Source organism: Hemicordylus capensis, chromosome 6 (assembly GCF_027244095.1).
Source record: "Hemicordylus capensis ecotype Gifberg chromosome 6, rHemCap1.1.pri, whole genome shotgun sequence".
In the NCBI taxonomy this organism is placed as follows: Eukaryota; Metazoa; Chordata; class Lepidosauria; order Squamata; family Cordylidae; genus Hemicordylus; species Hemicordylus capensis.
Window position 1 is genome coordinate 9,711,858 of NC_069662.1, and position 68,443 is coordinate 9,780,300.

General features: G+C 47.6%; 5 protein-coding genes and 8 non-coding genes across 15 annotated transcripts; 8 read left to right on the plus strand and 5 right to left on the minus strand.

The window, feature by feature from the left end:
- Positions 1 to 3,294: 3,294 nt before the first annotated feature.
- On the plus strand, positions 3,295 to 22,242 carry CLDN15 (claudin 15). Its single transcript, XM_053260291.1, has 5 exons — positions 3,295 to 3,782; positions 8,607 to 8,771; positions 12,220 to 12,301; positions 14,322 to 14,435; positions 18,640 to 22,242. The coding sequence occupies exons 1-5, from the start codon at positions 3,566 to 3,568 to the stop codon at positions 18,761 to 18,763; spliced, it is 702 nt and encodes a 233-aa protein (XP_053116266.1). The 5' UTR covers positions 3,295 to 3,565; the 3' UTR covers positions 18,764 to 22,242.
- A 1,491-nt stretch (positions 22,243 to 23,733) lies between these two features.
- LOC128329321 (dnaJ homolog subfamily C member 3-like) lies at positions 23,734 to 43,889 on the minus strand. The gene is made up of 12 exons (XM_053260286.1): positions 43,647 to 43,889; positions 42,136 to 42,246; positions 41,123 to 41,247; positions 38,853 to 38,927; positions 37,575 to 37,718; positions 34,545 to 34,726; positions 33,795 to 33,914; positions 33,359 to 33,464; positions 32,745 to 32,865; positions 30,368 to 30,500; positions 28,782 to 28,930; positions 23,734 to 25,280 (listed from the first exon to the last, which is right to left on the minus strand). The coding sequence occupies exons 1-12, from the start codon at positions 43,792 to 43,794 to the stop codon at positions 25,138 to 25,140; spliced, it is 1,557 nt and encodes a 518-aa protein (XP_053116261.1). The 5' UTR covers positions 43,795 to 43,889; the 3' UTR covers positions 23,734 to 25,137.
- ADAT3 (adenosine deaminase tRNA specific 3) lies at positions 43,852 to 45,983 on the plus strand. Of its 3 annotated transcripts, none has more exons than XM_053260288.1 (2): positions 43,852 to 44,110; positions 44,848 to 45,983. In XM_053260288.1, the coding sequence occupies exon 2, from the start codon at positions 44,870 to 44,872 to the stop codon at positions 45,920 to 45,922; it is 1,053 nt and encodes a 350-aa protein (XP_053116263.1). In that variant the 5' UTR covers positions 43,852 to 44,110; positions 44,848 to 44,869; the 3' UTR covers positions 45,923 to 45,983. The 3 variants fall into 3 exon arrangements, with proteins under 3 accessions (XP_053116263.1, XP_053116265.1, XP_053116264.1); XM_053260290.1 differs by having other exon boundaries at positions 44,854 to 45,983; XM_053260289.1 differs by lacking the exon at positions 43,852 to 44,110 and adding an exon at positions 44,122 to 44,770.
- A 3,808-nt stretch (positions 45,984 to 49,791) lies between these two features.
- On the plus strand, positions 49,792 to 49,863 carry TRNAM-CAU (transfer RNA methionine (anticodon CAU)). The gene has a single exon. It is a non-coding gene; the product is annotated as a tRNA-Met (tRNA).
- A 1,009-nt stretch (positions 49,864 to 50,872) lies between these two features.
- TRNAK-UUU (transfer RNA lysine (anticodon UUU)) lies at positions 50,873 to 50,945 on the minus strand. Its single transcript has one exon. It is a non-coding gene; the product is annotated as a tRNA-Lys (tRNA).
- A 248-nt stretch (positions 50,946 to 51,193) lies between these two features.
- Positions 51,194 to 51,276, plus strand: TRNAL-CAG (transfer RNA leucine (anticodon CAG)). The gene has a single exon. It is a non-coding gene; the product is annotated as a tRNA-Leu (tRNA).
- Positions 51,277 to 51,682: 406 nt separating this feature from the next.
- TRNAK-UUU (transfer RNA lysine (anticodon UUU)) lies at positions 51,683 to 51,755 on the minus strand. Its single transcript has one exon. It is a non-coding gene; the product is annotated as a tRNA-Lys (tRNA).
- Positions 51,756 to 52,079: 324 nt separating this feature from the next.
- Positions 52,080 to 52,153, plus strand: TRNAI-AAU (transfer RNA isoleucine (anticodon AAU)). The gene has a single exon. It is a non-coding gene; the product is annotated as a tRNA-Ile (tRNA).
- A 347-nt stretch (positions 52,154 to 52,500) lies between these two features.
- Positions 52,501 to 52,573, plus strand: TRNAM-CAU (transfer RNA methionine (anticodon CAU)). The gene has a single exon. It is a non-coding gene; the product is annotated as a tRNA-Met (tRNA).
- A 1,716-nt stretch (positions 52,574 to 54,289) lies between these two features.
- LOC128331909 (histone H2B 1/2/3/4/6-like) lies at positions 54,290 to 54,900 on the minus strand. Its single transcript, XM_053265939.1, has one exon. It carries the CDS (start codon positions 54,781 to 54,783, stop codon positions 54,403 to 54,405), a length of 381 nt encoding a protein of 126 aa, XP_053121914.1. The 5' UTR covers positions 54,784 to 54,900; the 3' UTR covers positions 54,290 to 54,402.
- Positions 54,901 to 55,134: 234 nt separating this feature from the next.
- LOC128331908 (histone H2A type 1-E) lies at positions 55,135 to 55,679 on the plus strand. Its single transcript, XM_053265938.1, has one exon. The coding sequence runs from the start codon at positions 55,216 to 55,218 to the stop codon at positions 55,603 to 55,605; it is 390 nt and encodes a 129-aa protein (XP_053121913.1). The 5' UTR covers positions 55,135 to 55,215; the 3' UTR covers positions 55,606 to 55,679.
- Positions 55,680 to 56,720: 1,041 nt separating this feature from the next.
- TRNAM-CAU (transfer RNA methionine (anticodon CAU)) lies at positions 56,721 to 56,793 on the plus strand. The gene has a single exon. It is a non-coding gene; the product is annotated as a tRNA-Met (tRNA).
- Positions 56,794 to 57,371: 578 nt separating this feature from the next.
- Positions 57,372 to 57,443, minus strand: TRNAM-CAU (transfer RNA methionine (anticodon CAU)). Its single transcript has one exon. It is a non-coding gene; the product is annotated as a tRNA-Met (tRNA).
- Between the last annotated feature and the right edge of the window lie 11,000 nt (positions 57,444 to 68,443).

Consider the following 68,443-nt stretch of genomic DNA (forward strand, 5'->3'; position numbering starts at 1 on the left):
AAAACTTCCTGTTCCACCACTTGTACCTGAGAGAGAGGGTTTCCAAACAGCCAAGGTAGGACACGATCCAGCCAGATGTAAGATCTAGGCTAGATCTTAAGAAGAATTTCTTAACTACCAACTGTTCAACAGTGGTCAACAGTGGAACTGTCTGCTTCATGAAGTGGTGGGTTCTCTTTTGCTAGAAGTTTTCAAATGGAGGCTGGACAGGCATCTGCCAGAAATACTGCAGCGCAGCAGTTTTCTGCACGGAGGCTGGCCCAGAAGATCTCCAGAGATACTTCCAACTCCAACATGCTATGATTCTAAGTCATAAGAACAGCCCTGCTGGATCGGGCCGAAGGCCCATCTAGTCCAGTGTCCTGTTTCACACAGTGGCCCACCAGATGGCACAGGGAGCCTACAGGCAAGAGGTCTGTGCATGCCCTCTCTCCTGCTGTTGCTGCCCTGCAACTGGTACTGAGATACCAGTTGGGTATCTCAATATTGAGATGCCCTGCAACTGGTATCATCGTGCCTCTGAGGCTGGAGGTGGCCTATAGCCACCAGACTAGTAGCCATTGATAGACCTGTCCACCATGAATCTTTCTAAGCCCCTTTTAAAGCCATCCAAGCTGGTGGCCATCACCCCATCCCATGGCAAGGAATTCCATAGATTAATTGTGTGCTGTGTAAAAAAGTACTTCCTCTTGTCGGTCCTAAATTTCCTGACCTTGAAGACACAAGAAGACACTTGAAGGCACAAGAAGCCCTCCTGGATCTGACCAAAAGTCCATCAAAGACCAACAGTGTTCAAACTTCTTTTCTTATGACCCAGCAGGAGACAATGGCTTATCCCTGTTGACTCAAAATAAACTTTCATTTGGATGAGAAAACCTCCAGAACACGGCAGGGTGACACATGCTATCTAATTTACTTAACATTTAACTGATGCAACAAAGACCTACCTTATAAAATGTTTTTAAAACTATCCCAGAGATGTTCAGGCTGAGTGGGCCATAAAAAGTTTTAATTAGTAATGGAGCCAGTGCCTCGTATCTGATGACCTAGTCCTGGGTCATGACCCCTACACTGAAAGCCACTGATCTTGACCAGCATCCTGCTTCTGCCAGGTGGCTCTGAGAAGCAGACAAGCAAAGTTTCCCAGGACCTGGTACTGAGAGGTACACACTGCCTCTGAACATGGAGGTTCCATTTAGCCATCATGACTAGTAGCCATTGCTAGACTTGTGCCATGAATTTGCCTAATCTCCTGTTAGTAGAGACATCGACTAACATAAGTTAGTAGTTGTCTACATTTTTAAGTAAGTAGTTGTCGCCACACCTTGTGGAAGTAAATGCCAGTACTTTCCCCTTTCGATCCAAAATTGCCTTTCACTCAGTTTCCCTTGATAACCTCACGTCCAGTGTCCACTTTCTCCCAACCATTCATAATGGCACAAACCTCTACTGAACCCTACTGCTACCCCACCCCCCCACCTGCCTGTGCTGGCAGGGTTGGAGTGTTGGTACAGGCTCCAAAATTACCTGGGTGCACCTCTGGGGGGGGCACCCTAGTTCAAATCCCCACTGAGACATGAAGCTCACTGGCTGACTCTGGGTTGTGGGGATAAACATAACCATGCATACCACTCTGGGCTCCTGGGAGGAAGAGTGGGAGAGAGAAATAAGTAAATAAAGATAAAATTCTCTTTTTGCTAAATCAAAAGGTCCCACACTCAAGTCATTAGCCTTTACTCACAGGGAAGGTGCCCATTGTTGTTTAGACCAGGGGTATCCAGCCTCAGGGCCCCAGATGTTGTTGGACTACAACTCCCATTATCCCCCTGCCATGGTGACATTTGGCCATGGTGGCAGGGAATGATGGGAGTTGTAGTCCAACAGCCCCTGGGGACCCAAGGTTGGGAAGCCTGCATTAAGCTGCCCTTTTCTGCACCTTTCCTAACTCCTCCTCCTCATAAGAACATAAGAACAGCCCTGCTGGATCAGGCCCAAGGCCCATCTAGTCCAGCATCCTGTTTCGCACAGTGGCCCACCAGATGCCGCTGGAAGCCATAGGCAGGAGTCCTTATCTTCTAGACTCCTCATCTTCTAGACTCCTCATCTTCTAGATCAGGTGCCCAAAACTGTACATTGATTTCAAGGGAAGATTGATTCATTTTAAACCTGCTTATGAGATCATCCGGCATTCTGAGTGTGTCCCACCCATCATCTTCACAATGCCTGGACCAATATGAACCAAATTTGCGACAGCTGTATGGATACATAGAGACGGCTCAAGGGCTTCGATTGTCATGATATCATCCACCCCGGTTCAAGACGGCGGACACGTGAACGTCTGAGGTGCAAATGGGCTAACTTGTGAACCGCCCAACCGATTTGAACCAAATTAGGTGCAGGTGTAAGGACACACAGGGATGGCTCAACAGAGTAGTTTGTGATGATGTCACCCATCCCAGTTCAAGATGGTGGATGTGTGAACATTTACGGATGAAGTGGGCCAACTTCATGATAATTGATAATTATAAATTAAGATTATAGTGAAAGGAAAGTAAGCAGATTAGGTCTTAGGACGGCAGAACAACTGGTTTAGCCTACTTTCCTTAAGGAACGAAAGTAAGCTTATGAGATCATCTGGCATTCTGTGTGTGTGTCCAAATGTCTCTCTCTCTCTGTGTGTGTCCCTATCAACTTGGCAATGCCTGGACCAATATGAACCAAATTGGATACAGTTGTAAGGACATGCAGGGCACCTCAATGGTGTAGTTTGTGATGATGTCAGCCAACCCGATTCAAAATGGCAGACACGTGAACTTTTGAGTTGCAAGTGGCCTAACTTGTGAACCACCTAAACATGGGCGTAGCTAGGGGAGAGGGGGCCTGTGTCCGCCCCTCTCCTCGGCGGCCCCATTGGCGTGAGGGAGAGCATGAAGAAAATAGGGAGGGTGGAGCTGGGGGCCCCTCAGGAGCTGGGGTTCTTTGAACCCACCGCTGCCAGTCTAGGTAGACAATACCGAGCTTACGGAGCAAGGGTCTGACTCGGTTTAAGGCAGCTTCCTCTATTCCTCTGTACCACCACGTGAAACGGCTGCGCAGCCTTAACCGTGCGGGGCAACACCACGCGGCCCTCCAACTCCAAGGCTGCCTAGGGGACTCCCTGCTGCCCGTTCGCGCCACTCCCGGGATCGCGGCGGCCTGCGCCCGCACGTGCGGTCACTCCATGCCAGCCGGCGGGGGAAAGTGGCAACTTTCGCTCTCCTCCCTCCCCCTCCCCGCTGCCCTGGGGCCCCTCCCCCTCGGGGGGTGGTGGTGGACGGACTTCGGTCCAGGGCCTGACGTCACCAAGGGGGCTGCCCCTGCCTTTACCTACCTGCCGGCCCGCCTGCCCAGCGATGTCCACACTCCTCACTGCCGGCGAAATCCCCAAGGGTGGCGCTTGTGGCAGCGGGCGTCGGGGCTGCTGTCGTCTGTCTGGTCGGCTCCCTCCTGCGCCTGCCGAGCCAGCCTCGCGTGCCGTGCCGCCACCCTCCTCCTCCTCCTCCTCCCGGCCATCACCATCACCATCATGTCTCTTCTCCTGGAGACGGTGGGCTTCTTCCTGGCCACCATCGGCTGGGGGATGCTGGCGGTGACGCTCTTCAACAGCTACTGGAGGGTCTCCACCGTCTCGGGCAACGTCATCACCACCTCCACCATCTTCGAGAACCTCTGGCAGAGCTGCGCCACCGACTCCACCGGCGTCTACAACTGCTGGGAGTTCCAGTCCTTGTTGGAGCTGCCAGGTAAGGCCGGCGGAGGAGCAGGAGGGGGCGCCGGTGGCGAGGCTGCCCTCGACGGCGATCGGGACCCCTTTCGCCCCACAGAGGCACCTGGGCGGCACTGGCCTCCTGAGAGGTCTCGGGAGAGCCGGTCTTGTGGGAGCAAGCCGGGAGTGTCCCCTTTGCTAAGCAGGGCCTGCCCTGGTTTGCATTTGAACGGGAGACTGCGTGTGAGAGAGCACTGAAAGAGATTGCCCTTGGGGTTTGAGGCTCGCGGAAGAGCGGCTGGTAGTCCCAAATTCCCTCCCTGGCAGCATCTCCAGATAGGGCTGAGAGAGAGACTCCTGCCTGCAGCCTTGGCGAAGCCGCTGCCAGTCTGTGTCAACAGTCCTGAGCTAGATGGGCCAAGGGTCTGTCTGACTCAGTATAGGGCAGCTACCGATGTATCCGGAGAGCTTTAGGTTGTGAGCCCCTTGGGGACAGGGATCCCTATCTATCTATCTATCTATCTATCTATCTATCTATCTATCTATCTATCTATCTAAACTGCTTTGGGAACTTTTGTTGAAAAGCAGAATATAAATAGTAGTAGTAGTAGAAATGACACCATGGTACCGATAGAAGCTGAATCAATCGTTTGCTTGCCTCACAAACCTATCCTTTCCAAGTGGGCATGCCATGCCGTTCATTTCAGGATGTCCAGTGCAAAATGTTTCTTGCCAGTTTCTTGCCAGAATCACTGTATTAGAGTAGTAAGGTGTAGAGGTGCTCTTCTTACCCCTGGACTTCGGGGCCAAAGTCCAGGGTCTCCACACCCCCTGCACCCACCCCCCACCCCCCCAATTCCTCTTTAGTCTGTCCTGGGTGGTGTGGTTTGTGGTTTGTGCCCTTGAGAGCTTACATGTTAAAAAAAATGATGCTTAGCTTGCCGCGGTGGGGCCTCCAAAGGCCGTTAGGTCCAGGCTCCAAAATTACCTAGATGCATCTCTGGTAAGGTGAAATATTTCTCTTTCAGAAATATTAATTTGTGGGGCAATCCCTAGAAAATACACATTGTCTCCCTCTGCTTTTTGCCCCAGTGTCTTCACTGGAGGTGTCAGTTGTCTCTATGACTGATAACTGTGCATTCTACTGCCAGGATTTCCCGTCATCTGCCTTTGTGGCTGGGGATGATGGGAGTTGTAGTCCAACAACCCAGGGTTGGTGACCCCTGCCCTATGGATCTGCATCTCCCCCCCACCCCACCTACCCTGCCATGTACAAACTCCAGGATTCAAACTGAGTCATGGCGTAGCTGCAAAACATGATAAGGGGGGCTGGACTCATCTCTTGGACATTCAAAGTGGTGTTTTTGCAGTGGTGGTGGTGGTGGTGGTGGTGGGAGTTATTCTAGACTTGTCTTGGGAACTAGATGCCCAGGTGGTGGTGGGAAGGAGTTGCCTTTTGCCAGTTCTTGTCTGGTTTTCCAGCTGTACCCTTTCCTGGACAAATTAAACTTGGGTGCCCATGCTCCAGTCACTTCCAGCTTGGACTGCTGTAGCACACTTTACTTGGGGCTGCTCTTGAAGACAGTCCAGAGAATTCAGTTGGTGCAGGATGCAGCTGCCAAGGTTTTGCCTGGGGCCAGCTGATCGGACTGTAATATAAAATATGCATCAGCTGAATTGCTTGCCAGTTAGTATCCAGGCTTAGTCAAGGTGCAGATTTTGACTTTTGAAGCTTTAAACACAGCCTGGGACCAAGTAACTCAAGAATTTCCTCCTCCCATACAAAGTTGCTCAAGAACTTTGCTCTACTTCTGAGCCCCTTCCTTTTCTTCAGCCTCTGCCCCTGTTGGATGTACACAAGAGACTGGGCCTTTTCAGATGTGGCACCTAGAATGTGAAATAGTCTCTCAAGAGAGGTGTACCTGTCACCACTGCTTTTAAGCATGCCTAAGGCAGTTGGTTTCCAGTGGGCATTTTTATGCCATATCCTCTCTCCTTGTATTTTTCATATGCTGCTGTCTTATCACCTGTGAATGTTTGACCAGGTTTAATCTGATAAGTATTTTAGTGTTAATGTTATTTGGCCATGAACCGCCTTGAATATATCTGGATATAGAAAGATGGGCAATAGATGAATAGATGAATGAATGGTGTCTCTCAGAGCGTGTGCAGAGTAATTTATTTACCACTGAATAGCCACAGCCAGCTGCTCTCTATATCTGGTAGGACAGAGAACATGGCTTCTGTGCAGACTTGAGACTTTCTGTTACATTTTTCTGTTAAGGGCTGGCACTTTTCCTTCCTCTCTTGTACCTTTTAATAGCAGTGTGGCAGGCAGAAATCCAACTGATAAAGCTTTCTTCAGCATGCTGTTACAGTGCCACAAACAGCGTGTGCCTGTAGAATTTTGGCACATGTTAAAGGCAACGGAGGAGATCAACCAGGAAATTCCCTTTCCCTTTCCAGACTGAGCCCTGTTTAAATGCTGCTGAGGGGAGATGCAGGGTTGGCATTAGGATTTCAGGCGGCCTTCTGCAAATTGCCCTCCATGAGCCCCCTCCTGCCTGGGTAGGCCCCAAGAGAATTGCCCCGAGAAATTGCCCTGCCATGTGCCAGCACTATACAAAGGCTCTTGGCACAGACATGGCCTCAGTTATGCTGACCCCTGATGCTGTCTGTCTGCAAACACCGCTGGGGCCTAGCCAGAAGGTCCGAGGTTCAATCCCTGGCATCTCCAGCTGTTCTAGGGGATAGGGCTGTAGCCCAGTCGTAAAGCTTCTGCCTGGCATGTAGAAGTCTCAGGTTCAGTCCCTAGGATCTCTAGGCAGGGCTGAGAAAGATTCCTGCCTGAAACCCTGGGTTGCTGCTGCCAGTCAGTGTACACAATACAGAGCTAGATGGACCAAGCGTCTGACTCAGTTTAAGGCAGCTTTTATTTTTTATTTTTTACATTTTATATCCCGCTCTTCGGTGCACTACATACTTAAGTTTCTCCTCACACCAACCCACTTTAGGTTAGGCTGAGAGAGAAGTGATTGGCCCAGAGTCACCCAGCAAGTATCGTGGCTGAATGGGGATTTGAACTCGGGTCTCCACAGTCCTAGTCCAGCACTCTAACCACTACACCACGCTGGCATCTTTTGTGGTCTGTAAACCGAGCTGCTTGGGGCTTGGAATCTGCCTTGGAATCTGTTTTGGATGCCAAGACTCAGTCCCCGATGGCTTCGGATTAACCTAAAACGCTCTGGAGCATGTGCAAAGTGCAGTTCTCTTCTCTCAGAGCAGTCCATTGCCCACCACATTCTGGCCTATCTTTGATTGAGGGAGAGCTTCCAACCCAGGGGGTGTTTCTTCCAGGCTTATATTTTAGACATACGGACAGTCAGACAGACAGACCATGGAATGCTGATTGTGAACATTTCTCAAAATGGCTTGCAGGGGGCAGTGACAGGCACACACACCCCACCCCGCCTTGCGGACTGAAAACCGGTTAAGACAATTTGCAAACATGCTTCTGGCCGAAGCTCTGGTCCCAAATGCCAAGGGGCTTATTGTGCTAGTCAGCATCCTGGTTGGCTGTTTGCAGAAGGTTTCTGCTGGCTGCAAAGGTTCAAAACAGGAGTGTACCTACGGGCACGTGAGCAGGGGCAGGGGGGCATCTTGACATGCCTCTCCGGGCTGAGAGAGAGATGGGCGACTGGAAGGGAAACAGAGTTGCCAGCTGTTCCACTGGCCCCAGTGGCCGTGCCTTTAACACAGGGCTGCACCACTTCTGCCCTCCAGCTAGTTCTTGGAATACAACTCCCATCACCCCTGACTATTGGCCCCAGTGGCTGGGGATGATGGGTTTTGTAGTCCAGCAGCAGCTGGCCGGGCCAAGGTTGTGTAGCCCTGCTTTAACAGTGGCTTGAGAGTTATTAGTAGTTAGTAGTAGTAGTAGTAGTAGTAGTAGTAGTAGTATCCACTACAGCATTCAAGCGCACGTGGTTTCCCCTCTTCCGTAATACCAGAACTCTGGGTCGTTCAGTAAAATTGATGGGCAGGTGGAAGAAAAGAGTTTCCCCATGTCGTGTGGAATTTATCATGCTGCCATCGGATGTGGTGATGGCCAGCGACTTAGATGGCTTTAAAGGGAGGTTAGACACATTCACAGAGGCAGAGAAGAGCGACGGCTGATTGTCAGTCCTGCAGGCCACGTAGAGCCTCCGTGTTCAGGAGCAGCATACCTTTGAATGCTGGTTGATGAGGGCCACAACAGCAGAGAGCCTGGGCCTTCATGCTCCACTCAGGGACATCTGATTGAACACTGTGGATTGGATAGACCTTTGCTCGGATCCTGCAAGGCTGTCCTTCCCTTCTTGTGAACAGAGGGGCATCCTGGGAACGCCTCTCTTTGCATCACAAGGACCACTTCTTCCACCATGTATTGCTGAAGACTTTATATATCGCTGAAGCCCTGATATATTCATTACCCTGCACTAGCTTGCTTCTCTCTTATTTTAAAAGCAAATAGATATTTTTAAAAGGGGCAGGGGGAAGCCCATAATTGTCCTGCCATTAAGGGCAGGATCTAACCAATACGGATTATACTGACCAGCATCAGCACTCCAGGATTTCAGGCAGGGATCCCTCCCACTCTTACTTGGAGAAGCCGAAGAATTGAACTAGGGGTGTGCTTGAATCGTGGTTCGAATCGTGGTTCGAATCGTGGTTCGAATCGTGGTTCGTGCACACCCCTAAATTGAACCAGGGATCTTTTGCAGGCAAAGCAGGTCCTCTGCCAGGGCCAAACCCTGGTAAACAGGGGCCGTTGAAGCCTTTGTCATTTGAGCTCACAGAACGCTCTCTTCTCTTCTCCTAGGCTACCTACAGGCTTCCCGGGCCCTCATGATCAGTGCTTTGGTGCTGGGCTTCTTGGGGATCCTGTGTGGCATGCTGGGACTCCAGTGCACCAAAGTGGCTGAAGAGAACCCCAATGTGAAGGCAAAGATGGCTGTCGTTGCGGGTTGCCTGTTCGTCTTGGCGGGTAAGTGAGCAAAAATCCTGGGACACCAAGGGCGGTGGGTGGGGTGGGGGGATGCAGAAGACTGTTCATCCATTGGCAACTTACCGCCCATGATGTAGTCGCAAACTCAGAAGTGCAGATGCTGTCTCCGACAGCCCCTGTTGCCACACCTGCCCCGACAGTCGTGCCCCGTGGCCACACCCATCTCAATGGCCACACCCCTAACTCAGGGAAATGCAGTAATTTGCGGTGGAGGGGGGTGTTCAGTTACAAGATGTCAAGGATCATGTCAATTCCAGGGAATGTATTTGAATGAATGGCAGGGAGTGCCCCTTGAAATGCACGAGTTCCTTGTTCCTTCCAAATGGCCACAGGAATGCGTGGAATTTCCGAATGGCCGTTTGGAAATTCCATGCGCTTCATGGCCATTTGGAAGGAAGCAGCACATTTCAGTGGGCATTCCCCATTGTTCATAGGAACCTAGGAAGCTGCCATAGACTGAGTCAGACCCTTGGTCCATCTAGCTCGGTATTGTCTTCACAGTCTAGCAGTGGCTTCTCCAAGGCAGGCATTTCTCTCAACCCTATCTTTATTTTTTATTTTTTATTATTTTTTTACATTTATATCCCATGAGCCACCTAATGGTGTAGTGGGGAAGTAGCTTGCCTAGGGAAGAAGAGGTTGCTGGTTCGAATCCCCGCTGGTATGTTTCCCAAATGATGGGAACACCTATACAACAGTGATATAGGAAGATGCTGAAATGCATCATCTCATACTGCGCAGGAGGAGGCAATAGTAAACCCCTCCTGCATTCTACCAAAGAAAACCACAGGGCTCTGTGGTCACCAGGAGCTGACACCGACTTGACGGCACAACTTTACTTTACTTCCTCCGAGGAGCTCAGAGTGGTGTACATGGTTATTGTTATCCTCACAACAACCCTGTGAGGTAGGTTAGGTCTGAGAGATACATGACTGGCCCAGAGTCAACCAACGAGTTTTCCGGTTGAATGGGGATTTGAACTCGGGTCTTCCTGGTCCTAGCCCAACACTCTAACCACCACTCTATGCTGGCTCTCTATCTTGAAGATGCCAGGGAGGGAACTTGGAACCTTCAGCTCTTCCCAGAGTGGCTCCATCCCCTAAGGGGAAAATCTTGCCGTGCTCACACATGTAGTCTCCCATTTAACTGTGTCCTGGCACTAACCCACCATAGGACTTGCATGCTGACAGTCCGAGGTTCAATCCCTGGCAGCATCTCCAGGAAGGGCTGGGAAAGACTCCTCCCCGAAACTATGGAGAGCTACTACCAGTCAGTGTAGACAATACTGAGCTAAGCGGACAAAGGGTCTGACTTGGTTTGAGGCAGCTTCCTATGTTCCTAAGGCAGGAAGAATGATATTAAATGGTTGGAACACCAAGAGCAGCACATGATTTCCGTATAGAGATCCCGGGGCTCTGCATCTCTGCTGAGACCCTGGAGGGAAAAAAGTACCGGGATTGTGTTCCTGCCCTATGGCTGTGCAAACCGGCTCAACGTCGAGCCGGTTCGGTTCAACGGCTCGGGTGTTGAAACAAACCACCCCCTGTTCAGTCCGACACTGGACCGAACACCCCCGGGAGGCGCAGACCTGTTTTAGTTTTTTTAAAATTACCTTTACTCCCCTCTGGGGAGTTGTTGGAAGCACCGGGTGAAGGGCAAAAACCAGCTGAAGCGTGCCCAAACAGGTGAAGAACTGGCCGGAGGAGGCTATAGAGAGAGCTGGTGTGGGGAGGGGGAACCTCCGTGGATCCCCCCCGCCACCTCCAGGAACTCCCTGAGGGGAGTAAAGGTAAATATATATAAACAAAAAAGGTCCGCGAACCCTCCTGGGCCGAGCCGAGCCGGGGGGGTTGAGGGGGTGCCGGATCGAACTGGCCCAGTCGGGTTCGAGTCCGATCCGGACTTGAACCGAACCGGGCCAGCTGGTTCCGTGCAGATCCCTACCCTTCCCTTCCCTGCAGCACTCTACCACTGGTTATCACGGCATGCCTGTTTACTGCTTCCTGAGTGGATTGGGTCTGTTGCTCTGCCAGACGGCAAGAAGGAACTTCTCGGGGTTTGGTAATCCGATATGGAAGTGTGCTATAGAGCTCTTTCCCACTTGGCAGGACTAGACAGATGGTTGGCACACCGTGTGATTTGTGCCTGGTAAAAGGCCCTCCCTGTGGATCCAGAGCTGGTTCCTCTCAAGCTCTGATCTGTATGGGATTTTCCGTTTGGCAAAACAGTCGCTGACACCCACACAGATGTTGTGTTTGCTGCAAAACATTGTGCATGTGCACAAGGGAGGGAAGCGATTTCCTCCGATCACACTGTGGAGCCCACTGGGCCTCCTGAAAATAGGTTCCTGAGGGTTGTGGGGCCTTCAGGGCCAAATTTCCGGGAGGCACAGGCAGCTCAGAGGGAAAGGGGGGGGCGGGGGTTGGTGAAGATTGCCCCGCTCCCATGACATGCACAAAATGTTGTTTAGTGCATACGACATTCATCTGGATGCCCACCCATCCCACTTTTATACTGAATGTGATACTTCCACAAACTCTGATCCAATGTGAGAATGCAATTTCTCGACCCCATAAGATGGGGATGGGTAAGTGTTTGCCATGCATGGCCTTGCTGATTAGAGCTACATCAGCTCTTACAGCTGCTTTGGTGGGCTGAAAATAGAGTATTAATTATTGTATTCACCTCCCCCCTAGCATTTGCTGCTGCTGCTGTTCTTGACACAACTGTGGTTTTGCATGTCAAGAATAGTGCAAAGTGCATTTGCATAAGCGTAATCTTATTGGAAATCATGGGATGACTCTGGTGTTGTACATGGGTTGTGCAATTCTTGGAGTTGTACAAGAGCAAAATCGTGTAACTGCATGTTCGCAAGTTTGCCATGTGCATGTTGCGTTGTGTCGCATGTGGGCCACTATCTGCTTCTGCTTTATTACCACCCTGTCTCCGGCTTAGATTTATTTTCTCTTTCACAGAGGAAAAAAAAAAACAAAACCACCAACAAGGTTCTGTGACAAGGTGCTTTCAGCACCGATGAGAATATTTGCGAAATCTGCCTTTCAGCTTGCTGCTGCGTTCACAATTTTAAAACGAAAGGAGTCTGAGTGCGGTCTCCTATGCTGACTTTGCACAGCAGGGTCAATGAAATCCTTAGAATATCAGATGTTTACAACAATTCCCACAACAAATCATTGCAAGGGAGAAAATAATACTTGCTGGGGCATTGGAAGAGGGATCTCCTTGGGTCTGCTGCAGACATAACACTCCCACTGGCTGTTTCCCGTGAAGACTTTGTCCCCCTCTAGTGTTGATATCTGGCAGTGCAGCTGCTTGCTTGCGCTACCAATTCACCTTACGCCACAGCTGCACACCATCTCCCTCAAGCCACCTCTCATCCTAATGCAACTTTCTTCTTCTCCCCGCTTAGGGATCTGTGGGATGGTGACGCTCTCCTGGTATGCCTCCAACATTACCCGTGATTTCTTCAACCCACTCTTTGTTGGCACTAAGTAAGTCTGTATACAGGAACACAAGAAGCTGCCTTCTACTGAGTCAGACCCTTGGTCCATCTAGTTCAGGATTGTCTGCACAGACTGGCAGCGGCTTCTCCAAGGCTGCAGGCAGGAGTCTCTCTCTCTCAGCCCTATCTGGAGAGGCTGCCAGGGACTACCAGATGCTCTTCCACCGAGTGATGGCCCCATCCCTTGAGGGGAATGTCTTCCAGTGCTCTCACATGTAGTCTCCCATTCAAATTCAAACCAGGGTGGACTCTGCTCAGCAAAGGGGACGATTCATGCTTGCTACCATGAGACCAGCTCTCCTCCCATATAGGGGTGGTGGATGGGATTGGGAGTTGGTTTTTTTTAGTGTAATTGTACTTCTTATTGTTAAACTACTGGGGGTCACTGGCTTCTGCCAAACTACTCCAAATCTCAGAGAGATCTGGCCATAGATCCGTGTCTGCAAATGTATCTTCTTCTATGACGAAGGTAGATGGTGTATGAAGATCATCCATCAAAGTCACGAGATGCTATGAATGCCATTTCAAATATGGGTCAAGATCCAGATGAATACAGGAGACCCTCGTTATCTGCAGGTTGTGGTTTCCTGTATCTGCGGATGAGTCTTAGAGACCCAGTTTCTTTATCCATGGCAGGAAATATAGGCAAATTCCGCCTCTCCTGACTGGCTAGAAATTACTTCTGATGTCATTTCTGGCCGCCATTTTGAAGCACGAACCCATTTTGTGGCTCCTAAAAAAACCCAAAACCCTAAAACAAAAATCCAGAGCCTTTCAGCGGCATTTCTGGAGATCAAGGTGCTGTACGTCACTGCCCTTATTTCTGCTCCCTTCCTGGTTTTTTGGTGGTGTTTTTTAGGGTAAGGAACCTAAGCTGTTTTTAACCTCTTATCTTTTAATTCTTAAATTCAGAGGTACCTTCTATTCAGGTAACTACGGTGCCTTCTGGACCGCCCCATCTGTCCTTTAACAATAAATGTCATGTAGCATCCTAGAACTTGCTCAGCAATCTGGAGTGAAGCCTTATTGCTGTCTCTGGTAGCATCAGAGAATGCCCTCTTGGGCTCCTCTGTGTATCACAGAGATGAGGGTACTAGATATTCGCTGGGCTAGTTGTCCACCTTTTTATTTATATATTTAAATATGCTAAATAAATAAATGAGGGACAAATAACTGCCCAAAACTCAGGGTGCAATAAACCAACACAGATTAAAACGAAAATCAAAACATGCAAACAATTAAAAACCATTCCAAATTCTGCAAGTCGAACCAAAGAAATGCCTGGATGAAAAAAATGCATCTTGGTTGGCAGCACTTTTAAAAGCTGTTAGAGATGGGGAGGCTCTTATTTCAGTAGGAAGCACATTCCAAAGCATCGGGGCAGGCAGTGGAGACAGCCCACCCCTGGGTAGCCACCAGTGGATGGACCTTCCCAGATGATCATGCGTTCACAGTTTATGACCTTGGTTTTATTGGGTTGCAAAGCTGATGCAGTTCCAGAAGTGCTCTTACCCCTGGGTTTTGGGGCCCAAGTCTAGGGTCTCCACACCCCCTGGGATCCCCCAAATTGTCCTTAGTCTGTCCTGAGTGATGTGGTCTGTGCCCTCAAGAACCTACGTGCTAAAAATGATGCTTAACTTGCAGTTGGGTGGAGGTGGGGGGCTGGCTCCAAAGGCCTTTTGGTTCCGGCTCCAAAATTACCTAGGTGCACCTCTGTGCAGGAGGGTCTCTTGTATTCATCTGGATCTTGGCCCATATTTGAAATGGCATTTGTAGCATCTCGTAATGAACCTCTGTGCAGTTCATTAGGATTTGAGATGGACCTTTAAAGAAAAAACCAACTCCCTCCTTTGTGGGAGGTCTTTGGTTGCTCCCTTCCTCCCTACCCCCCAATTCTAGACATCAAGATTTGCCACACCCAGCAATAAGACAACGAACAGCAAGAGGCTGCTATTCACCGAGAGAGATTCCTTTGGGTTAGATCCTGAAGTTCTTCTTTGGCTGCCTAGGTATGAAATTGGACCTGCCCTCTACCTGGGCTGGAGTGCATCTCTGCTGGTGATCATCGGAGGAGGGTGCCTGTTCTCCTCGTGTAAGACACACTCGTCACTGCAAGACACGGGGTGAGTGTTCGAGGTTGTTGATTTTTACCCACAATAGGTAAAACAGCAGAGCACTAAGGAATGAGCACACACTCCAGTTATTAGGTAGCAGAGGATGGTTCGGATATTGCAGCTATTTAAAGAAAAGACATGGAGATTCTTGTATGACTAAACACTAAACATTTATTGGTTAAATACACTTAGATAGGAAAGACCTATCTCTAATCTAAAGGACTACATAGTGGATAGGTAAGGAGAGAGAGATGTTTCCATCTGCTCTCTAGGAGGAAAGGAAGGATTGTGACTCAGCACAGGAAGTGCTGCAGAGTCGGTTCAGGGGTCATAGAGTAGGGACAGATAGGGAGACCCTTACTCACTGTCTCTACTCCCAATGCCCCTAGTGGTCATTAGGACAGTTGGTGCAAAAGGTTGATGCACTGGAAGTTCATCTCCAACAGTGAGAAAGGAGCTGGTGTCGTGAGAGAGGATGAGATCTGAGAAAGCGGGTTCTGATGACCAAGAAATTTAGGACCGACAAAAGGAAGGACTTTTTCACATAACGTATAATCAGCTTATGGAATTCTCTGCCACAAGATGTGGTGACAGCCAACAACTTGGAAGGCTTTAAGAGGGGTTTAGATAAAGTCGTGGAGGACAGGTCTATCGATGGCTGCTAGTCTGAGGGCTACAGGCCACCTCCATAGGGCTAGATGCCTCTAAATACCAATTGCAGAGGAGCGACAGCAAGAGAGAGGGCATGCCCTCTGCTCTTGCCTGTGGGTTTCCCAGAGGCATCTGGTGGGCCACTGTGTGAAACAGGATGCTGGGCTAGATGGGCCTTGTCCTTCAGGGCTGTTCTTATGTTCTTATGAGAGTCAGTCTGGTTTGATTTGTTGTTTTGAACAGGGGCCAGCATGAGCCCCTTAGGAAGTTGCCGTATACTGAGTCGGGCCATTGCTCCATCTAGCTCAGTATTGACTACACTGACTGGCAGCAGCTCTCCGAGGTTTCAGGCAGGAGTCTCTCTCAGCCCTACCTGGAGCGGCTGCCAGGGATTGAACCTGCAACCTTCTGCATGCAAAGCAAATGCTCTACTACTGAGTTATGGCCCTTGGGCATGTGTATTCCCACTTTCCCTCTCCTTCGTGTGTAAGGGGAAGAGTTTGGAAGCTTATTTTTGCAGTTTACTGAGTGAACGAATGAACAAACGAACGGAATTCATTATGGTCATAGAGCAGCAATTATTAGACATACACAAAAAAACATAAAATGTTCGCAGTTTGTTTCAAATGGCAGTTTCTTGTTAAGTCTGGACTTGGGAAACTGGTCCCCAGGATATGATCTAGGGATGAAACCAAAAATTTCCTCAAGTCAAATGCAAAAAAGAGTTGCACGGTTCCTCCAAGGAGAAATGTCAGAGAGGTTTCTCAGATGATTTCTCCATAACTCCTCTAAACATGGCTTGAAAGCATTGCTGGCTAACAAACATAGTTTGTTAGCAAACAAATACTAGTTTCCTGGGTATGGATAAAACAAGAAACTGTGGTCTTGTTACGCAGGGTTAAAAGGGGCGGATTAATCTTTTGGCTGCCATAAGCAGCCAAAGATTTACCACCCCCAGGACAAGAGTAAGGGGGCTTTGGTGGGAGGGAAACTTATTTCTGTCTTTTACCTTTAAAGATGCTGCTGTGTAGCATCGTGTACCTTTAAAGATGCCGCCTGCCTCCTAAACGATCATAGGAAGTGAGGTCGGGCACTGGAGGACAGTGGCGAAAGAGGTCCCCCCTCAAGCCCAGCTTACTAGAAGTGTGAGCACTGCAAGATATTCCCCTCAGGGGATGGAGCTGCTCTGGGAAGAGCAGAAGGTGCAAAGTTCCCTTCCTGGCTTCTCCAAGATAGGGCTGAGAGAGATTCCTGCCTGCAACCTTGGAGAAGCCGCTGCCAGTCTGTGAAGACAATACTGAGCTAGATAGACCAATGGTCTGACTCAGTATATGGCAGCTTCCTATGTTCCTATGTACTTGCACATGAGACAGAGTGGGCGATTTCGGGCCTCTGCTCACGCCCGACCTCACCTCCTGTGATGGTTTATGACGCAGGCAGAGCCTCCGCCGCTACACAACAGCATTTATAAAGGTTATAATTTTTTAAAAATAAAGTTTCCCTCCAAGATGCTGCTCCCCATGATTTGCCAGCATAGGAGGCTGCAGGGGCGGAGCCACCATTGGGTGAACGGGTTCAAAGAACCCGGGCCGCGCTCCATCGGGGGCCGCGAGCGCAGCCCCAGACATGCCCCCGTGTCTGATGTCAGACGCGGGGGGTGTTATTTCAGTCCCAAATGGGGCAGTGCGGACCCGTTTGGAGCCAAAATCGGCCCGCACTGCATTCGCAGTACAGCCAGAGCGACTCTTCCTGCCTTAAAGGCAGGGGGAGCCACTCCTGCTCCCATTGCCAACGCAGCGGGGCCAATCGATCTCCCTCCCAAACAGGGCCGCACAGCCCCGTTGAGGAGAGAGCAGTGTGGGCTGATCTCCTTTCCAAACAGGGCAGTGCAGCCCCGTTTGGGAGACCATGCCCCCGCATCGGATGTCAGGGCATGTCAGGGCATGTCTGACATCAGATGCGGGGGGCGGGGCCGTGGCGGTCGCCGCACACGGGCCATTGCCAGCCTGGCTCCGCTCCAGGGCGGCTGCCTTTACAGTAATCCACCATTGAGTGTGAAAGAAAACTTTCCATCTCTTCCCCTCATGCCCAAAGCAGGGGGAAGCACCTGTGTTGGAGTCTTATGCCAGTTCATGCTGGGAACAATAAACCATGGTTTGTTTGTATGTCTAAACTGGACCGATGTCTGTATTGCAGATTACACATTGAAGTTAGGAGGGCAGGAGTCCTGTGCCTTCAATCATCCCCATTGGACTACATCCCCTGTCATGCCCTGTCACAATGGCCTCATGACAGGGGATGATGGGTGTTGTAGTCTAACAACATCTGGGGACCCAGGTTTGGGAAACCCCGACTTAAGTAACTGTGTGGAAACAAAGGAAGTCGGAGATTAACACACTGTAAGGTCGTTCTCACGAACAAATCAACTGGAGCTGGGGGGGGGGAGCAAGAGCCTAGCTGCCTTCCCCCACATGATCTGAGCCCAAAGAGAGCTCTGCTGCTAGTGCTTTCAGACAAGCGGAGTGACAGAGACCAGTGTGGCAAGTGGGAGGCAGAGGAAAGACAGCTAGGCCACCAGATATCCCACAATGCACCATGCAAGCAGTGTGGTGCGTTGGAATCTCTCTCTGCTGCCTCTGTGTTCCTCCCCTCGGTCTCTATGGCCAAGATGGCTACCACCAGGCAACACCAGCCACACCAACAACAGGGCAAGAGCCCAGAGCATCATGCTGATTCTGCCTCAGGGGCGGATTAAACTTTATGCCACCCTTTTACCTTAAACAAAAAAGGTTTGCCTTTTAAAAAAATAAAGTAAGGGGGGGGTACTTTCTCGTCGCCCACTCCACCCTTGCTGCAGCCACTGTTGCCCACAGAGAGGGGCGGCAAAATTTGCTGCTCCTCAAATTTTGCCGCTGTAGGCAAATGCCTACTTTGCCTCTCTGATAATCCACCACTGCTCAGAAGCCAGCAGCATTCTGCTCCTGCTCTTCTAAGCAGCCTTCCCAAAAGCTGTGGAGCAGCAGAAAAAGGCGTGAAGGGAATGTTGCACATCCAGCGAGGCAGAGGCCAAAGGAACTCAGCCGGCCTTCTGTGGACTTTTCACCATCTCCTGAGGAACTGGGGTTCCGAGATGGTCCTTTAGGGTTCCACCTGCTTGCTCCAAATCACCCCGAGTTTTCTAACCACAAATATATGGACTGACACCCAGGTGAACGAAGCGCTTGTGCAAACGTGCTGTGCATGTGCAGGGATGTTGCGCTCACTAGTTGCATTACATTGGGAGCTTGCATTTTAGACTGGTGTTGTGCATGCACAAGCACCCTTGTGCACGCACGGTGTGCCCTAGCTGCAATGCACCTCTTGCTAGGAAACCTTTCCATACGTTTACGTTGCAACAAACTGTAGCGCATGAGCACCATAGCACAATGGTCTAATTTCAGAATTTTGCACAGCACCACTTTGTCGCGCAAGGGCTTTGTTAATTTGGGTGCCGCCAACACTTTTAATGGGATCCAGTGGCAACCTCGCCTCTTCCATAACATCCACTTTTGTGTCTTGACAGTTACCCTTTTCCGTACAAGACCCCCAAGGGTGCCACATCGGCTCCCGCCACTTCGCCTCCCCGGCCCCGCATAGACTCGAATGCCAGCAGCGTCGGAAAGTATGGGAAGAATGCTTACGTGTAGGGACTCCTAGTGGGGTGACACCCCGCAAAAGACATTTTCGGATGCCAAAGGCTTTTGCAGAGATGGCACTTCATGGGGGAGGATTCTCTTCTTAGCGACTCCCCATTTGGACTTTTCTTGAAGCCCTGATGATGCTACCAGCTGGATAGAAGCCTCAAGTTCACATTTCTGAGTCAGGCAAGACCCTGGACACTGAAGATGCTGCACGAATGAGGTTCTCTGTTGCAGGGGAGAACTGTCTTGAGTATAATGGCATTGCCCTCCTCCTCGTCATGGAACTGACCTGCTGATAGTTGCAAGACGTGTGATCAGCAGACCTCAACTTCTAAATTGAGAGATGGCAGGAAGGACTCTGACTTCAGAGGAAGTCACGTTCTCTGGAAGCCCATCCCCTGAAATCTAGACGCCTGAGGTTTCCTGATGGTTAAGGGAAAGCGTTTTTAACGTGCTGAGAGGAAACAGCGTTATTCTTCGCATTTGCTTCTCTCCCTCCAACGAGTTCAGCAGGAAAGATTTGTCTCATTTGATTCTTGCAACATCCTGGCCGACAACCAAATGCTGTATTTGTGCGACGAATAGTTGTGTCACTGCAGGACAATTGTGTCCCTGTGTTAACCCATGTGGGTTTTCAGATCTCTCTGAGGACCATGGGCACTCGTGTGCAAAAGTTCCCCACAAAAAATAGATGTGCTAGTGATTGCATACCTTGTTGAGTAATGGCACACTTTTTTGTGCTAGCCTGGAATGAAAGTTCCAGACGTAGCACAAGAGTGTTGTGCTATCACAATGTCCGTGTGAAAGCACAGCATTAGGATGTCAGCCCATGTGAGGCAGTTTAGGCAGAAAGGGAGTGACTGGTACAGTTGCCAACTCTGGCTGAAGGAATTTCTGGAAATTCTCTCTCACCCCCGACCAGCAATTTTCCCAACACCAAGCCATGAAAATCTCTAAGATTGTTTTCAACAGTCAGGTGGAGATTGATGCAGATTCTTGGAAATTCTGGGCCGATCCTGGAAAGTTAATTAATTAGCCTTCACTCCAAGGTTAATTAACTCTAATTAAAATCCCAGTTCCACAATTTTGTGTACCCTAGCGATCTGCACAGATTTCACTCAAATCAATTCAAATTCGAATCTAATTCAAATCTATTTGCACATTTAATAGAGTGGAGACTCGCTCGGATTGATTTGAATTCACCCAAAATCAAACGGGTCGATTTTTACCATATTCGATTCAACTTTGAACGAATTCATGGAGAGAAATTCATGCACATCCCTAGAGTACTCCTAATTGGTTATTCGCTTCTGTTCATGTACCCAATCCATGCTTTCCCCCTATACATCAGCTATGTGTGACCTGTGGCTTCTTGTTTTTCCACATACATATGGAAATCCCCCCTTTTCCTGAGTGCAATTACTGGTCTGCTAATGTTGACACAGCTTAAACTGGGAAATGCTTATCAGTAATACTGACAGGAAGAAAGGGCATAGCTGGGCCTCTAATTCCTTTTGCAGCCTGAAACTTTCGTCAAGCCAAGCTAATTTTTATCAATACTTATTAATACTATTGCAGAACGTTGCCCCTTATCACTAAGTTCTACATTGGCAACCCAAGTTCTTCCCCAGTGAGCGGGGATTTCAACCCAATTAGGGCCTCTGTTCAGAGCCGAGCCGTTAACATTGATCAAAGTGAGTAAAAAGAATTCCCCTAACCTTGAATTTTGCTTGCAAAAATTCAGAATGGGATTCTTCTGATTTTAAGAGATTTTCAGATAAAAGAGGCACATCAGCATGATTTTAGCAAGCTTATTGTCTTAAATGTCATCAAGATGACTTAAGATGTAGCTCTTAAAAAAAGAATTCTCACAATGTCAGATTTCAAAAACCAGATCTGAAGACTCCAATGTGCAAAGACAAATCCAGACTTTCAGATTACTGCAAAGTTCTGTTTTGGAGCCAGTTGTGAACTGTTCTGGGGCACCGTACTCCAGTTCTGGTTAGCAGCCTTGGAGTCAAGTACATAGGAACATAGGAGGCTGCTGCATCAGACCCATTGATTAATCTAACTCAGTATTGTCTAGACAGACAATACTCAGCCCTGTCTTGGAGATGCTGCCAGGGAGGGAACTTGGAACCTTCTGCTCTTCCCAGAGTGGCCCCATCCCCTAAAGGGAATCTCTTCCAGTGCTCACACATGTAGTCTCCCATTCATATGCAAACCAGGGCAGACCCTGCTTAGCAAAGGGGACAATTCTTGCTACCATCAGACCAGGAGGGCACACGCCCACTACCGCCTAGTGTTGCAAGGGCAGCCCTTTAGAAAAGGCTCTAATTGTGCAGTTGTTAATTACTTTTATATAGTGTGTGTATATATTTTATCAACTGCACAAGGGAGACCGATTCAGATGTTCCACCTCCATGTGACTATGGTGGGGGTGGGAAGTAGTGGTACATCCCCACTCCTCTTTGTGAGATGATAGGGGGGGCTTTGGTGTCTGACCTGGCCCCTAGAGGAGTTTGCTTCTTGTCTCCCCGTGATGATGATCAGCCAGACTGTAAAAGTCTAGAGCAGGGATTCCTAGCCTTGGGTCTCCAGGTGTTGTTGGACTACAACTCCCATCATCCCCAGCCACAATGGCCAAAGGAATAGGGGCTCCCAACCGTGGGTCCTCAGATGGTGGACTACAACTCCCATCATCCCCAGCCACAATGGGTGAAGAAGAGGTTGCCAACCTTTCAGAGTTGGGGGTTCCCAACCTGGGGGCCCACCAGATGGCGTTAGACTATGCACTGCAGCTGGGGATGATGGGAGTTGTAGTCCAACACCATCCAAGGGTGGGAATCCTTGGATGAGTGTCCTGACGCAGCATAAAGTAGCTTTCTCTCTTCTGATGCTCAGCCATGTGCTGCTTTGATCACTCTTTTAAGGGTTGTGGCGATTGTGGACCCATCATGGTAGGCGGTGGGGTCCTTAGGTCACACAGACCTGCTGCCCTTGCCCAAGAGGCAGGATGGTTGGCTTGCAGTTCTGTCCGAAGGACTATGCGAGTCTCCCTCCATACCAGGGGAAAAAAAACACTACAGCACAGCAACTGCCACACTACAAGATTGGCCTCTCGAGAGCCGACCCCGGCTGCTGAACTCTTTCTCAAGGGCTACTTCTGACAATCATGTATGAAGGAGGGGAACTCGGCCTCCAGCGCTGGCTCTGTACAGAAAGTTCAACAGCACCCCTTCTCTTGGGGCTAAGTATTACTCGAAGACACTCAGCATGGGAACACCGCGGAACTTGGCCTCGGCCCAGCGCCCAAAGGGAGGGGCTGGGCAAGAGAATCTGAACTGTGCGAGGACTTGTGAGCCAAAAACCTCTGTTCATGTAATGCTGAGGGGCCACACTCAAGGATTTCTTTTTTTTTAACAAGGACTTGCTTGGGTATTTCAAATTGTTTTCTACGAAAATAAACATTGTTTTAAATGTCATCTGTAATAAATGATTATTTAACGTTCTTTGGAAGGGCAGCTGTGCTGAGCCCTGCCTTTGAATTTCCGCTGGGTTGTATACAGTCCATGAGCGAGGTGGAAAAAACCTAAAAGAAAAGATCTGAGGGTGATGGAGGGGTGGTTTTATGAGAAACTAGCCCACCTCACCCACAAAGTCAAAGGCCATGTCAACCAAGCGGGCCTGTAAGTGCCACTTTAAATTTGGCCTGACAGTGGGCCAGGCACTCTGCTTTTCATCTAGGAGGATACGCATCCCAGTCCTGCTGGCTTTTCATTGCACACAGGAAGCTGCCCTGTTGAGTCAGAACTTTGGTCCAAATTCTCAGTACTGTCAACACTGACTGGCAGCGGCTCCACAGGAACTTGGAACTTTTCAAGCCTCACCTGGAGATGCCAAGAATTGAACCTGGGGCAGAGTAGGTGGTCTATCACTGAGCAACAGACAATAATGAAGCCCCCCACCCCCAGTATTTATTATTATTACATTTTATATCCCGCTCTTCCTCCAAGGAGCCCAGAGCGCTGTACTACATACTTGAGTTTCTCTTTCACAACAACCCTGTGAAGTAGGTTAGACTGAGAGAGAAGTGACTGGCCCAGAGTCACCCAGCAAGTCTCATGGCTGAATGGGAAGCTGCAATGGCTATAGCCTCAGAAAAAGATTACCATTCCCAATACCTCTTTTAAAAGTGAGAACACAGTTGCTGCACCCTCGGGGCCAGGAGCAACATTAAGGACATCTGTCTCCTGCCCAGTGTACCTTCAGGGGTTGAGACAGCGGCAAGGCAGAAGGGCTGCAGCAAAACCTAGGTGGTCAAACTGAATGGCAATTCAGTGTGGGACAAGTAGTCTAAGGAGGCCCACTTGCCCACCAAGGCTTCATGCAACCTATTGTTTAATCCCCCAGGGAAGTGCTTCCCAACCATTTTACACAAGAAAATTGGAGCACACGGTCTACCCATGTTCTCCAGCACTCACAAGTTCCATTTTGTGGCAGCGGCAAAGTCACCACAGAAGATCTGTTTAGAGTGAGCACTAACAGTAAGGGGTCTCAACCCTCCACTTCCAGAGCCAACTTGCTCCCGGCCTGTGTGCCACCATTGCGCTAGGGTTCCAGAGAGGCCATGGCCCAGCCCTGCTGGGAAATGCCAGGAATCCAAGCTGGGATCTTTGACAGGCAAAGCATGTGCCGTAGAGTCACAGCCCCTCCTCTGCTTAAACAGTACTTTCTTCACAGGCTCAAGAGCTCCTCCTTTAACAGCTCAGACGAGGTAGAGGACGTTAAAGAGGTTCCACGAGAGGGCCATGGCGGCCTCTGTCCAGATACCCCTTGGTTCCAGTGAGACTCCAATGAATCGCTTTCTTTGCCTCGGGGTCCACAAGGGATGTGGTGGCAGAGGAACCCCTCACTCCCCACATAGAGACTAAGCTTCCCCCATAAAACAGCAAGGCAAAGGGACAACAACAATAGCCTTTTTGCCATACAAACTTTTAATCTTTGACACTTTTGGTAAAGATGGAGGTAATGTCCCTCCTTAACATTTCTTCTTGGCCGCTATGGGACAACTGGGAGCAGACCAGGTTTTGTGCAATGACTGCGCTGGCGAGGGAGGGCGGACGAGGAGAAAAAAGGAAACATTAAATTGACCTACCATTTGAAGGGTGGAGTGGACAGACAGGGGGCAGAGGCACCACACCGCCGAGTATCGGCCTTGCAAATCCCACACTGGGAGAGTCACCACTGTGACAAGGAGAGCAGGGGATTTCACAAGGTGGTGGTAAGGGAAACAGGCTGAAGAGGAAGAAGAAGAAGGAGGAGGGAAGAAGGAGGAGGAGGAAAGAAGAAGAAGGAGAAGAAGGAGGAGGAAAGAAGGAGGAGGAAGACTGGATTGATAGTAGATATTATACTATCCATCCCTACAAGTTAGAGGGAAGAGTAGCCCATATGCAATACAAGAGTTCATCCCACCACTTTAAGTATTTTGCCATAGAGTGACTCACCACCCTGAAAGCAAGGCTGCAGTCTTCAAACTACTCCCCTCCCCCTGCAGAATGCGGCCTGATAAAGGATACTTCTTTTGCCTTTTTAAGATTAATAGTCATACCAATAAAAAACAAAAAATCAGGGATGTTGTAATGGAGAAAGGTTATTTCCGGACAGCTGGGCCTTCGTCATCTTCAGTGACAGAGATCACCCCACACCATGTTGCGTTACCCCAAACACAATATTTCCTGCCAAGCATCTCTTGGCCATGCGGACTCAAACGGACGCCAACAACAAAATAAGACAACTGGCACACTTTGCATGTGGGCGGGAGTGTGTGTCTTCCCTTCGAGAGGGGTAGAAGTGAGCGGACAGAGCTCAGCTGCCACTAATACGGAGGGGTAGGGTTTTGTAGGGGTGGCCGGGGGAGGGAGAGGGGACAGTCGTTTCCTCGCCCCCCGGCTCGCTCTGCTCCTACAAAGACTCTCCAAAAAGATGAAGGGCAAAACCGACCCCCTAATGTGTTCTGTTGTGCAAGGTCCATTCTCTCCAGTTTGTCTTTGTGGTGGGGTTGCTTTGAAAGGGAGGATTCCAGAGAGCTGTGCAGGAGGCTCCGTGTGCATCCCACCCCTCAGACCCCACCATTACTTGGGAATTCTGGCTAGGCGCAAGGCAGCCCTCCGTCTTCAGGCCAAGAAGCACCTGGGGGTCTAACAAGGGATGTTGCAGTCCAGGCAGGAAGCCTCTTCGCCCACCCCTCCTGCGCAGCGGTCGTTTCCAGTGGGGGACTAGTGCTCCCACAGCCGACGTATCAGTCCGACCAAGCCCGGGAAGGCTGTGCGTCCATTCGCTTTGCCAGTTCTGCTTCCCTCGTCGGGGCTTGGCCCAAGTTAATTGAAGTGAAATTTGAAGTGGAAGTTCCCAGAACCAAACGGGTTGAATTCAAATGGCCAGTGGTGCTGGTGCCCACCTCCTCCCTGCTGGTTCTCCGGGTCCAGGGGGTCTTCGCCGGAGTCAAACTTCTGCCGCATTTCTAGGAGGGGGGAAAACACACAAAATGTTGTGGAGGAGGGAGAAGAGAAAACTCAGAGGATTGTGACGTCTGGGTGACGCATATGCATGGAGACACATCCAGTAGTCATACCACTCAAGCATGACTGGTTGAAATCTGATTTTTAAAAAGATCCTCCTGGTGGTGGCACTAGCCCCACAGAATTTGTATTTCTGTGTACAGCTCCTAGCACAAAGACACAAAATACACCGCCCCATCTCCAGAAGGACTGTCAGTCTACCAATATATCAGGTGGCAGTGGATGATGGGAGTTGTAGTCCACCAACATTTCATGACCCAAGTCTATTTTTATTTTTATATACAGTGAGGGAAATAAGTATTTGATCCCCTGCTGATTTTGTCCGTTTGCCCTCTGACACAGAAATGACCAGGCTATAATTGGAATGGTAGGTTTATTGTAGCTGTGAGAGACGGAACAACAACAAACATACCCTCAAAAGCCCAGTGCCCAAAAGTCAGCGATGGATTTGCATTGTAGTGAGGGAAATAAGTATTCGATCCCTTCACAAAATATGTCTTAGTACTTGGTGGCAAAACCCTTGTTGGCAATCACAGAGGTCAGACGTTTCTTGGAGTTGGCCACCAGGTTTGCACACAACCCAGGAGGGATGTTGTCCCACTCCTCTTTGCAGATCCTCTCCAAGTCAGAAAGGTTTCGAGGCTGATGTTTGGCAACCCGAACCTTCAGCTCCCTCCACAGATTTTCTATGGGATTAAGGTCTGGAGACTGGCTGGGCCACTCCAGGACCTTCATGTGCTTCTTCTTGAGCCACTCCTTTGTTGCCTTGGCTGTGTGTTTTGGGTCATTGTCATGCTGGAATACCCATCCACGACCCATTCTCAATGCCCTGGCTGAGGGAAGGAGGTGCTCACCCAAGATCTGACGGTACATGGTCCCGTCCATCGTCCCTTCGATGCGGTGAAGGTGTCCTGTCCCCTTAGCAGAAAAACACCCCCAAAGCATAATGTGTCCACCTCTATGTTTGACGGTGGGGATGGTGTTCTTGGGCTCATAGGCAGCATTCCTCCTCCTCCACACGGCGAGTTGAGTTGATGCCAAAGAGCTCGATTTTGGTCTCATCTGACCACAACACTTTCGCCCAGTTCTCCTCTGGATCATTCAGATGTGCATTGGCAAACTGCAGACGGGCCTGTACATGTGCTGCCTTGAGCAGGGGGACCTTGCGGGCACTGCAAGATTTCAGTCCTTCACGGCGTAATGTGTTACCAATTGTTTTCTTGGTGACTATGGTTCCAGCTGCCCTGAGATCATTGACAAGTTCCCCCCGTGTAGTTCTGGGCTGCTTTGTCACCGTTCTCATGATCATTGCAACTCCACGAGGTGAGATCTTGCATGGAGCCCCAGACCGAGGGAGATTGACAGTTGTTTTGTGTTTCTTCCATTTGCGAGTTATCGTGCCAACTGTAGTCACCTTCTCACCAAGCTGCTTGGCAATAGTCTTGTAGCCCAGTTCAGCCTTGTGCAGGTCTACAACCTTGTCCCTGACATCCTTCGGACAGCTCTTTGGTCTTGGGCATGGTGGTGAGTTTGGAAGCTGAGTGATTGCTTGCTTCTATGGACAGGTGTCTTTTATACAGGTACTGTAACAAGCTGGGATTAGGAGCACTCCCTTACAGAGGGTGTTCCTCATCTCAGCTCGTTACCTGCATATAGTGAAAAGACACCTGGGAGCCTGAAATCTTGCTGGTTGATAGGGGATTGAATACTTATTTCCCTCACTACAATGCAAATCCATTGCTGACTTTTGAGCACTGGGCTTTTGAGGGTTTGTTTGTTGTTATTCTGTCTCTCACAGCTACAATAAACCTACCATTCCAATTATAGCCTGGTCATTTCTGTGTCAGAGGGCAAACAGACAAAATCAGCAGGGGATCAAATACTTATTTCCCTCACTGTATATATAAAATTTATATATACATTTATATCCCACTCTTCCTCCAAGGAGCCCAGAGCAGTGTACTACATACTTAAGTTTCTCCTCACAACAACCCTGTGAAGTAGGTTAGGCTGAGAGAAATGACTGGCCAAGTCACTCAGCAAGTCTCATGGCTGAATGGGGATTTGAACTCGGGTCTCCCCGGTCCTAGTCCAGCACTCTAGCCACTACACCACGCTGGCTCTCAAATCTCACACTCTAAACCTTGCTCTACACAAAGTTTGCCTTCTGTGACTAAGTGAGCAAAGAGGCACTACTTTCTAAAGCGGTGGATCTCCTATATTAAGCAGGAGAGAACAACTGGTCCTATCCAACTCCAGCACAGCATCCTTCTAGTGGCTGTTGCTGTTGTCTACCTTATGTTTCTTTATAGATCGTGAGCCCTTTTGGGAGAGGGAACCATCTTATATACTGCTTTTCATCACAAGTTCTCCAACCAATTTACATAGAAAAATATTAGGAGGAGGAGGTGCAATTCCTTTTCTGATGGTATGGTTGCAGCTCACTGGGTTGAGAAAGGAGTCATCTCCCTCCACAGCCCCTGAGATTTTAGGAGTCCTGCAAGCCCCACCTCTGTTCTGGGACAGCAGGGAAGCCAGAAGCAGCAAGAAGAGTTTCAGTAGTAACGAGTGCAGATCCAGTTGCATTACTCTTTAGACAGCACTGTGGATGCATTTTGATCCTGCTCCAGGGTTGACAAGGATGCTACGTTTACTGTCAGGCACAGAGTTCACCATTCCAAGCTCAGCTTTCATCAAGAAGAAAAAAGCAAAGGTCTATCCCTATTAGTAGCAAGTGGACAAGGCAGTGCCAGAAGGGGGCTCAACATTTCTAACAGCCAAGGTGCTTCATTGCTTCTCAAAGCTTTGGCTGCGCTCCTCATGGCTAGCACCAACAGAATTGGTTTATGCCGAATAAAGGAGCAAAGTGTGTCGTTGAGTCAGTTTCGACTCCTGGTCACACAGAGAGCCCTGTGGTTGTCTTTGGTAGAATACAGGAGGGGTTTACCATTGCCATCTCCCGCGCAGTCTGAGAGGATGCCTTTCAGCATCTTCCTATATTGCTGCTGCCTGATGTAGTACCAGCCGGGATTCAAACCGGCAGCCTTCTGCTTGTTAGTCAAGCATTTCCCCGCTGAATACATAGCCCTAAATAACTAACTCAAGTCACAGAAGGCAAATTTTGTTTAGAGCAGGGCTGTTCCATTCTGGCCTTCCTGCAGATGTTGGCCTACAACTCCCATAATCCCTGGATATTGGCCACTGTGGCTAGGGATTATGGGAGTTGTAGTCCAAAAACAGATGGGGGGGAGTTGAGCAGGCTTGGTTTAGAGCCAGGATTCTTAAGACTTGGGACTCCAGATGTTGGACTCTTTTGGCCACCACGACAGGGGATGATAGGATTTGTAGTCCAACAACATCCAAAGACCCAAGTCTTAAGAATCCCTGGATTAGAGCAAAGCAGATGCAGTTCTAAGCCCCAAGCCCCACCAGACAGTTGTTACCTGGATCTGTCAGGACCTCCTTAGCAGCTGCAATGTCAATGAACTTCTTCTCTGCCTCCTTTTTCTCATCTTCCGACTGGAAGTTGTCTGGGTGCCATTGCTGAGCCAGCTTCCGGTAGGCTTTGATGATTTCCTGCTTGTTGGCATTCCTAGGGACAAACACACACGTGCACAGTTGGCTCCTGCATTTTACAAGGGGCACATTTGAACAAGGAAATGGCAGCAATCCGGATCTGGCTGGCATGTCAGTGTCGACCAATTAGGTGCCTGCCATTTTTGGTAGTCTTATTCTTTTTAAAGGACTTCTCTCATTTCATACGATTGCTTCTGAAATCTTTGTTAACTGCTTTCTGTGTTGCCTCCCCGCAATTTTTAACTAGAGAAAACTGGGTTATGAACATATCAAGGTAAGGAATCCTGCTAGGCTGGTGACAGAGGAAAAGTTCAAAACTGTGGAATAGTAAGGGGCCTTTGAGGTTTTTTGTCCAACCTCCTGCTCAGTGAAGCCACCAGAGACGTCTTGGATTTTTGGTTCAGCCCCTGAAGTTGCCTGTGACAAACTCCAGTTCCGAGTCACAACAATCCATTGATGGTCATGAGAATGAGTGTCTGGGTCAGCGCCACCAAGGTGAAGCAGGGAGTTCTACTCCAAAGGGGTTTGTGGGGTTCATACTCAACGGGGAAGAGAGGAATCAAGGACAGAAGGTGCTGTGCTTGCCTTTGGTCCCTCTTCAGTGGTTAGGACGCTACCCTATGGCTGTCAGGCAAAAAAGGGCATCAACAGCTCCCTTCATTGCATGTGTCACAGCTGCCTGGGCTCCCCTGCACACTCTCAGAGCTAGGTGTGCCTCCCATGAGTTGTCCCCTTTGCTAAGCAGGGTCCACGTTGGTCTGCATTTGAATCGGAGACTACATGTGTTTCATTCCTACGTAGAAAGCTGCCTTATACTGAGTAAGACCCTTGGGTCCACCTAGCTCAGTACTGTCTACACTGACTGGCAGCGGCTCTCTGTGGTTTCAGGCAGGAGTCTCTCCCAGCCCTACCTGGAGATGCTGCCAGGGATTCAACCTGGGACCTTCAGATTACAAAGCAGATGCTCTGCCACTGAGCTTCCCCTTTGGGGAAATATATGACAGTGCTCACATGTAGTCCCCCAGCCAAATGCAAGCTAGGGTGGACCCTGCTTAGGAAAGGGGACAATTCATGCTCGCTCCCACAAGACCAGCTCTCCTCCCCATGCATGGCTTCTTGCAACAAACCATACTTTCCACAACCATGGTCCGTGGTAATGTCTAAACCGGTCCTAGTTTTCATGGTGCAGCATCACGCTGGCCTATCGAGATCAGTACTGTCTGTAGTGTTTGGCAGAGACTACCTCAAGTTGCAAATGGAGGCATTTCCCACCTCTGCTCTCAGGGACCTTTTTAAAGCTCAACTGCAGTTTTGGGGCACAAGGCCTGCATTTTGCAACAGCCTCTCTCCGACTCTGACTTTCATGAACACAGCATAGGTCAACAAAGCATTTGCAGGTCAGTGTGGACCCCCATTTCGATGCACAGAGGAATGACCAAGGTGGCACACATACCTCTGGATGCCCAAGATTTTATAATAATCTCGCTTCTTGGACTGCTTCAGCAGCTTCTGTGCCCTCTCCAACCCTTCTTTTATTTCTTCATTTTCGCTATCAAACTCTTTGGCTTCTTGATAGTCTTCAATAGCTGTGAAGGAGACAGAGCTGGTATTTAAGCAAAACATTACGCAACTTTTGTTTTTAGATGTTTTCCGCTCAGGGCTGGTAGGTGTGAGCACATGGAACTTGGCCTGCTGCATGGAATCCAGAAAAATCCCAGTTCTGGCTCTTTTCTTAAACATGCAAGTTACTAGTTATTCAGATGGTATTTCTTGGTTATTAAGAAGTATTAGGGCAACTGCCCCAGGTTTGCTTCAGTGTAGTGCCTGAGGAGCCAGAGCTTAGAAGTGACTTCTGCATTGGGGCAACTAGATAATCACCTTGAAGATCAAAGAGGGAGAGATTTCGGGCATCTAAGCCCACAGGAGGGGCAGGGAGACCAGGAAATGCTCAGCAACTGCAGGGACTAGAAACAGAAGAGGGCTGCAATGCAGGTGGTCTGGTGGACCTCTCCTCGGCATCTAGGAACACAGGAAGCTGTATATACTGAGTCAGACCATAGGTCCATCTAGCTCAGTATTGTCCACACAGACGGGCAGCGGCTTCTCCCAGACTGCAGGCAGGAATCTCTCTCAGCCCTATCTTGGAGATGCTGCCAGGGAGGGAACTTGGAACCTTCCGATGCTCTTCCCAGAGTGGCTCCATGCCCTGAGGGGAATGTCTTACAGTGCTCACACTTCTAGTCTCTCATTCATTTGTAACCAGGGCAGACCCTGCTTAGCTAAGGGGACAAGTCATGCTTGCTACCACCAGACCAGCTCTCCTCCTTGGCATCTAGTTTGTTAACTCTCCCATAAGACACTCCTGAGCCGTCATCCCAGTTCTCATCAGCCAGCTTACTCACTCTGGTTCTATCCCCTCCCATAAGTTTCATTCCACAGGAGGTGGAATGAAAATGGTGGAGTCTGTATTCCACATGCCCCTCACTCTCTCAGTTGCTTCCCCAGACCATACACCCACTGCCCCTCAGCTAAGCAAAAAGCTCAGATTCTTAATGTGCCACAGTTTTAGGCATCGTCTGCATAGCTTTATGCTCAGATCCAGAAGCGACTTCTTTGCTGACCTAGTTTATACGGGGACCAGCGATCTCACTGATCCGGCTCAGCTTTTACATGTGTCATGATGAGGAAAAGAAAGAGCTGGGACCTGTACCTATCAATGATTGTTAGCTGTGGGTTCAGAGGCAGGGCCAGTTGGAGGAGGAGGAGCTCTTGCCTGCTCCTCCCAGCAACTCCAGCTCTGCTGTCCTTGAGACCTGCCTGCATTGCCTCCCAGCACACCTCCAGGATGGCACCTCTCTTACATCCTTCAAATCCCTCCACAGAACGGTGACATCTTTGTCACAACCCTTCAGCCTATCTCTAGGCCAGGCGTTTTTGTGACCTCAAGAAGTAGATCTTGCTAAAGTTGGAGGGAAATAAGTTAAGTGAATCTACCCTGGAATTTGGCAACACACAAATTCAATCTATGCTATGGCTTCCTTCTTCCTCCCCGCCTCATCGTGGTCAGGGCTGCTGAGCATACCCCTGTCCTGAACCCACCTCTTTCCCCCTCCTCTCAATGTGACTGGCTGGCTAGGTGCTCAGGCCTGGCCCACCCCTCCCTCAGCCTGACTGACAGGCTCAACAGCCAGCAAAATGCCGGCTGATGCTCAGCCTTGGCATTGCCCTGGCTGCCGAGCCTGTCAGTCAAGCTGAGAGAGGGGCGGGCTGAGTCTGAGCAGCCAGCCACGCATGCAGAGAGGAGGAGAGAACAACGCTCCCTGACACCCCATCTCTCCTGGAGAGGGAGCCAATGGAAGTGAGGGAGGGAGGTGGGAGGGTGCGGTGTGCCTCCTACAAAGTTTCAAAGTATGCCCAGGGGTTCAAGTACCCCGGTGGAAAACCCTGCCCTAGCCAGGGGTTTTCAATATATGTAACTGAAATCTTTCAGTTACATATACTTTATTTGAAAGGGGGAAAAGAAAGAGTCACACAAACCCTCTATTTACACTTGCCTTGATTTCTGCCCCCTGCTTCCTCTGTTGTCTCCCAGGTCAAACTTTAGAATGTAAGCCCCTCAGGGCAGGGACCTATCCTTTTGTACTTTGTAAAGTGCCATGCCATTAATAGTGCTGCATAACTGATAGGTGGCAAAAAGAATGCCCTGCTTGTGAGCTTCCCAAAGTACCTTGGTAGGCCACTGTGGGAAACGGGATCCTGGATGACCTAGACCTTGGGTATCAGGACCCTTCTTATGAGCAACACAACCTCAACCATCCAGTTGTTCTTACCTTTCTCAAACTCCTCGTTCAGGATGTAGGCTTCAGCTCTGTCACGCAGGATGAAGATGTTCCTGGGATCAAGCTGGTGGGCTTCCGTGCAGATGTCGATGGCTTCATGAGGTTGTTTGCTCTGTGGTGGGGTGGGGAGAACAGGTTAATCTGTGCCTCCAAGTTCCCAGGAAACCTCATTCCTCACTGTGTTCTGTACCAATGCCAATTCACTGGACAGCATCAAACCAGAGCAATGCTGGTTCAGAGCTCTTCTTAGACATGGGCTAAGCAGCCCCGCATCTACAGATAAAGGGGCTAAGCAATGTAACCAAGGACAAACAAGGAAGTGAGGGCAGAGCAGGAAGCCAGAGACAGGCCCCTTGATTTCAAACAACTGAAGCTTTATCTCTAGGACTAAGTTATTTTTAAAATCACTCAAGATCTGGCAGTGTTAGCATTCGAGCGTGAAGCACTTAACCCACTCCTATGAAGTGTTTTGGGTTTTTTTTAATCGTAAGAGACCATAATGTCTAGAACTCAGCTTCCCAAAATTAACACATGCCCCTTCTGAGAAGCCAAACAAATGTCTATTTCCCTCTTCTCCTCGAATGGGCAGGACAGTCTGGCCTCACCTTGGACAGACAGTGGCAGATGCGTCCTCTTGCCTTCGTGGTATAGATCTCCACTTTGGGTTCCGTCTTCATGGCTGCTTTGTACTTCTCAATAGCTTCTTCATACCTATTGCCAGCCAGCAACAGAAATCACAGCATTTGGAAGAGAATGGCACCTTGAGTATTCTCAGACTTGGGTCCCCAGATGTTGTTGGGACTCTTTATTTTGGCAAAAACTGCTTTTTGTGCAAAAGCCAATTCACTCATGCATAAACTGTTCCCTGTAACAGGAATTTCCAGACATTGTTGACTACAGCTCCCAGCGTCCCCAGTTGTGATGGCCTTTGGCTGCGGACTGTGAGAGCTGGAGTCCACAACATGGAGGAATCCCTATTATGAGGAATGCTGCCCCACACCTCCTCACAAGAGCCGAGGAAAAGGAGAGGATCCACCCCACCTCTGAGCTCGGATGTGCTCCTCGGCCGATTCCAGCTGCTTGGCCAGCTTCTTCACTTGCTTGTAGTGGGAGAAGCAGTCCTTGTCATCCTGATCCAGCTTCAGGCATTCACGTACTTGGCTGCAGAGAGGAGAGAGAGTCCAGCTGGAGTGGAAGGGGCTAATGAAAAGACTCAACGAGCAGGCAGCAGGAAGAAAGGAATCCACTCACAGATGCTCAGAATTTCACAATTCAACTGGCCTTCCCTGAGAAGTCCAACACTGTCATTCACTTCAATGAAGAAAGGGACGAGGGATGTGTGGCCAGCTGGCCCGCCAGGTACCCTCCCTCTTGCATCCCTCAGCCAGTGTCACCAGCCCTCTGCCCATCTTGTCTGCCTCTACTTCCGAGTTAGCAATGGAGAGAAGCAGAGGAGGAATGAGGTTCCCCCCCATTCTGTTGAGTTTGGGACTACTAGGGCTGGTGAATGCTCTCCCCCGCCCCCCAGCAACAAGTGGCTTTGATTTAATGAAGAAATCCCTCCTCCCTCTGCCTGTGCTCAGCTCCTGCCTTTGTTCATGTGCACCCACTTTGGCTAGCGGGCAACACATGAGGCTCCAAGGCAGAACCCCTGTCCTGGTGCTGTCTACAAGCGGATCTAGGAAGAAAGTTACAGGAGATGCTTTCAGGCTATTAGAGCAGGGCATTCTTTGCACACACATGCACACACTTTAGGTAGAGGGATGGAAGCGAACTACAGGCGGTACTCACTTTAAGGACTCCTCGTGTTCTCCCACGTTGTAATAGAGCTTGCTGAGTTTCAGGAAAGCGGCCCTGTTATCGTTACGGAGCTTGGTGGTGGGTTTCAGGTCCAGGATGGCCTTGCTGTAGTCACCAAGGAAGAGGTGGCACTCGGAGCGCAGCTCCTTGGCTTCTGGGTCCCAGGGGGAAATCTGAAGCAAAGAAGAGGGTGGGGGTCAATGGTACTCCTAATGCTTCCCCATCTTCATGACTTCAGAGGTTTCCCCAACTAGTTTTTCCTGTGTGCCACTGGATAAATTGATAACACCCACCCACACACACACACACACACACACACTCTACCAGGGAATTCTGGCAAATCCAGCCAATCTCCCCTGAAATGTGCAATGCCCTCTTCCATCCTATGTGGATAGGTGAGAAGAGAAGCATTCGTTTATCTTTACACTGATATCTCACTCTTCCTCCAAGCAGCCCGTGGTTATCCTCACAACAACCCTGTGAGGTAGGTTAGCCTGAGAGATAAGGGACCAGCCCAGAGTCACCTAGTGAGTTTCATGGCTGAACAGGGATTTAAATTGGGTCGAGTCCACCACTTAACGGCTACACCATGCTGGCTAATGCGAGGAGGAGGAGGCTTCTTGCTTATGTAGATCCTTCTCCGCTTCTCCTTTTCATCCCAGCCACCCCAACTACAGGACAGGTAACACCTCTAGGTTGGGTCCAGCAGACCCCAGTTGTGCATCCCTCCATCAAAATGGGCAGGTGCATTCTCACTTCATGTCAATTTCACACCACGCCAACCTAATTCCTCTCCAGACAGACAAACATATCTTGAGGATTTTTGTTCCACAACATCAACAAGCATAATAAATAGGGCCAACACTAAAAAAATATATAAATTTGTAGTAATCAAATCTGCATAAATATGTAATTGACAAGTTAAAGAAAGAAATCAATATTTATTTTTTAGATGCAGTGTGTGGGGGAGCAGTTCTTAATTAAGGCTGTATTACATTTGCTTGTATTAAAACCAACCAACAACAGAATTTAGATTGCCCAATCAGAGGGGTTTTTTTTAGTCTATTAAAATGGTTTATTTAATCAACAGCGCTGTCCCTGGCAGGGCGTGGGCCTGGGGGTGAATCAGCATGTGCGGGGCCTCCTTAGCTCTTCAATATAATATACATCATATGTATTATTATAATACATACACACAGTTTTACACATTTGTGTAACTTGCATTCCAAAATGGAATTCTCTTGCAATAATTTTTTTTTTATTTTGAAGGAAGACCCTTTGATTCCCAACATGGCAGGACGATCATTGCAAGGGCAGCAGTACCAGCCAAGGGAGGCAGTGTGCACGCATGTGCATTCAGAGTTCAACCTTCCCGATTCAACCTGAGTGGGAGCTAAGTAACTCTCCCGAGTCTCTACCCTCCCTCCTTATAAGCCGCGGATATAGTTTCTAAGCTCACTTGGGCCTCCTAACACAAGCAAGCAGCAGGCAGCAACCATACAGGAGGAGTGAATGAAGCAAAGACAGGAGATGGATTGGAAATCTGGATGGGTGGGTGGAGGAATGGATGTTGGAACAAGCAGAAGCATCAGGGCAGCCAGACACGATATTTGGCGCACAGAACTGCACAGAGAGAGTGCACAGCTGCAGATGGTGGTGCATGTGGTAGAGAGTTCCCACCACCAGAGAAAATGCATAGCCGCAAATCATGGGGGTGGCGGGGGGGAGAGTTTACACCTTTCCTCACAGTCCACACATCTCCTTTTTCCATGAGGAGGCGGCTTTTCCCACACCTCCTTTCCCAAGCCACAGCCAGTGACTGTGCCCACCGCCCACCCCGGTTCTGGAAGCTTCAGTGATCCAGAGCTGCTTGAAGGGGTTAACAGAACCCAGCTGACAGTTTGTTTGCTTTTAAATCCCCAAGCAAGGTGGAGAAAGAAACAAGCATGGGAGGAGAGCTAGTCTTGTGGTAGCAATCATGAATTTCCCCCTTCTCTCCCCTGCCACCCCCACCCCCACCCACGGATCTTCTGCTCCTTCCTGAGACATGGCCGTGCGAATTCCCACACACTCCAGTGCAACAATGCCACCATTCTGTGCACAGCTGGCCCTGGCTATAAGGAGGGGTGGTGGTGGTGGTTAGAGCTTGTTTTTGATCCAGGCCAGGCAGCAGATGGCCCCGTGCATTCATCATTGGGGTTCCTGCTGCATGGTGCCCTGCAGTTGTGGGATCTTCATCAGAAGGTAAGTTGGGTGGGGGATCAGCAGAGGAGGGGTCCCTCCTTAGGCCAGTAAAAGAAGCACTTTGAAACTGCAGCGGGTGTGTGTGTGTGTGTGTGTGAACTGCTCCCTGTTCGCATGCCGGTGTAGAATTGCAGATTTCATCCTATCTTCATTTGTGCTTGTGATTCCACACTGTGGAATCACAACTTGGGGGCGGCGGAGAGTGCGTGCGCCTGGGCCCTTTCCTGTACCTCCTCATGGCCCAATCCCCCTCCAAACTAGCGCTGCAGCCGTTCAGCTCCAGTGATGGGGGAGGACAAAGCCAACCCCCACCACGTCTGGCTGTCTCCTCCCCTCTGACAGAGTAGGGAAAGCAGCCTAAGGCAGGGGAGGCTGGGGAGAGAGTGTGCACGTGCCCGCAGGCCTGCACTGCCTTCCTGAGTGGCTAGCAGCCACTCTCTGGGCGCCTTCGGCCGTGAGCTGGTTGAGGAGAGAGAGCAGGGCAGTCTGCTCGGCCAGTATGCCGAGCAAGGGGCCTGTCCAAGTCCGATCACCCTGGTCGCCCCGCCCAAAGGATGGCCCTGTTAATCAAACAGACCAACCAATTTCATGTTGCAGCCCTCAAAACAAGACATAGCAACTGCGTGCAGGCCGAGACAGACAGCAACCGGTGCCAAAGCGACAGGCCAGCAGTCTGTGATGAAATGAGGATCTGAAGCCGCCAGACCCCCCCTGGGGCCCTAGTGCAACTCTGCTGGGCCAGGCTAGCCCGATAAGGAGAAATGACCAACAAGGTACCTCAATTGCTCGATCCAGAATACTGATGGTTCCCAGATAATTCCTCCTCTGAAAGGCAGTCCGGGCTTCTTGCATGGAGAATTCTAGCTCAGTGACCCGTGCGAGCTGACTCTGGGCTTCTGTGTTATCTGGACTACTTTGAAGCTGATGGGAATATTGAAAAAATGAAAATCAAAGAGCACCAAAAGAAGCTTCAGTTAATGTGTATGGTAACATATCTCCTGCTCTTCTAGCATCTTTCTTGGGTCTGTTTCTAAACTGGGAGCCCCTAGAAGAAGGGATCTGTCCTCTCATTTGTTGTAAAGGCCCCAATGTCAATATACAGGTTGCCCTGGGAAAAACTGGGGTATTCTGGAACAGACCGAAAGTATGCAACTGGAAATCTTGTCAGTGTCATGGATATAATCAATCATAGTGGAGTGTTAAAATGAGCTTTTATTTATGGCTTACCAATCAAAGAGCAGTAGGATGCTTTAAAAAAACCCAACACGTTTGTCTTTGTAATTATGCTTAATTGATACAAGAAAAAGATGATCAGGGAAAATGCAAGAGGAAAAGTGGCTGCAAGGACATCTGAGGATTTGACTAGTCATTTCCAGAAGTGCCCAGATATTCCCACAAACATCTATTTGTGTACTGTTCCAGTTAGTGGCAATGAGGGCTGTATAGGGCAATGTCTTAGCAGGTTATTTATTTATTTGACATATTTATATCCCACACAAAATTTACGTCTCTGGGAGGCTCACAATAAAATGTAATAAAAAATTACAACCCTCATTTCTAGTCACTGCAATGTATAGACTGATGGGCATATTGTAGTGAAACTGAAATTCTGTATAGGCGCAAGCAGTGTTCCCTGCAACAAGGATGCCCAGATCTGTTGACTCCAACTGCCATAATCCTCAGCGAAAGGCCACTGCAGCTGGGGGTGCTGGGAGTCATAGTCAACAACACCTGGGAATTCTTGTTACAGTGGCTGCAAAACTTGAAGCCAAAACTGGAGAGAAGAGTTCCCCTGACAATATGGGTTGCCTCGAGATTCTAAATGGCTGGAAAATATCAGAGGTGGAGGAGGAGACTGCTGATTAAGGTAGGTAGGCATATGGCCTTGCTGTTGGTTTCCCAGACCTCACTCTTGGGATGCCCCAAAGACGGATTCCCAAAGAGGCCCTGAAGCATCTTTCCCCAATGGCCCATCACGTTCTGCCAAAGAGCTTGCATCACCAGCCCAGGTGCCCAAACTTGTGGCCAGTTTCTGGCAGGGGGTACACCGCTTACCACAGCTTCAAAGTCCTGCTTAGCCTCCTGTGTGCTGCCTTGTTTCAAGAGGATGTTGCCTCGCTGCAGTCGGGCCTGTGGGGTAGAAAAGTCCAGATTCTCAAGGCCGAGGATGATGCAAAGACAGTCTCTGAGACAAGAGCAACAGTTTCCCGTTTAGAAACAGGAAACTGCCACGTGCAGATGAAAGGAAGCTCCGAGATGGTTTCAGGGCCCAGCTGAGTGTGTTGGTCGGGGTGTAGCAAGGCTGGAACAAAGGCCGGCCTGTGCGCTTTCCTGCACTGGCCATGCCCCCTGCATCCGCATGGTGATTCAGGGGGAAGGGGCATGGCTGGTGCAGAGTAGCATTCAGTGTTCTTTCTAACAGGGATTCCCAGATGTTGTTGACTACAGCTCCCAGAATTCCCAGCTGCCATGGCTTTTGCTTGGGGATTATGGGAGTTGTAGCCAATAACATCCGGGAATTCCTCTTAGAGGGAACAGTGGTAGCATGTGCAGCAGTCTTCATGGTGGGCCACTGTGCGAAACAGGATGCTGGACTAGATGGGCCTTGGGCCTGATCCACTAGGGCTGTTTTTATGTGGTGTGTGTGTGTGTGTGTGTATGGGAAGTCTGGTGGAGGGAAGAGGGGTGCCGGTGGCAGTGTTCTGTCCAATTTTTTTCATCTGTGTGCGGAATGAGTTTTGTTCTGGGTGGCAGCATCAAGGCAACGTGTGTGCACATGCATTTGGAGTAGGGTCTTACCGATTCAGCGTGAGCAGGATCTAAAATTAACTGAGCGGACATTTTAAAAAAACTTGTGTGTGCATGCACATGCTCATAGCTTAGCGGGAACACTGCCTGGTGGGCCCCCCCTGGGACATTTGTCCCCTCCTCCCCACTCCATTGTGCCAATGGGCCTGGTGCTGAGTTTGACCTTGAAAGGCTTAAGTCAGGGGGTCCTCAAATCTGGGTTCCCTGATGATGTTGGACTGAAACTCCCATCATCTCCAGCCACAATGTCTAGAGGCCACTGTGGCAGGGGATGATGGGTATTGTAGCCTAACATCATCTGGCGGTCCAAGTCCAAGAATCCCTTCCTTAAGTAGACTCGGAGCAGGATATCTCAACAACTGCTACTCTGTATTATCTTGATGACCTGCTCCATAGTCCTTCGCTGAAACTGCAGTGGATGGCCACACACAAGGCAGTGGCCCACATATCACACAATACAACGTGCACATTGTACTGTATGGTATGTGGGCTGGTGCCTGTGGCGATGCCTATTTTGTGGAGCCTGCCTCATTCCACTGTTAGTTAGGTTTAGACTGCAGGTTTAGAGATGGCCCTTACAGAGCACATTTGGGACTGCAGAGAATTAATTGCTCCGTGGCTCTTTTGCTGCAGCTCTCTCATAGTGGTTTTATATCACTTTTTTAATGCAACTTGACTTTACTGGTGTGAGCCACCTGAGTACTGCTAAGCTGGAATGGCACAATACATACAGAGATGCATGCACTGATAATTCTCAGGGTCCTGATTAAATAGCAAATGGAGACCCTCACAAACAAACCCAATGGAGGAAACTGCTTATGCTCCCTGGAAGTATTATGAGTCCAGAACACCGGCATCCACCAGTACTGCATGTACACTTCCCCACATAACTGAACATTGCTCTGAACCAGTGTTCCCTCTAACAGGGATTCCCAGATGTTGTTGACTACAACTCCCAGAATCCCCAAACAAAGGCTATTGCAGCTGGGGATTCTGGGAGTTGTAGTCAACAACATCTGGGAATCCCTGTTAGAGGGAACACTGTTCTGAGAACAAGCACTGAACAGGGAGGGGCCCCTCTACCCACAACCCTCCATTCCTGGACCCCACACAAACTCCTCGTCCATACCATCTAGGTCCTCCATGGCCTTTTCCTCCCACATCTCTCCACTCATCAGACATTTGCACACATCCCTGCATGTGACCATCGCTCATACAGCTCCACCACCCTTAACCATCCTGATGTCTCATGGTCCCTCCACTTCCCTCCTCCCCATTGCTTAACCCTTTATCAAATTTTAGACTGCCAGCTCTACAGTCTAAAATACAGCAATAACAAACAGGGAACTCAAGCTAGATCTTTTGCATGCCATGCTAGAGCTTCAAGGCCAGGATAATCTCCTCTCCCCTACTCCAGCCAGAAGAGCTTCCTGCCCAACTCAGATCTGAGAGGAAGGGGTCGGGGGGGAAGAAAGAAAGAAAGATTGAGAGAGAGAGAGAGAGAGAGAGAGACTTACAGCTAGGAAATCCGGCTTGAGCTCAATGGCCTTGGAGAGGTCTGGCAGCGCTGCTTTGAACTTGCCCATAGCCAAGTAGATGGTTGCACGTTTGTAGTAGGTAAGGTAGTTTTTGGGATCAATTTCTAAGAGGGATGCATGAGTGGAACAAAAAGAAAACACAGTGGCATTTATTTCTGTATCAGGGCTATATAGTGCATGATTGCAAATTAATTGGGGGGAAATCCGAACCCCTCCTCTGCAAAAAAACTAATCCTTACAAGATGAGCATGGATTATTGCAAGCCTTGACCATTTCTCTTTGAATCTAGGAGCCAGACAGTGGACACTTACACTGTGGAGAGGGAGGGTGACTGGGCTTCTCTTTATCCCCTTCAGGAGTAATATACTTTGAACAGTAACAAGTACATGCGTGGATTGCTAACTGGTTGAAGGACAGGAAACAGGGCAGGTATAAATGGAGAGTTTTCACAATGGAGGGAAGTAAGAAGTGGGTTCCCCCCAGGAATCTGTACTGGGCTTTTAACCTATTTCATAAATGATCTAGAAGTAGAAGCAAGCAGCATGGTGGCCAGATTTGCAGATGATACCAAACTCTTTCGGGTAGTGAAATCGAAAACAGATTGTGAGGAGCTCCAAAAGGATATCTCCAAACTGGGTGAGTAGGCAACAAAATGGTAAATGTGGTTCAATATTGGCAAATGTAAAGTGATGCACATTGAGACAAAATCCCACAACTTCAAGTATACGTTGATGGGATCTGAGCTGTTAGTGTCTGATGATGAGAAAGATATTTGGATCGTGGTGGAGAGCTCGTTGAAAGTGTCAACTCAATGTGCGGCAGCTGTGAAAAAGGCCAATTCCATGCTAGGGATCATTAGGAATCTGACGGGGCCTGAGAGAGCTTGGAAGCCGTGTGAAGCTCCAGCGTTAACACAACAGCATCCACTAATATGACATCTGTAGTTTAGGTGTTTGTATGATCTTTTCAAGCAGATAGGATGCATTACTTACCGACTGCAGTGTGGTAGTGAGACAGCGCTTCAGCCAGTTGCCCAGCTGCCAACAACTTCCGGCCCATTTCCAGGTGGTTTTCGATCTCCGCTTGCCCAGCGGCCAGCAAACCTATAAGGTACAAAATAGTTCAGGAGGAGAATAAGTCAGTGTAACTGATTTACAGTTACTGAAAAAGAGAGAACATGAAGTTATGCACTTGCGGTTTTGCCGGTTACCAATTCCAGAACCTGATATCTCACCAAGCTTAGCTTTAGCCTTCTGAAGGGTTAAGGAAAGAGTCAAGGATAGCAGGGAGGCGATAATTCAATTTTTTTATTTGTCTACTTAGATTGCAGTTCTCACACAGAGTTAACAAGTTCCTTTCCTCTTCTGGTTCTATGCACCAGTTACAAATCAGTGCTTTTTGTTTTGTTTCATTTGCTTGTTTATTTAAACTGCATGGGATACAACTCAGAAAAGATATGCAACAGAAAAGCCTGCAAAGTAAGCTGTTTCAGATTTTATTTATAAAACCATACTCCTCTAAAGGAAGCGCCTGAGACAATACAAGCCACTAGCCTGTGTCATTTCAGGGCTAGGCCTGGGTTCAAACCCCCACTCAGCCATGAAGCTCACTGGATGATAATGAGCCAATCACCCTTTTTTTTAGCCTACCCAACTTTACTGGGTTGTTGTGAAAATATGAGAGAGGGGAAGTGGCATGTATACCATCTTTAGCTCCTTGGAGAATGGGCAGATTTTAGTGGAGCAATACATAAAGGAAACAAAGAAAACTTCTACTACTAGGATAAAATATTGTGTTTGCAGCAGCTGGCTTCCATGCTGGCCACAATACACTCCTGTCAAGTAGATCAGCCTTTGATCAGGCTATCTAACAGGATGTTCTTTATTCTCTCCCTGATCATCAGCAGGAGACAGTTTTTAACCAGCTGCAGAGTGAGAAGAACGAACTAGGTGGAGGTCAGTTCTCACTCCAGATATACCGTAGTTAAATAAATGACCCAAACCGGATGAGTTAGAAGGAGCAGCTTGAAGTCTTTTAGTTAACAAGTTTCAAAGTTTATATTGAGATTTAAAATCATTTGAATATTTTAGGGTTGGTTGTTTTACATTGGTTTTAGTGCATAAAACACCCAGAAATAAAGGTGTAAAAAGAGAAGGGAAGGATTCCCCACCCCCACCCCAAGTCCCCAAACACTGAGGTCTAGAAACAAGTCAAGGCTGAGTGGGTGGAGCTAACGAGCCAGCAATAAGTCCAAGTATGGAAAAGGGGGCGTGGCAAAAAGAACCGCCAGAGGGATTGGGTGGGGCCTGGGAAGGGGGTGTACGGTGGGGCGTGGCTTAGAGGGTGGAGAAAGCGTTGCAGCAAGAGACGGGAGACCGCCCAGGCCGGGCGGGGGGGCTAAGGGGGCGGGGCCTACGAGAGAACAGGGGGCGGGGCCATCGGAAGCTCGGTTGCTAAGGGCTAGAGGAAGGGGGGGTCGCCACCTCTCGGTTACCATGGTTACCTGGCAACTGTAGATCCAGCAGGACACACAGCAAGGACGCGACCCACAGCAGGCGCCTCTCGCAGCCCCCAGGGCCGAGCCCGGGGCTGTCCCCGGCTCTCCCCAGCAGCCCCAGGCCGCGCCACAGCGGCTGCTGCCCGGACTCCATGTCCCAGCTCCGGCACCAACTCACTTCCGCATCCGTTGCCTCGTCGGCTAAAGCCACTTCCGGCCTCTTGCCTCCCCCTCGGAGCCTCTCTAGGCTTCCTCCCCTCTATGGGACATCAGGCCTCGTTCCGGACCGGAGTCTCTCCTACAGGCGCGGCAGGGGGTGGGGGAGGAAAGCGTGGCGCCCTCTGGCCAATCAGCGCCCTCTTCCTGCAGGCCGGAGAACTTCGATAGCCAATCAGCTTGAGAGAAGGAGTTAGTGCCTGGCGAGGGCATAGTCAGAGAGAGTAGCATCTTTGACGCGTGCGATGGAGTAGGTGAGCTGCCCAAAAACACGTGTTGCAAGGGAGGAGATGGACTTGTGGGAGGTCATGCTTTTTTCCATGCAATAATTGAATGGTTAGCTAATTAGCCGTCACGCTAAGCACGTGTGAGTGGCTGCGGTGGGAGAGGGAGACACGGGAGAAAGGAAGCGAGTGCCGCAGGGCTCGTGCCCCACCCCGGATCGTGTGAAGCGATCCTAAAGGAGGGAATTTTTCTGGGCATGTACAGAGTGCCCCTTGCTTGCCTCTGGATATCCGCCCTGCCCTCACCCCATAAAGCACCATGTGCATTGGTGTAGCTGTATAAATAGGGATAATAATAGGATCTCTTTGTCTAAACCAGGTCTGCTCAACTGTGGTCCCCCCCAGCTGTTTTTGGACTACAACTCCCAAAATCCCCAGCCACAGTGGCCAATAGCCAGGGATTATGGGAGTTGTAGGCCAACATCTGCAGGAGGGCCAGCATCTGCAGGAGGGCTGTGCTGGGGTTTGATAGGTCCAGTTGCCATCTCCCCATCTTGTATATCACCACTTTAAAAGGTGCCTCTTTGCTCAGTGTTCTGACCTTCCGTTCATTCTCGCCATACCGATTTGCTGCCAACATTACTCTTCTGTTGGCATGCTGCCTATATTGGAGGAATGACAAGACTGCAGGTAATGTGAGCAAGGAACCCAGTGTTGTGTGTGTGTGTGTGTTACATATTTTAATTCCTCTTCTCTTTCTCAATGAGTGGCAGGGATGCAGCTAGCCTGATGGAGCCAGGCTGCAAGCGCCGGAAAACGGCGAAGCTGACAGATGCCACTCCTTGGAAGGTGGTGCCAGTTCTTTCGGAGCGGGAATCTCAAAGAGTTGCGTTAATGCCTGTTTATGCTGCGCCTGTCCTGGACAAGAAGGAGGCATCCCGACTGGTGAAGGAGGTCTCCACCGTCTACCCACTGGGCGACTACCCGCACTTGAAGCGTGTCCGAGCGCGCGCCTCCGTGGACAGCCCGCACCCACTGGAGATGATTCTGTGCTTGGCAAATCCCAGCCAAGAGGAAGGAACTTTGCCATCTCTGGCTGAACTCTTCCCTGACGGCCAAGTAGACCTGTGTGGCTTGGGGGAACCCTTCTTGGCTCAGGTGCCGCTCTGCCCGCCCTTGACCCGGCCACAGTACGAGGAAGCCGTCTCACACTGGCCAGTCTCTTTCCACGAGAACAAACACATCAGCCAGGCCTTGAATGGCTCTCTCTTCACAGCCTTGGAGAAGGCCGCCATGCAAAGCCACATGGAGTTGGCCATCCAAGCCGCGGAACGGGGAGCGAGGCAGGGAATGAAGCCGGTTGGAGCCGTGGTGGTCGATCCGGTGACTGGGAGAGTTCTGGCCACGGGACATGACTGCAGGGACGGCCTCCACCCGCTGCTGCATGCCGCCATGGTTTGCATCGACCTGGTAGCCTGTGGCCAAGGTGGTGGAGCCTACAGCTATAAGGATTACCCTGCCTGCACCTTCTTTCAGGTGGGCAGCAATAACTCGGACCCGTCCTCTTTTGAGGACTCGCTGCCCTACATCTGCACCGGCTACGACATGTACTTGACGCGAGAACCGTGTGCCATGTGTGCCATGGCGCTGGTGCACTCTCGCATTGAGAGGGTCTTCTATGGGGTGCCATCCCCCCAGGGAGCCCTGGGGACCAAGCACCACATCCACAGCCGCAGGGACCTGAACCACCGCTACGAGGTGTTCTGCGGCATTCTAGAAGACCAGTGCCGCACGCTGATGCAGGTCTCGCCTCTAAAGGAACCCCCAGGAGAGACTGCCTGAGAGGAGGGCTTTTATTTTTTTAATTTTTTTTTAAAAAAACAAATAAATTATTTTAAGAACAGGCATGACTCTGTTGTGATTGACGGTATGGAAGTCTTTTGAGCAGCCAGTGTTGTGTGGATTTCTTGCAGTGCACGCTGGGAAATAAGCAGGGGAAAGAGGAACACTTAATGGCCGCTGCCCACAAATGCTCCTAAATAGAATTCATAATTGCGAAGGGTACCTGTAGGCTGTAGCCACATAATGAACCCTTCATCTTTGCATAGTTTTCTGAAGCGGTGGATGGGTGTAGGACAGCTTTAATTAACACAGCGATTCACAAGCTTCGGGCCCCAAATGTTATTGGACCACAACTCCCATCACCCCCAGCCCACCCTTCAGCCATTATGGCTGGAGATGATGGGAGTTGTAGTTTAGCAACATCTAGGGACCCAAATTTGAGAATCCCTGGCTTAATGCATGGCAGGAGGCTATAGATCTGGTTTGCACAACTGGGTGACCCACCAAGCCAAGCAGAACTCTCCAGCCATCTGTTGTGGCCTGGCAGGAGATAAGCAGACCCTCCATTTGTGCTATCCCAGGCAGGGAGCAAAGACGAGGAGACTGACTGAGTTGTCAGTCAAACCACACTGCATAGCTTATTATGGGCTGCCTCTGTTTCAATGGGTCACAAGTGGTACGAGAGTGCTACAGAATACTGGCTTTCATGGATTTATATCCAGACTTTCCTGACAGTGCAGTCCTAGGTGAATGCACAACAAAGCAACCCAAATGCAAAAAATTCCATCCTAATGTAAATGCTAAAAGCTCCAAAAACGTACGGCCATAAAGGGCCCAGGAAATGTTTCAAAGTGGCAACTGCTCTGTAAGTGGTCATTGGTTTTCACTTAGAGATGTAAAAAGATGAAAGCCCCTGATTGGTCTGTAATGCACCACTCTAGGGATTGCCCCAACCCTCCCATAAATCACAAGTGCATCTAATGCATCACATCTCCCATAAATCACTCATAGAGCGTTGCATTATGGGCAATTCAGCAACGAACCTCTTTTTATATCTCAGCGTGCAATTGAAGTAGTCACTGCCTGGAAACATTTCCTGGGCCCAGCAGTTTTGCAAAACTAGAGGAGGCCAGGAGCGGCTCGTTTGAAACTCGCAACAAAGTGCCAAACCTCTACCATCACTCAGTCTCAGTTTCATGTCTGCAAAACGGTACTGTGAATGGCCTGCATCGCATAAGGCTCAGCCTTGACCATCATGGCGTCCAAACCAATGATTTCCAAAGCTTTGGGGGGTTGAAAAGCAGTATTTGAATATTCTGAAGAAAAGAACAATAACTCCAAGGGCAGACCAACTTCTAAAAAGGGCACTTTGGCCCACTTCTGCTCCTAATCTTCCCCCTTCAAATGTATAGCTGCAGGACAGTATGGGGTGTATTGGAGCAGGTGCGGCCGTTTTATGAGGCAAGGTGAGGCATTGGCTTCAGGCAGTAGTTTACTGTGGCCCCAGCAGGGCGGCAAGATGCCGCCCTCTGTCACCATCAGAGCAGCTCCTTGGGATCGACCTGAACTTGGCAGGTTTTGCCAGTGTCTCTTCACACTCCTTGCAAAGAAGCACAAGGAGTGAAGAGGAGGCTGCTGGTCTCTGCCCCCCTGCACTTCCAAAGCTTGCAAGGGCTGGTTTTGAAAGGGGGCTGCCACACAGCAGGGGCATGGGGCAAGCCAGCATCTTGTACTTTGCCCCAGGCAGCACCGTACCGTGAGCCATCCCTGCATTTGTGGGACCATCTCAGCTGGTCCGAATGGATGGTTAAGTCCTGGAGAGGCATGGCACAACTGAGTAGGCACCTTAGCTTCATTTTCAAGGCAACACCTGTTCCTTGTGTCTACATGTTTAGTTTCTGCGAGCCACTTTGGGGAGAGAATTGATGGGATGTTCTTTTTTAAAAATCCAAATTAGTACATCTATATGGAAGACGTGTCTTGAAGAGAATAGTTTAAGGGCAGCTCGTGGAAGATAAGAACATAAGAACAGCCCGGCTGGATCACCCAGCCCTGAGCCATTTTGGAAGGGCGGTATACAAATCAAATCAATCAATCAATCAATCAATCAGGCCCAAGGCCCATCTAGTCCAGCATCCTGTTTCGCACAGTGGCCCACCAGATGCCGCTGGAAGCCACAGGCAGGAGTTGAGGGCGTGCCCTCTCTCCTGCCATTACTCCCCTGCAACTGGTACTCAGAGGCATCCTGGACTGCTGTTCTGCTTTCCATTTGCAGAGTGTGCTTGATGGAGGCTAATATTACAAAATTTGACTTCTCCTACCTGCCCTCTGTTCTAAAGGTAAAGTTGTGCTGTCGAGTCGGTGTCGACTCCTGGTGCCCTGTGGTTTTCTTTGGTAGAATACAGGAGGGGTTTACCATTGCCATCTCCCATGCAGTCTGAGATGATGCCTTTTAGTATCTTCCTATATCGCTCCTGCCACCTTCATATTCTACCACTTCTTTCTACTGCATGTTTAGACCAGTCCTAAACTACAGAACAGGGTCCAGAGCAGAGGTCAACCTAGGTAATTTTGGAGCCTGGACCTAAAGAGAACGTTTTTAAGAGAATGTCTTCTTCGTTATGAACCCCACAGCCCATTGAGATCATCAGGAGAGGTCCGTCTGCATTTGCCACCAGCTCGTCTGGTGGCTACTCAGAGACAGGCCTCCTCCGTTGCTGCCCCGAGGCTTTGGAGTGTGCTCTCTAGTGAAATAAGAGCCTCCCTATCTCTGACATCTTTTTAAAAGTCTCTAAAGACGCATTTCTTCACCCAGACTTTTAACTGATATTGTTTTGATCGTTTTAATGTTGTTTTTAGAATATTGCTTTAAAATTTTAAATTGTGTTTCAAATTTCTTGCTTTTAAATGTTTTGTTTTTGTTTTTAATTAATGTTTTACTTTTAATCTTGTTGTAAACCACCCAGAGACGTAAGTTTTGGGTGGTGTAAAAATACGATAAAGAAAGAAAGAAAGAAAGGCCTTTGGATGCCCCTTCCCTCCCCTGCAAATCATTATGATTTGCTTGGCTAAGCATCATTATGCTGTCAAGCAACCACACCACCTGGGACACCTGCGTATGCAAGAGGTGAGGGTCTTTCTCCTTCTTCAGCTGCACCCCCTATCATATCCTGCACTTCTCCAGAGGGTCCCTCACACCTCAGGTTCAGCTTTGGGGGGAGGGGTGGGTAGGAGGATGCAATGAAGATAGAAAAGCCTTGCTCCATGAGCAGAACTCAGCTTGTGTTTCTCTGGGTCCTGCTCGCGGGATGCAAGTTTTTGAGTCACACTGAACTTTCCCTGTGCTCAAGTTAAAATGGCTTTACACAGGTTGTGGGGTGTGCTGGGTCGTCTGCAGGCCTGGGTCTCAAGATAAACGAGGAAAATAAAGTTATGCAATGCCCCAATGAGAATATCACCAGTCGCGCTCGGGCTTTCAGAATGTTCTCCAGAATGCTTCATCAGGCTAGATGGTCAGCAAAACAAAGGGAGGGCGGGGGAATAGGACATTGTGGAAAGGCCCTCGATCGGCAGTTTGCAAAGCCAGGAGGGGAGGTTTTTGGTACGGGCACAGCTTTCATTTGATAAGCTTTTGCTAGTTTGCAAATGAAGACAGGTAACTACTGGACCAACCCTTTTACAATAAACCTTTTGTTCTTTCAAACAGACGCTGTTTAAGTAAAACACTGAAGAAAAGTTAACTTCTTCGGGCTTTAGACAAAGCTCTTTCCAGACCTGACAACGCAATTTCCTGCTTTGTCGCTCATTGTTACAGCACATCAAACTTCAGTGACTATTTAGAAAAGCAATGAAACACGCCGTTCCCGTCGAGCAGAGTGGCGCAGCGGAAGCGTGCTGGGCCCATAACCCAGAGGTCGATGGATCGAAACCATCCTCTGCTAAGTTCTTTTTCCGCCTTAAAAAATTAAAATAAATCATAATGGCAGTTAAATTTGAGAACAGTCTGGAATAATAAAAATATAATATCATTTTAAAATTACTCTCTAGCCCAAAAGTTGATGAAAGACCCGCAGCACCAAATCTTGTTTAAATAAAGTCACAATACTTCTCAGATCAGACTTCTAGAAATGTAATGCTTGTGCTTCTCTTATGGAAGACTCCAACCCTAGGAAGACTCCAACCCTACACCAAGCTCGTAGAGGGGAAAGACACTGGTCTGTCGTCGTAGCTTATTTTACGGACCGCTAACTACGTCTTTCCTATCATTTCACTCACTTTTTAAGCTGCATATATGTGAATCTAGGCACGTTTCAACCATGCATATTCGGGGTATGCGTTCATGTGGATAAATGCAACAGATAAACAGTGCTTGCAGGTATTTCTGCAATTTAAAACCACACAGCCAGTCGAGCGTTAAATCCATTTATTGCAACATGTGCTAATGAATCGCAATTTGCATTCATTAGGGACAGAATCCATGCACAAATGTTGCAATAAATGCATTTAGTGCACGCTTGGTTATATTTTAAATAGCAGAAATAACTTGTCCCTACTTTTGCTACTTTTCAAAACAAATATACTAATTAATGTAACGGCTTCCATCCTCGTTAAGGCGAGGATAGGGTGGATTATTTGGGATAATATGAAATATTATGGGTACACCACCGCGTCGTTCTGACTGCATCACTAATGCATGAAAATAGTTGGGTAGATCATCGTGGAAAGCACTCCAGCGATTTAATTCATCTGTGCATATAGTTTACTACAGCTGATCTTGGTTACCTAGACAAGCTAGATTACTGGCCAGAGTTACAGCAATGAGAGAGCTTAAAAGAGTAACGCCATTTCGTAGAAGTATTATATGAAAAATTCTCGAGATTCCTTTTGAGACTTCCTGGCAATAAGATACTCAATATTTATGAATTTCTTCCAGTTAAAAAAAATATGTATCGCCCGAACAGGGACTTGAACCCTGGACCCTCAGATTAAAAGTCTGAAGCTCTACCGACTGAGCTATCCGGGCTCTGAGAACACGTTTTTCTAAGAGTATTCTAGTGCAGAACTATGAGTGTCACTTAGCGATTCCCTGATTAGCTGTAGACATTCTTCCTGGTTTTAAAAGAAAAATACTGCTGCTATGCTTCGCAATAAGCAGATCCCTCTTCTTTGATCAATCAAATGGGGCAGAGGAAAATCATCTGAGCAGGGCTAATGACATCCACTAAATGGTGTTGCTACTGTTACACTTAAAGTTAGCCTGCTAACATAGCAGTCAGGATGGCCGAGCGGTCTAAGGCGCTGCGTTCAGGTCGCAGTCTCCCCTGGAGGCGTGGGTTCGAATCCCACTTCTGACAGCATTCTTTTTGTGTGTGTGCATGGTAGATTACATTCCTCTCCTTCCAATAGAATTGATCTCCCTCCAATATAATTTTTCACTTTTAATGCGACTATTAAGTGCAATTTTAAGGACCCAAAACATAGACTTCAAATTTTAAGTTAACCTGCCTCTACTGAATAATTGTCAGCAGTCGCGGGGCGGGGAGGGGAGGGGAAGACCTAGGTTCAGATTGGTTCAGACGGTTGGATCTCTGAGGTCAGTCACCATGTCTTAGCCTAACCTACCTCACAGGGTTGTTGTGAGGCGAAAACGGTAGAGGAAGCGCCTTGTATGCTATTCCGGGCTTTTTGGAGGAAGCACAACATAGAAATGTACTACCAACATCACCAAATTGTTGTCCTAGAATAAAAAAGAATTACCGTCGCCCGAACAGGGACTTGAACCCTGGACCCTCAGATTAAAAGTCTGATGCTCTACCGACTGAGCTATCCGGGCTCGGAATTGCTTGATTTTCAGAACAGGGTCGTTTTCTTGTTCTTCCTCTCTCCCAAGACTAGATTTGAAAGTCAGCATTTAGTTGGGTTATTGCACCTGCAAATAACGGTGTAAGGCCTGAAGTAAACGTGGAAAAAACTGGTATGAAATATTCCCTTAATGCAAATATAACGTGTCTAAATTTTCAAGTGTTTTTGCCCGAGTTTAGTAACTTTGTCGATCAATTAGAAGAATGCTAACGCGCCCTCTAGAACCCACTGTTGGGAATGCAGCTGGCTCTTGTTAGATTCAGTAGCTCGCCTGGAAGGTGGTATTTTAAGTAGTGGCCGGTTAGCTCAGTTGGTTAGAGCGTGGTGCTAATAACGCCAAGGTCGCGGGTTCGATCCCCGTACGGGCCACATCAATTTTTGCCGCAGGTAACATTTTGTATTGCCGTTCTTTCTCGCCTGCTTCGCTCATCATTGTTGCGTTCTTTCTGAACTGTTTTTGTGTTTGTCACTCCTGACAAATCTCTGCGGAACTCAATGCACAATTCTTTACCAGTCACTATTCAAAAGTACTCTAAGCCCATAATGAGTTTCTTATATCGTTTTGGGTGCAAGGAGATCAATCTCGTGTTTATATATTAACATAATTATTGAAACTTTGAGGAAACGAGTATTAGCAAGTACAGAAAAGACCTCAAACAGAAAAATGCCTTGCAAGTGAATTACCACATTCAATAAATGGCATGAGTTTCATATATGCCTTCTTAGCGCAGTAGGCAGCGCGTCAGTCTCATAATCTGAAGGTCCTGAGTTCGAGCCTCAGAGAGGGCATTCATTTTTCCTGGTAAAAGTGGTCTCCTAGGTACACAAGAAAGCATTGGTAACATTTCATTATTGAAAATAGGTTACTATACAACCCCTTAAACAGACAGTTTTCTCCCCTACTAGTGTGAGTTTATTTTGTCTGTGCTCTTAGTAACAGTCCTGTAAGAAGAAATAAAATTTAAGAACACAAACTATACTCTGGGAATATAACCTGGTAAGTTTTAGATCAAACAGCCAGATTTTCTTCTTATTCTGATTAACAATTGGATGGCACTTCTAATCTAAACACTCCTCTGTGCAACATGCTTAAGCCACCTGGCCTTTTTCAGGTAAGCTCTCATTGTAGTTTTTTTCTTCTCCCAAAACACTCAAAATTTATGGTCACCCAATGAACTAGCTGGCAAATTCAGGACAGTTAGAAACAGCTTCTTCAAAGCAATGTATGCAACCTATTGCCATGAGACAGTGGTGACAAGTTTGTGAGGTAAAATATAAGTTTGTTCACCTTTATTTGAAATAGACAAGTTTGTGGATACATTTATCATTAGCCACAGCAACTAAACAGAGCCTCCAGGTACAGAGACAATATACCTGTTGAGTATCAATTACAGTGTGAGTGAGTGAACATAAGAACAGTCCTGCTGGATCAGGCCCAAGGAAGCCCATCTAGTCCAGCATCCTGTTTCGCACAGTGGCCAGCCAGATGCTACTGGAAGCCTACACAGCAGGAGTTGAGGACATGCCCTCTCTTCTGCTGTGACTCCCCTGCAACTGGTACTCAGAGGCATCCTGCTGCTGAGGCGGGAGGTGGCCTATAGTTCTCCAGCTAGTAGCCAATGATAAACCTCTCCTCCATGAAGTTATCCAAGCCCCTCTTAAAGCCATCCAGGTTGTTGGCTGTCACCACATCTTGTGGCAGAGAATTCCACAAGTTGATTATGTGTTGTGTAAAAAAGTACTTCCATTTGTTGGTCCTAGAGTGACAAGCAAGAAACAGGTACTTTTCTTGGAAACAGGTACTTTTTAAAGCCTTAGCCATGTGCTTCCTAGAAATATTTGATTAGCCAATGTAGAAATAGATTACAGCTTTTAATGGATTTTTGGCCTAACCTAATTATGTTTTTACAGTACCCAGCCAGGTTTCTTAGTACTAAGATTTCTACTTCTGAATTCTCATTATCTAGGTAATGCATTCTCCATACTCCAAATTAAAAAGATACTTATTTCTAAACTGAATTTGGCCCCTTCTTTCAGCCCCATGGGCACAGTGGATAGAAACAGACATTAGGTAAAAGCATTTTGCTTATTTTCAGAACAGGGATCCCAGGATGATTCACTTTGGAAGATAAGGAAATCTGTGCAGTAAGGGAAAAGTAGCAGCGAAACTATTAGCAGGCTTCCCAGTGGCTGTTGCTGGTGTCCACGTTTCCTTTTTAGATTGTAAGCCCTTTGGGGACAGGGAACCATCTTAATTATGTATTATTTTTTTTTTTTAAAGTAAGCCACTCTGGAAACTTTGTTGAAAAGTGGTATACAAATAATAATTCATTGCAAAAAATAAATCATTACAATAAATATGCACTCTCTGAGGCTCAAACACAGGAAGGACCTTAACTTGATAAACACACTAACCATTATAAACACACTCACCATTATGTATGCTTTAAAGTCAGCAATTGCATACCCAAAATTTTTCAAAAGATAAGGTATTGAAACTGGTACTAATAGAATATCATACTTAGGTTTATTTAGGAATATTAGCAGCTCTTTTACTGAGAAAGTGGGTGGCTCTTAAAAGAGCCTTTGGGTTTTGAACTGTCTTCTCGGGGAGAAATTTACTTGGAGCTGGTGTACTTGGTGACCGCCTTGGTGCCTTCAGACACAGCGTGCTTGGCCAACTCTCCCGGCAGCAAGAGGCGCACGGCCGTCTGGATCTCCCGGGAAGTGATGGTGGAGCGCTTGTTGTAGTGGGCCAGGCGGGAGGCCTCGGCGGCGATGCGCTCGAAGATGTCGTTGACGAAGGAGTTCATGATGCTCATGGCCTTGGAGGAGATGCCGGTGTCGGGGTGGACCTGCTTCAGCACCTTGTAGACGTAGATGGAGTAGCTCTCCTTCCTGCTCTTCTTGCGCTTCTTGTCCCCCTTCTTCTGGGTCTTGGTAATAGCCTTTTTCGACCCCTTCTTGGGAACAGGCGCAGACTTTGCTGGTTCGGGCATCCTTCAGTCGCAAAACACTCAAGCCTCTACACTGCAAAACGAACAACCACGAGCATATAGCCGCAGTTCTGGGCTCTTTTATTTATAGCGCCCTCATGCAAACGAAGCATCCCAAAGACTAGTTTGCCATTGGTTAGAATTCGTACTGACGCAACAGAGGAGAATCTTGAAGATTCAGAATTTGGAGCGAGCTCGTATTGGTTACCTGCTTGACATCGTGCGTCTTTCATTGGTAGGTTTCACAATCTCTTCTTTCATTGGTTAGACTGAGAATCCATACGCTTATTGGGTGCTGAGTACAAAGGCAAACCAATCAGAATTCGCGCTTTCAATGCTCAGAAAAAGTATATAAGGACTGACACACAAATATCTTTTCACAGTTTGCGGGTTTTTTAAAATTCTGGTTTATTTGGTTTGCTAAATCTGGTTGCTATGTCTGGACGTGGAAAACAAGGAGGCAAGGCGCGGGCCAAGGCCAAGACCCGCTCTTCTCGTGCTGGGTTGCAGTTCCCCGTGGGTCGTGTGCATCGGTTATTGAGAAAGGGCAACTATGCTGAGCGTGTTGGGGCTGGAGCACCTGTCTACCTGGCTGCTGTGCTCGAGTATTTGACCGCTGAGATCCTGGAGCTGGCTGGTAACGCTGCCCGGGACAACAAGAAGACCAGGATCATCCCTCGCCACCTGCAACTGGCCATCCGCAACGACGAGGAGTTGAACAAGTTGCTGGGTAGAGTCACCATCGCCCAAGGAGGAGTCCTGCCCAACATCCAGGCTGTCTTGCTCCCCAAGAAAACGGAGAGTCACAAAGCCAAAGGAAAATAACTTTTTAAAAACTTGTTGCATAGATTTTCCACTCACACAAAAAACCAAAACCAAAAGGCTCTTTTAAGAGCCACCCACAATTTCACAGAAAAGAGCTGATCTCTTTCATAGCTATGTCACTGCTTTCGGTAAAATAACTCGTAGAGTAAGCGTCATAAAGGTGCAATGTAGTTTTTCAAGGTGGTTGACCTGGAGTGTTGGGCTGGGCGAGTGCTATTCTGAGCAATTAGACAGGTATGCTTCCGGAGATTTGTGTTCAAAACTTATCAAGAGCAGAGTAATTGCAGGTTTAAACTGCGAAAGCACGTCCGATGTATTTTGTAAGAACAGCGAGTAACAAGAATGGAATACAGATTGGCAATAAAACAGCAATGTAATATATTGGCAATAAAACAGCAATGTAACAAAGCTTCTAACGGCGCTACTTAAGTAACGACTTTGAACTGGGTTCCTTGGTCTCTTTCCCGCAAAAGTTTTCTCGTTCGGATCATAGAATATGTCTCTTTTCATTGAGCAGGAAGATGAGTTCTGGAAGGGCAAAAGTGATTGGCTAAATACTTGGTAGCGCGCGCGTTTTTGTTTTTTTAAAAAAACCTTTGGGCCAATCTCAGCGAGCGCGGGAATTTCAAAAAGAATTCGGGCCCATCGCTTGTAATAGCAAGCGGGCTTGGCCAATAGGCTGTCAGTGTAAAAAGTCTTGAGAACAGCCCGGGAAGAGTAATTCTTCTTTTTCTCAGCGTTAATTTCTTAATCCACAGAATTATATAGGAAGTCCCAAATCTGAACCCCGCCATATAGCTAATCTAAGATGTCTAGGCCTGCTGGGACCAACCACGGCAGGTGGCCTCTTAAACTGGCTCGTTAGCAGCTTTTACATATTTTTTTTAAATGTAAAGAGTAAGGCAATCGGAGGCAGACGCGTCAGAGCTGCCTAAAGCGCAGGGGGAGTCAAGATCCTCCTCAGTTGAATAAGTTCCCGAAATGTTCAGTTTCTGGGTGGTGGCGAGGGCAGTACAACTCCAGCGAGGTCCCACTTTTTGCCGGTTTGAGTTTCAAGTGAAGGCGGTAGTAATCCAATGAAATCTTCCAAATGAAAATACTCGCTTTTCCACAGTGCCTTCTTAGCGCAGTAGGCAGCGCGTCAGTCTCATAATCTGAAGGTCCTGAGTTCGAGCCTCAGAGAGGGCATGTTTGTTTTGATGCTTCATTTTTTACAATGAATTAATAGCAAGTTGCTGGTTTTACTTTCCCTTACTGGACGGATCGCCTTATTTTACGAAGTAAATCAGCCTGGGAACCGTGTTCAGTGAACTAGCAACATGGTTTTGGATAACGTCAGCTTCTGTACACTTTGCCTTTCTTTCACTGGGCTGAAAGAAGAGGCCAAATTAAGTTTAGAAATAATTATTTACTTTAGAAATAACCGTTTAAATTTATCTAAGCCTCCCAGCCCCACGTCAGGGTTTGAGACTGTGATCTTTGCTAGCCCATTCGATAAAGCTTGAAGGGTAGAAAGGATGTCTGAAAAGTCTGTGCTTCTTTTGAAGTCAATAGAAAATATTGGTAGGTTTCTAAGTAGTTCTAGAACATCTAGATAGTCTAAATTCCTTTTAAGCTAGAAAAAAACCATAAAAACCATTTCCTGCTCCTTGATGCATCCGAGAAATAAAATGGGTGGGCAGCAAAGTACATTAAATATTACAAAAATCTCAAAGTGCACAAGAAAGGGCTTTTGGAGCAGGGAAACAAGAAAATGTAAAATAATTTAGCAGAGGATGGTTTCGATCCATCGACCTCTGGGTTATGGGCCCAGCACGCTTCCGCTGCGCCACTCTGCTGTATACGAACCAAGCTTTTATTAAAACTCTTTAAAAGGCTACTCTTAATTGTCTCCTTTGTGATGATACAGGCAAACGGGACCTTTTGGAGAAATTACAAACATTATTCTGCACTCTCTGCAAATCATTTCGTTCTCTTGGAAGGGAAGTATTTCATACAGTTTTTCCATACAGTGTAAACTCATGTATCTGGACGTTGTATGTTAACTTATACAGCTGTGTCTCCTTTAGCTTTGTATCATTCGTTGGTTGATTTTTCTTATGTTTCCTAAATCCGTACAAGCTGCCAGTCTTTCTTTTGCATGGAAAATAATTCCAGGAGGTTGTTGAGGATAGGGTTGCTTTCGTTAGTTTTTATTTATTTATTTAAAGGGCTAGTCAGCAGTGGAACCAGAAAAAAATTCAGGGGGTGGGGGGGTCACAGAAGGGGAAAGTGCATTTATGGGTGGGCAAGCTGTGTCCCACAGACATCAGACTTCTGAAACAGAAAGTGGGAGGGGGCTGTGGGGAGACAAGACACTTTTTGGGGGAGGGTGCTGCCCCCTGCCTCCCCTCTAGTACTGCCTGTGGGACCAATCAATTCCTAAATCCATATCTCTGTGAGAGGCAAAACCAGAAGGGTTTTGGATCTTCTATAATGATCCCTTGGGAGTGAAACCCTAATTTGGCTCTCTTTCTTTGAAAACATTATGGGATTTTTACATGGGATAATACCCCCATCCCATCATATACTGTCCATCCTATACAATGAGCTAAGGGGTCTCATGGCCTGAAACCAAACATGAAAGAGATGCCAGCAGCAGAGATAATATATATGTCAGATAGGGACAGTTGCTGTTCCCCTGCTAAATATAAGAGAATCATCACCTGGAACCCGCCTCTTTGCCCAGTTAGCAGGGGTCATACTGCATCTTTTGATGGATTTTTTTAAAATTGTAAACCACACTGGGAGGCAATCTTATTTGATATGCAACTGAACAAACCAATGGTTAAACAGATGGATGAATAATGACCATTAGCCAGTCAGGAATATGGCACCTGAAGTGTGCCATTTTACCTTGTTACTGTAATAGTAGGAGTCAATCTGGCAAATGGCCTAAATGGGATTTTGGATAATCCTCCCTATGTATGTATTTGTTCAGCATTTTGGTATATCACCTAAAACAAGGGCCTCAAGGTGGTTTACAGAACATTAAGGTTTCAAAACACACACAACAATTAAAGAACAATATAAATATTTACTATATTTACCTGAATCCAAGACTAGTTTCTTCCCAGGTTTTTAATATTAGAAAACAGGAAGTTGTTTTACATTCAGGGTCCTGTTCCTTTTGAGTAAATGCTGGTATAACCTGTATTTAACCTCTACGTTTGAAGGGGGCCTTCTTTAGTTCAGAGTTGTTTTCTATTCAGGTAAATATGGTAAAAACCACATTAGAATTAACCAAATATTTTTAAAATTAACCCATTTTTGTTAATAACACAACCATACACAATATATGGTTGTGTGTCTCTCTCAACAATAATGAGAACTACAGCAAAAATCCGTGTCCTTCATTATTTTGCTTCATCAGTTGTTTTCTGTGATTTTGCTCAGGTCTCAGATAATGCAATATGTTGAGGAAAAGATGCAACCCATTAACCCAGCACTAGAAGCCACCATAGAGGAAATCTCAATGGCCACCAGGCCTTCTCTGTGGCTGCTCCAGGGCTTCGGAAAATACTTCCTGTCAAAATCAAAACTTCTCCATCTCTGCTTGCTTTTTTAAAAAGACCCTTAAAACACACCTGTTTCCTCGAGCTTTTAATTAAAATTAATTTTAACCTTTTTTTATCCTATGAAATGGTTTTAATTGTTTTTATTCTGTTGCATTATTGTTGTGTTTTTGGATTGTGTACACCATCTGGAGATACATGTATCAGGTGGCATATAAATATAATCAATCAATCAATCAATCAATCAATCAATTTCAGTCTTTGACCAGCATAAGATAAAACATAGCTGTAGCATTAAAAGCAGTCTATGCCTGTCTAAGTTAAAGCTAAAACCTTATTGCTGTTGAACGAAAATCTATGGAGTGTTATAATGTTGATTAAAATATGATAAATGTATAGAGATCAGGAAATTATAGACTGTGAACATAAAACTAAAATCTATGAGAAGTTGTATAACAGTTAGAATTCTGCCATGCATATGACACCTCTGGAGGGAGAGATGTATAAGCCTGCAGGGAATGTTTTTCTGATCCCTGTTAGGCCTTCCACCCAGCCCAGGGAACCCTATGATGTGCTAGGCTGTAGCTAGGCCATGGAATGTTCCGACAAGTAAAAAATGAAAAGAAGAAGAGGGTTCCTTGTCTTCCCTAATATCTCTTTTGTTGCTAATAACAAAAAGAATAACAAAATCATATCATCAGGAAATGGCATATCTTCCCTAAATGCCTGCATGGAGGCAGTAATGGGCTGGATGAGGGATAACAAACTGAAGTTGAATCCAAATAAGATGGAGGTACTGACTTGGGGGGCCGGGACCCAGAAGATGGTTTAGATCTGCCTGTTCTGGATGAGGTTACACTCCCCCTGAAATATCAGGTATGTAAGCTTGGGAGTGCTCCTGGACCCAAAGCGCTCCCTGGTTCTCAGGTTGAGATGGTGGCCAGGCTTCGGCTGATATGTCAGCTACATCCATTTCTAGAGGTGAATGACCTTAAAACAGTGGTACATATGCTGGTAACCTCTAGACTTATTACGATCTTCTGGAGAGGTCCAGTTACAGTTGCCACCAGCTCATTTGGTGGCTGCTGTTTTGGAATATGTTCCCCCCAGCTGAAATAAGAGCATCTCCTTCTCTGTTTGTTTTCAGGAAGACCCTCAGGACTCTCCTGTTTTTTTCAGGCTTTTAATTAGAATTACTTTTTAATGATTTTAACAATTTGTTTTAATAACTGTTTTATGCTGTTTTTATTGTGTCCTGTATTTTAATCTGCTTTGACTTTCAAGTATTTTAAATTATGTACACTGCCTCGAGATGTACATATCAGGCAGCATAAAAACATGATAGATAAATAAAAGCAGAACACAGTCATGGACATAAAGTCAAGGCACACCCTTGTGCAGAGGAATTCAGTTTCAAAGTATATTTATTATTTATTTATCAAACTTCTAAAACCACCCAAACTTTCATCTCTGGGTGGTTAACATAAAACAATTAAAACACGTATAAAAAGTTAGAACAACTCAACAATTTAAAATCAACCATAAAATTAAAGCAGACAATTTTAAAATGCTGGGAAAGCTTGGGTGAAAGATGATATTTCAGATGTTTTTTTTAAAAATAAGCAAGTAAGTAAACTGAAGGGGGGAAAAAATCCAAAAGGTAAACCTCAGAATAAAATGTTCTCCTTGCTCCCTCCAACCTGCGAAAAAGCTTTCCAAGTTGACTTCGTTCTAGATGTTTTCACACTACAGTAGGATCTACTCCAGATCTTTGACTTCTGCCCCAACACACTACTGCTTCAGGCGCTAGTTAAACGGTTTCACTCTCACTTTACCCCCTCCCAATTCGAAACAACGAAGTCAGAAACGGATGAGCTCATTCTTTGGACTGGGAGTGGAGAAGTGGAGGCTGGGAACAGAATGCACAACCACAGTTATTTTTGCTGTTCTCAGCAAAAACAGAGTCTCACACCAAGACTGCACAAGATGTCTCTACTTAGGCCCCGCCGTCAATCAAAATAATAATAATTTTTTTTTTTAGGCCCCCCTGTCCATTTTGGATCAAACACCCACCCAAATTGACCATTGTCCATAACAACTGGAGTTAGAATTTGATTAAAATATGACATAATGAAAACTCTGCAACTGAGTAGTGGGGCAGGCAGTGCAGGCATGAGTTTTGTTGGGCCTGGTTAATTCTTGCTGGTGGTCGGATCCTGGCGAATTTTGCACGTTGCCGCACAGAACTTGGCAACATGATGTTTTATGAAAGGGTGGCAATCAGAGAGTAGTAGGGAGGCGTAGAACTGGCGTGTGTGGCCTGGCAACCCTGTAAAGTGATGAGAGAAGGAAAGTATTGCAAATGTCTCTATAGAATAGGCAGTGTAAGTGGACATGCTCAGTAATTTCCACTTGCCCAGCATCGCAGGGGCACAGGAGTTCCGTGAAGCAGGGTTTGTACCTTCCATCTAACACAGCCAAAGCTGCTGCTAGGGTGAAGGCTCTTCTGTGGTTAGGGGCCTCTAGCTGTGTTGGATATGCAGCCATGTTAATCTAATCTAAAAGGGAGCCAGTGTGGTGTAGTGGTTAGAGTGCTGGACTAGGACCAGGGAGACCCGAGTTCAAATCCCTATTCAGCCATGAGACTTGCTGGGTGACTCTGGGCCAGTCACTTTTCTCTCAGCCTAACCTACTTCACAGGGTTGTTGTGAGGAGAAACCTAAGTATGTAGTATACCGCTCTGGGCTCCTTGGAGGAAGAGCGGGCTATAAATGTAAAAATAAATAAATAAATAATCTAACCTAGCCATGTTAGATATGCAGCAGGTGCCACTATGTACTTTAGGCTTTCAGTGATAGGAAGGTTTGGGGCCCTGCCTAGGTCAGTTTGGCAGGCTGCATCCATTACACAGTGTTTGAGAAGCATCCTGGCTGCCATATTCAAGCTTCCCAAATCCAGGTGGCCTAATCTGCATATTATGCAAATTATGTGGCAACCAATTTGCATCTTATTTATTTATTTTATTTGACAGATTTTGTATACTTTCCCCTCCTTCTCTGCCCTCCCATGTGATCGGATCCAGAGTAAAAATCCAGGCAATCTGGGCAGCGCATTTGAAATCTGTGTAAATCCAGGTGGAATTTAGCAGCCGGATAGAGGAGCTAAAATCTGGGGGCAGCATGTGATGTGTGCAGTGGGCGCACGTGGGGTGGCGAGCACATGCGCGCTCATTACTTCTGGTCGTTTCAGACAAGAATAGGGGCAGGGGCAGCAGGGAGGAATGCTGCCGCCCCCAAAACTTTTGAAAGAAACAGAGCATCGGTGGGGGAAAAGCGGCGGGAGGGGTAAGTGCAACCCCACTGCCCTTAATGGGAGACCCCCGCCGGCACCAGACCGCGCCTCTGTGGTTCTTTTCACATCCCTAGTTGTGTGTTCAGTTCAGTTCTTCCCTGCAGGCCTCTGAGTGAGGTATGATCAGCAACTACTGTAACAAAAGGTGAGACTAACAGCCTTGGGCTGGGAATCAACTGGAAGTTCCTTACATGGAAGGAAGCAGGAAGGATAGAGACCAGTTTAGCGAGATACATCAGGTAATTTATCTCTGTTTAAGAGCTTGGATCTGACTGCATGGTTCTTGTTGTTCCTGGGGGAGGGTTTTACTTGAAGCAGTGATTGTTGATGCCTCTATAGTTTTCCTTATCATCCAATTATTAATAAATCTTTCTTCTTCTTGTTATAGAGTGTCACTCCTTATTGGGTTCTGCCCTAGTCACATGCTTCTGAAAACCTAAGTCTGCTCAAGCCTTTCTTGTAGGGAGGAGTTTCCCACTTTACTCTCCCAGAATATTCCCTTGGAAAGGTGAATCTGCTCTTATTAAAAAAGTGGATGGTGGAAACATACCCAGGACGCCTCACAGCTAGAGGGGGAATTTTGTATCCCCCACCCCCACTTTTGATCCTTACAGTCAGCAATTATATTTTTGTGCTGAAGAAATTCTTTATTCTTAGCATTATTAAAAACAAGTTCCTAATTATTATTAAATTATTATTATTAAAAACAAGTTTCTAATTCTCCTCTGTTAGCAATGCTACTAAGTTCCATCATAATGGAGGCTGTGTAAAAGGAAAGAGTGTAGCCTTCTTTGAAGATTTTTTTTTCCCTTTGCCACTTATATCAGCCACAGCTCTTTGGACATTTGTCTATTCCGTGAGGAACTTCAGTTATCTCAAGACAATGCAGACGATACCAGTGTAGATGATACAGCTTGACAAAGGACTATGGTGTCCTCCTTTGGTTTTTTGCACAGTTTCCCCGTTAAGCACAATGATCAAGAAGAGCTGTAGCGCCCTTCTCCTGCCAAAGACAGGAATTTGACAGTAGATCAAATGAGGACCCTTGAGGTACATTTCTGGAAACAGCTGTCTTGAAATTGGTTCTGACTTGCAATCCACACCAGTGTTTTTGGGATGCAGTTTGGCAGTTTGGATGCCATTCCAGGCACTTTCAGGTGGTTGCACCATTCTGGTCCATTTTTGATACTGAAGGGGTTCTTAAAAGTGCTTCGACTGGAAATATTTCAGGGCTACAATATTCTTCACCCAGCGTCTGCAACCCATTCCACTGTTTTGGGAATGTAGCTTGACCGTTTGGGGGGTGTTCTGGGCTGTTTCAAGTGACTGTACAATCCCAGTCCATTTCTGGCACTTCAGGGGTCCATAAAAGTGGACAACTGGAAATATTTTAGCGCTGCAATACTCTCCAGTGCCTGCAGCCCATGCCACTGTTTTGGAATGCAGTTTGGCAGTTTGGGGGCAGTTCTGCGACGTTTCAGGCGATTGCAGCAACCCAGTCCATTTTTGGCACTGAAGGGGTTCATAAAAGTGCAAGACTGGAAATATTTCAGTGCTACAATATTTCCCCCCAGTATCTGCAGCCCATTCCACTGTTTTGGCAATGCAGCTCGACTGTTAGGGGAGCGTCCAAGGCAGTTTCAAGCCGTTCTGGCTCTGAAGTGGTTAATAAATGTGCAATTGACCAGGCTTTTGCAGGATGTTCTGGCCTGTTCCACTCCATTTTTAGCTCTGGAGGGTTAATAAGAGTGTAAAATTGGAAATATTTCAGTGCTAAAATACTGTTCTCCAGTGTTTCTGACACATCCCACTGGTTTGAGGATCCAGTTTGATTTTTAAGGGGCTGTTCTGGCCCATTCCGGCATATTCTGGCTTTCACCCAGGCCCCATTTGCACTAGCATAACTCTAATCTGGAACCCAAGTGATTTGCTAGTCTGGATGTTGGCTGGTATTTCTATGAAGCATGAGCTGGTATTTCTATGAAGCATGAGCTGGTATTTCTATGCAGGTACATCTGCTGGCCTCCTGGATGATTAATCAGGAATCTGCCCTAAAAAAGAAATGGAAAATAAATCAAATGAGGGGGCATTTATTTGGGGGAAGGCTCTGGGTGGGAGATCAACTGTATTGCTTGCTCGAAAATGACTGGTTGGAATAGCAAATGAGAATGGTTGGGTGTTCCATGGCTGAAAACCCTCTCCAGTCCTGCCTTTCATTCAGTTTACAATCAAGCCTTGGGCAAGTGAATTGTCTCCATCTTAGTCTAGCATCCTGCTTCCAACAGGGGACAGTCAAAATCAGGTCCGGATTAAGCCAGTGCGGGGCCTGTAGCATATGTTATAAAGGGGCCCTAATTTTTTTAAAAAATGCACATAAATATTAAAACGTAAATTATTTACTTGCATAGTAAAGTAATTCAATTTTTTTCATTTGCTATATTTTGGAGTATGGGAGACCAAGCCACAAACTCACACTTACTACAACAACAGTGAACTTATATACCATTTTTCAATCAAAATTCTCAAAGTGATTTTCAATCAAAATTCTCAAAGTGAAAAATAAAGAGTGGATAGATGCTTCTCTGTCTCCGAAGGGCTCACACTCTAAAAAGAAAAATGTGGTAGGCACCAGCAACAGCCACTGGACAGATGCTGTGCTGGGCCTTCTCTGAAAAGGCACATTTAGCAGAAAAGGGATATTTGATCTAATATAGACCAAATAAAACAGGTAAAGTTTTAACTTTAATTCCCAGTTGGAAGCCGGGCATGTGGGGCCCTCAAAAACGCGGAGCCCGTAGCAAATGCTACATTTGCTACTACGTTAATCCGCCTCTGGTCAAAATACTCTGGGGGAACTCACAAGCAGAGCATCAGGGCATCTGCTTTTCCTGTTTATCCCCAGCATTTGGTATTCAGAGAGAGAAAGCTGTGCATATTTTCATCTCTCAGGATTTGTGTCCTGTTCCTGGGGCCCATTTCTAAAATGAGTAAATGGTCTCCAGAAATCCTTCTTCATGCTTAATCCCTTGATCACATAATGCTGTTGCAATAGCCCTCCAGGTCTGACCTCAGAGATATGGCCTGGAGCTCTTGTTGACCATGAGGCTGTCTGTCTTTAAATGCCTCATTTCCCCCAAGCTATGAAGTCAATATGTGCTTTATTGACTACAGAAAAGTCAACCATGTCAAGTTGTGGAATATCCTGAGGAAAATGGTATCCCAGAACATCTCATTGTTCTCATGAAAAACCTATACACAGGACAGGAAGCCACAGTCCAGACGGAACATGGTGAAACAGACTGGTTCCAGATTGACAAAGGAGGAAGACAAGGCGGTATACTTTCTCCTTATTTACTCAGCTTATATGATGAACATATACTGAGAGAAGCTGGATTGGAAGAAGATGAGCGTGTTTTTAAAGTTGGAGGAAGAAACATCTACTCTGATGGCTCAAAATGAGGATGATCTGCAAGCTCTAGTAATGAAAGTCAAAGAGCACAGAGAAAAAATGGGACTACAACTAAACGTAAAGAGGACTAAACTAATGACAACGGGTGCAGCAACCAGCCTCAGAATTGATAATGAAGACCCTGAAGTGGTGGATAGCTTCTGCCTTTTAGGATCTACCGTCAACAGTAAAGGATCCAGCAGTCAAGAAATACGCCGCAGACTAGCACTTGGTAGGATTGCAATGAAGCCTTGGAAAGGGTATTTAGATGCCGTGATGTGTCTACACCTACAAAGATTAGACTCGTTTAGACAATGGTTTTTCCTGTGACACTCTATGGATATGAAAGCTGGACTTTGAAGAAGCAAGAGATAAAAAGCATTGACGCTTTTGAACTTTGGTGCTGGAGAAGACTTTTGAGGATATCATGGACAGCCAGGAAACCAATGGATCATAAAACAAATCAATCCAGAATTTTCACTTGAGGCACAAATGACCAGGCTCTCAAACTATTAGACACATTATGCGAAGATCCAGTTCCCTTGAGAAGTCCATAATGCTGGGAAAAGTTGAGGGAAAGAGAAGAAGAGGCCGACCAGCAGCAAGGTGGATGGACTTAATGATGACAGCAATGTGAATGCACCACTGAGAGACATTCAAGGACAAGCTGAAGACAGATCATCCTGGAGACAGTCTATGTAGTGTCTATCTATGTAGTGGCTGAGAGTCAAACCCAACTTGAGGACACTTATTTATTTTATTTATTTATTTAACATATTTCTATACCACCCAAAACATGCATCAATCAATCAATCAATCAAAGCGAAGGAGATTTCATCTCATCGCAAGTAATCTGTTTTTTCCTATCATTTGTGCTCTTTACGAACCATTTCTGATCCTTGACTGCTCTCTGGTGGTGCTAAAGAGGAACTGCAGCCTAGGATTTCCTTTCCTCCTTTCCTGACTACTCTGGTGTAGGGGTTCCCAACTTTGAGCCGCTGGGTATTATGATTATGATTATTATTTTTACATTTTCTTGGACTGGAAACTCCCATCAAAGTAGTTTCCCCTCTACACTTAAATGCAGGGATATTTTTGAAAACCAAGTTATAATAAACTTAACAAACAAACAAACAAAACCCAGCAAGGCATTATCCAGTTTTATAGCAGTTCTAGAAAATACATATAACTCTGCGCTGGTCTCTTGCCAATGTCTCCGACCCTTCTGGTTTGAGATAATCCATTCTGGAAATGGAGCACAATCATAGCAGCAAAATTTCTCCCCGATTTCCTTCCCTTGCTGTATTCTGGATGGCAGTAGTCCTTACACAGAGAAGCGGGAGCCACCTCTCAATAACCAAAAGAATGGTAAAACACCAGTGCAGGGTCTTCACGGTGGTGGCACCTTGCTTCTGGAACTCCCTCATTTTGCCCATCTAGGGGCAGCTCATCCAAGTGTAGGTATCCCACCCTGCCTCCCACTGCCTAGGCATTGTCACACTGGCCTGCCGTTCCCTGCCTCCTGGCCACCCCACTGCCCTTCCTTTCTGTCCCCCCATCTTCTGCCCTGGCTGATGACAGCCTCAGTGCTTTCTGCACTCCCACACCACCCAATCTCCGGAGGCCAGGACATTCCACAAGACACCACATGCCAAGCCCAGTGCATTGGGAGAATCTCCTGGGGGATGGGTGCTCTCAGTGCCCGTCTCTGTACGAGTGTGGGTTGCAAGCAACCCACGCTGACACACAATCCCAGAGCCAGGGTTAACAGAGTGCTTGCTCCGTTAACCCCAACTAAAAGCCAGGCTTGAAATCTGGGTTTAGCACCACGGCAGCACCGGGATCCACATGGATCCTGGCAGATCCTCTCGGGCATCAAGCCCAGGCTTGGCTGCTTGTGAGAACAGCCTCTGAGTGTTGGTGAGCCTGGAATGGAGAAGGGGCAGATACATCTCTGGTGACCGGAGGTAACCTTTTGCTGCTTGCAAGAGTGCTCTGCCTCTTCAGTTCCCTCTAATGTTCAGTATGTATATTTGGAAATACACCAACTCTTACAAAGACACAATAAACCCGTAGGGATCTTTCCTTGGAAGGGAGTCAGCGTCTGGATAGGACTGCACTTCTGGAATTTCTCACTACTTAGACAAGGGGGATGCTGGTATGTAACACTAGTAATGCTAGACTTCACAGATTGTTTTCAAGCCCCATCTGAAAAGTGTCTAGAGACTTGAATGAACTACAGTGAGTCTGGTAACTGCAAGGGAGCTAATCATTACCAAAAGGTATTTGGACTCCATCTCCTAGGATCATTGATTGCGAAACTGCTGAAGCAAATATATTTGTCGGATGACAACATTCTACCGTTCTGGGCTTGCAGGTTCCAAATGACCCTCAGTGACCCCCCAGGATGGAATCAAACAAGAAAAAAATCGGCATGCTTGAAGTCGAAATGGAATCAGTAGAAATGGCCCCTATTTTGATGTGA

Coding starts and splice junctions, on each gene's coding strand:
- ADAT3 (XM_053260288.1), top strand. CDS start 44,870: ATGGAGCCAGGCTGCAAGCGCCGGAAAACGGCGAAGCTGACAGATGCC.
- LOC128331909 (XM_053265939.1), bottom strand. CDS start 54,783: ATGCCCGAACCAGCAAAGTCTGCGCCTGTTCCCAAGAAGGGGTCGAAA.
- LOC128331908 (XM_053265938.1), top strand. CDS start 55,216: ATGTCTGGACGTGGAAAACAAGGAGGCAAGGCGCGGGCCAAGGCCAAG.
- LOC128329321 (XM_053260286.1), bottom strand. CDS start 43,794: ATGGAGTCCGGGCAGCAGCCGCTGTGGCGCGGCCTGGGGCTGCTGGGG. Junction 42,247..43,646: donor GCTGGATCTACAGTTGCCAG/GTAACCATGGTA, acceptor TGTACCTTATAG/GTTTGCTGGCCGCTGGGCAA. Junction 37,719..38,852: donor AGCAGGACTTTGAAGCTGTG/GTAAGCGGTGTA, acceptor TATTCCCATCAG/CTTCAAAGTAGTCCAGATAA.
- CLDN15 (XM_053260291.1), top strand. CDS start 3,566: ATGTCTCTTCTCCTGGAGACGGTGGGCTTCTTCCTGGCCACCATCGGC. Junction 3,783..8,606: donor GTCCTTGTTGGAGCTGCCAG/GTAAGGCCGGCG, acceptor CTCTTCTCCTAG/GCTACCTACAGGCTTCCCGG. Junction 14,436..18,639: donor TCGTCACTGCAAGACACGGG/GTGAGTGTTCGA, acceptor GTGTCTTGACAG/TTACCCTTTTCCGTACAAGA.